Raw genomic sequence first — 60,690 nt, 5'->3', positions numbered from 1 at the left:
CCTTTCAACTTTCAGAACAGAAAGATCACTTTAGATAACTATGTTTATAAAAATTTTAACAGTATTAACCCTTACAAACTCTTTGAAGCTTTATGATTGTGTCGCCAAAAACACAATTCATAGTACCGGCAAATCAACAGAATAAATCAGTTAGTTGTCGCCTTTAAATGACTTATTAGCATAAACAAGATTTACCGGGTGACCTTGCAGTTTACATAACAACATCTTTACACAATTACGTATAAATAACTTTTTATTCTAGAGTAAAATTTTCTGTATCGTATAGTGATCGAAATTTGTATTACCTGTATACCAACATTTAAAAGCTATATAGTTGCTTTTATCAGTAATTTAGGATAATAGAACACTAACACAATAAGAAACAACAATTGGCGATATTTAAAACATGTATTTTGCTAGCCTGTTTAGTCAAAGCTTGTTTAGTCAACATCATGCTGTCTACTGATTTGCATAACATCCATTTTCACCAATGATTAATATAGGTCAGGGGTTGGCAAACTTTTTTTAGCTGCGTATACCCTTTTCGAAATAGCGTAATCTTAAAAAACTAATGAAGACAAAACACGTACAATTTTAGATTAAAAGCCATAATTGGTATAATATCTGCTAAAATAAACGTTCGGCCCATTAGCGCAAGAGTGCCGAATTTTCTCAAATAGCAGTATTGTAAACAAGTCATTTTGAAATAGTTCCAAGCAAGTCATTTCTAAAATAAAGTACAGGTCTGTTTAAATAAAAAGTCTCAGTCCAAGTCATCAGTTAGTTATATTTTCACCTGTGAAAACCAGTGTTGTAAACAAGTCATTTTGAAATAACTTAAGTCCCAGTCAAGTCATTCGTAAAATAACTTAAGTCCCAGTCAAGTCATAATTAGAGCAAGTCAGCTTCAAGTCCAGCCCTTCAAAAAAATAAAACTTTAAATTATGAAAACCGGCAAACTCCTCCGATTATTATGAGCAACTCAAGCAACATATTACAAGCAAATTCTTTTATGTGCAAAGATTGGGATAAATAGCGCAATTTTATAAATAATTGCTTAATTAAAACAATTTATTTTAACCCAAATCATTTGTCCAAATGACTTAAGTCAAGTCAAGTCATTTGCCCAAAATACTTAAGTCAAGTCAAGTCATTTGCCCAAAATACTTAAGTCAAGTCAAGTCATTTTGCCCAAAATACTTAAGTCAAGTCAAGTCATTTGCCCAAAATACTTAAGTCAAGTCAAGTCATTTTGCCCAAAATACTTAAGTCAAGTCAAGTCATTTAAAAACAGTGACTTAAGTGCACTTAAGTCAAGTCATTGACTTAAGTCATTACAACACTGGTGAAAACAACATAAAAACTTGTCAAATTTTTGCGCTTTATTAGCACCTAGCGGAAAACATAAGTTAGACATGATTTTTGCTTTCTATGTGCATTATTTGCTCAGTAAGCAGCTAGACCAGGGCTACTCAACTTTTAGCAAAGGTCCAGTTACAAAAGTTTGCTGAGGTCCGTTATAACTCTCATGAAATAATTTACAGTCATACAAAATGTAATACGGTATAATTTACATATGTCCTTCGCTTTAACGGATAATTCTGTAATGTTCGTTACTAGAAAGAGGTTTTATATGAACAGCAGCAATTGTTTGCCGAGAAAAAAACTCATCAAACTTCATTGCTAAGTAAATACTGAGACGGACAAGGTCCGGTTTCAACACTAAAAAGGTCCGCATTCGGACCGGGTCTGCCAGTTGAGTAACCTTGAACTGGACCCTTAAGGAATCTAGTGCTCCGCATATTGTTGTTTTTTCAATCACTTACGGTGTTTTTTTCATTTGCATCATATGCACATTTTTGACCACAGCTGTCGGTGGCACTGGAAATTGCTAACCATGAATTAACGGAGTAGATTCATTAGGATATCAAAGCGCCCCTTGTCAATTGATTTACCTCTCCTTAGATCAGGAGTCGGGCACCTTTCCAGCTTAGGGAACCACAAAATCGGAATGTTGTAGGTTGTATTTTCAAAAGAGTCATATTATATATTTTTCAACATCTATATACTTGAGGTTTACAAAAATATTAATTTAGATTCAGTCCTTTAAAAAGACAGAACAGTAAACGCTAAAATTGGAACTAGCTAAGTTTGCTAAACTTTGATTACGTAGTTCCATGATACGAACAAGGCCTTATGTATGCAAAAGGCTTTTATTAAACTGTCTAACAACCACGAAAAGACCAACAGGATTCGCACAAAGCTCGCAAAATTTTACTATTATACGGTAAAAAAAAGAGTTAGAGAGGGTCAGGACCGCGTGTAGTTTTATCATAACAGCTTAGATTTATCTGCAAAAGAAATACATCATGTAAAGAGCCATATATTGCTCGCAAGCCATAGGTTCCCGACCCCAGCCTTAGATAACGGTTTATTGAAATTAATTCAAACCACCCACTGCGGTTACACGTAGAAACAGTCGCCTGGACTAGTACTTAGGTTGTAAACTGTAACAACAAATTACTTTCCTGCTGCATCGCGTACAAATTGAAACGCGGAAATCCCGAATCGAGCTGGGAATTGCCTCTCAATCGCTACAACAGCCATTTGCTTTTGCCTTGTAGTGGCCTATTGACGTGGTCTCTGTTCAATGCTCCTTTTATGGCCACGCTGCTTGGCCTATTTTTAACCTTGGCCTTTACAATCCATCTTAAAAGTACGCAGACCTGTTTGGTGCATTTTTGTGTCTCGAGTGGGGAAACAGCAGAGCAATTTAGCCTGTAAAGGCGAATCCAGTGTGGGGGTGGGTACGTGGCCATGGCCCTTCCTCTATACTGTAATTTTTGCTCAGTATAGCTATACTTATTGTAGAAAAAGTGAATATAACACCTCTCCTATGTAAAACTTAATCGAAATGTTGTTTAAATAAACGAACTGTTGACAAGTTTAAATTTTACATTTTTCACGTCACGTTTTGACTTAATTTTAAGACGTCATGTTTTGGCGTAACTTTGTGACGTCATGTTTTGACGTAACTTTGTGACGTCCTTTCTAAAAAAATTAAATGGCCCGTACCGCACAAAATCTTGGTCCACACCCGAAACCCTGAAAAAAAACAAATTGGCGCAAACTCGAGGATGGGGTACATATAAATTAGGCAAAAAACAAAAAAGTATATGCAGTTAAAAAATAAAGATCGGCCGCTGTTTAAGGTTGCCTGCGTAATAAAGCCAAGGGTTTACAAACGAATTTACAGAAGCAGAAAAACAAACCCCGCGTTTGTGCATATGGAAATGTAAACTGTGTTGGGGACAAAAAGCACAACAGCATGGTTAATGAAAAGAGACGAAAATCTTAAAAATGCATTGCAGACCTCTCAAAACTAACTGTTCAAGATACCGGTGAAGGCATGGTAAAAATAGGACCAAGGGTAACACATAGTGACGAAAAAACAAGACTTTGTATAAAAACGTTTAACAAATGTTGTGGACATCAGAGCTGAACTGAGAGTGAAAATAGGCACTTGACCACAGCATTTAAAGACAGGGAGCTGGTATTTTCACAAAATACATACTATGGCTACTGTGCACCCGTCGTACTGCCGCTACTGCACATACTGTTTCAGCCGTGGCATGTGGTGCCTTGCCTGGCGGTCCTCGAGCGGTCTCAATACAAGCGCGCACCGGAAAACGATTGCTCGGCAATACGCGGACTAGTCCGGCCTGTGGAACGAGAGCGGTGCCTCGCCTCTGTGGGAATCAACCCGCAAACAACTGCTTTCGCGCCTCTCTACCTCTCTCCTCTTTAAAACAGGAGCGAAAACACAGCGTTGGGCCCTTTTCAGTCGCCTTGGAAATCCTTCAGTCTCTCTTTTTCCGTCTCTCTTTTTCCCTCTCTTATCTTTCGCTCCCGTTTTCACCCTTTCTCTTTTTTCTCTCTCTCTCGTTTCTCCGTTATTTCTTTTCTTTATTTATGTCTCTCACAAGGTCTCTGTCGTTTTCGTTCTATCTTTCTTATTGCAGTGGTGGTGGCATTTGAAAAGCATTGTTAAAAATGCAGTGTTTCAGTAACCAAGTGTAACTTGTAAAGCATTTTACGCATCCACAAGTTATTTGAAAAATTGCTCGCCACATAGCTTTAAATTTGTTGGCAAATTGCCCTTTATTTTGAGTTTGGCTCAGGAATATTATTTTAGCATTTAAAATGTAACATTTTTTTACAATCTGCCACAGCGACGAGCCTTAATGTCTTTCTATGCGCCTTGGAAATCCATTCCCTTACTCTTAATCTAAATTTTTCTGGGAAATTATTTTCCCGAAATTGAGGTGTTAGTGACCCAAATGAAAACTGTAAACACATTTTTATTATAGATTTAATTCTGAAGTTTTTTTCGAGCATCTGAAATTTGGCGAAAATTTATATTTTTTTACATCTGTGGTGAATGGAGGGCTGTTTTTCTCTTAGAGTCATTTTACAAAATTGCTCGTCTTTTTCCGCTATTTCTTTTCCCATTTTGCAGCGGCGTTGGAATTTTAATATCCGGTCTTTTACTTAAAGAAAAATATAGCACCATAAAAACAAAATGAGTTTTTCAAAAACAATTTCCCATCGCCACGTTGCTTCTTGAAATTGGTTGTCAAATAACTTAAAATAATTTTTTTGAGAACGCCACATTTGTCTAAATCTAAATTCTTTAAAAGATCACTTTTAGTCTCACTTTTTTACAACTTAGGTACATTACAACACAATTCGCCGTTTAACAGTCCCCCTGGTTTCCATATTTTGAAATTGGTTGTTAATTACGATTTAATTCCTAAATTTCTTTGGCATTCGAAAAATTCCCTAAAACCATTTTTTTTTCACGATTGCGGTCCTCAAAGTCTCTTTCCTTTTCAATCGCTCTGGAAAACGTTTTCTTCTTCTCCTTTCCACTCTTGGCGCGCCGGCGGCAAACCGCACACCGTTTCGTGCGCTCGCCAGCCCTGCACGTGGGACCGGTAGGCCCCGGTCGTTGTGAATCCGGAAAAAAGGTCGTCGAGGGCTTTAAAGAGAATCGACGAGGCAAAGTATCGTTTGCTTCCGAGTTGTGCTGTTTTCCTAGACTTGGTGTCTTGCCACGGCCTTTCACCGGTTCCCCTCGCTATTCTGCCTGTTGATTACGTGGCGTTCGTCAGAGGAAGCTTACAACTGAACCTCAGCATGCTTGGCAAAGCAGCAACAGTTGTGCTTGCACTTGTGGTTGTAGCGTTTTTGGCCCCTTCGAGCAAATATTGCGCTTTTCAAGTTGACCTTTGTTTTGTGAGGTCTTTTATTGTGAGTTCTTTAAAGGTCTTGGGGAAATTCTTTCTTTGGCCGTCTTCAAGTGAAACGAATCATGGACTTGATTATTGACAGTAGTTTTGCACTTGGGGTACTGAATGTGTTAATTTAGTATTCCTTAAGTAATTACTAACGGCTAAAGATGTTGCAAGACCGCAACAATGATGAATCTTCAAGCCAAAAAGGTCGAGTAAATTCTGCACTTGAAACTAAAGATTTTAATCGTTTAGATTCAGAAGACATATCTTTGATCATGAATTCCTAAATTTATTTTAGGAAAAGCTTTGAAACAAGAATTGATTGCTTTTATCTAAAAAAAAAGTGTTTATTGTTACATTTTTTTAAATTAAAATACCTCCCGCGCAGCGTTACTTATTTGTTCATCATGAGGGATCAGCGCTTTTTACAGCGTTCAATTGTAACGCACATTCTGTAATGTCGAATGCGGTTCGTAACCATGATCTGATAAACGTATAAATCTGGCCTCCCAAATTACTTGTAGCGGTTAAGCGTGCGGTTTATTATACATTGAACCCAAGGTATGCTAGCTCTGAATTCATTCACATGACAATATAGTAACATTTGGTTTTACACATGCTAAAGTGAAAGGAGTTGTGTTCGTGATGTCATAAATGTTGGAGAATTTTGTGATGGGTTATGTTTCGATTTGGCAAAGGTCTATAGATGGTTTGATTTCGTGTTAAGATTAAGTTGTTTAATTAAAATCTTAGATTTGTTTTGCATATAGTATTTCAATAAGATTTTGTAAATGTGTGCAGTGAATTTATTTTACAGTTTTTTCTAAGGTTTTTTTTTACATTTCACCAATCAGTAATTGCATTTTGTCCGATATTGAAAACTTATATATGTCAAATTGTAATTTATAATATCAAAGAATTTCGTTAGAATAAATTGAAATCAAAAGCCGTTTTTAGAAATAAGAAAATAATTTTCAATATCTGTGTTAAGCTAAGCTGTCCCTTTCGATTATTTCTTCGAGACAGGCCTAGAAACATTGTATATTTGTGGAACCATGTTGATTTTATGAATTATCTTACCGCGCATCAAATCATGTCGCTTTGCAATTGTTGAAGTTCTAATTTTGCCAGGTTGCAAAAATGCGTGCGGGAGACTCTTTCCACTTTCCAATTGTTTCAGCTGACACTTTCTCGAATGACGACGTGCGAACGCTTTGAAAGGCTCGATTGTGTTCAGTATACGTGATAGCTAGTCGACGAACTCATATGTGTATGCGCCAACCATAGTGGGTTTTGATATGTTGCAACAGAAAGCAGGAAAAAATGACTTCAGGATTGGGTTTGCCCAATGATTATTGTTCGTTGAATAAAAGTGGCATTCCTTAATTTATAGTAGACCAGAAAGAAAGTATTTTTGACCTTCCAGAAGTTTAGAGTGCAACGGCAGACTATATGTTAACGTTATATTTGAACTTGGTTAATAGCCGTATTTGTCTTATTTAAAAACTGAAAACAAGTGGCACTGTTGACAAATTTTATTTTTCAGTTTTCTCTTACTCTGACCTGATTAAGCACGGTTGTGCGTAAGGTCGTCAACTTAAAAGTACAATTTGTCAACAGCGGCACTTGTTTTCAGTTTTCGAAATGTTAAAGAATATCTAGGTAAAATAATGTATAATAGGTTAAACAGATTTAAGTTGAATGAAGATTTAGAATTTGCCTTCACGTTTATAGATAATATGCTGTTCTTTTAGAAGTTCTATTTGCTTAGCTGTGTGAGAGATGAGTTGCGAAGTTCTCCAAAAACAGCAGCAAATTCCATTTTTCTAAATATTGAACGCCAACAGTACAAGTAAATAAAATAGGCATTATGCTAAGGGACTACTTCGAGGTTTGCAACATTTTAAGTTAATTGATGGATGCGAAATTTCTCTAGACCTCGTTGAATACACTTTCTTGTGTAGCGATGTAATAATCGATTTAAAGACTGGCATGGGTCCGTGGAGTCAACACGGGTATTTCAAGTGCCATATTTGGCCCGTGAGCCACAATTTGGCACCGTTGAGCATTGCGCGTCATGTCACACGTGACCCGGCCTCACGTTTGGTTCTGCTGTTGAGTTTACGTCTTACTAGCCCCCGGTTTTAGCTGCTACCAATAGTAAATCAACGCACCACCGTCCAACAGTGTTGCAATGACTTAGTGGTGCACTGAATCGAAAAATATTTTCAAAAAAGTTGCATTTTTTCTTGTTAATTTTTGCGACAAGTTCCTGATGTATACATGATTTAAACAGAAAGTTAGTATAAAGTTCGCATTGACCTATCATTCCCACTGCAGGTCAGTCCTGCAGTTGCTGAGTGGACAATTATCAATTTGAGCTTGTTTGTATCAGGAAGTAACAGGTTTGGCTACACGTCATGTTGCCAATAAAGTACTGATTCTGAATAAAACTGACCAATTTTTTGACTTTCAGATTTTTATTTTTAAATTCTCACTGTGGATCGTAGGCAAAAGGCGCTGTGGTGGCTGGTGATACGCAAATCGTGATGAATTGCATCGTACTGTCTTTCCTCGTGGCAAGCACGCTGATAGCGTGGTCTCATGCAGGTAAGCAAAACTTTGCTTTCCAATCAATTTTTGAAGCTTATTTTACCCAATAAGTTTAAAAGTATATAACACCTTAAAATTGGATTAATCTTGCGCAGTTAAAATCTTAGGTTTGTTAAATTGTTAGAAGTATACATTTTAAACAAGGGGCACCAGCTAAACATAATAGGTAAAGAGTCGAATGTGCAGAGATAAAAAATCTTCTAAGACACAAACTTGTTAAATTGTCTTTACTTATAAAATATTGTAAATGATCATTGATATTCATCTATACGTGAAGACTTAATCGTTTTAACAAAATAATGGTTTATATTTTATTATTAGATTTTTGAACTGGCGGTAAGTTGTGATATTTTTATAACAGGTCAGTAGACGTCTCATATGACCCTTGTGGCCTGTACCTGTTGCCTACCTGCATTATATTAAAGACCCCTGCTCTGCACAACATTTGCTGACCCTACTTTTAATTTCACAAGAATGTTAGATTTAAAAACATCAGAACTAAAAATTAATTCCCACAGATTTGAAAAAAAAACTGTTTGTTAAGTGTTTCGCCTTTACTTTACCAAACGCGAAAGTTGTTCCGGGAAAATTTTCGTGTATTGAACAAGTGTTTCTTCTGTCTTAGATGCCGGATCCTCGGGACCTGCTCAGAATATGTGCAATCGACAAGACTTTGAAAGCATCAACACACAATGCATAAATTGCCGGGCCAACCTACGGGTAAGACGGTGTTCATTACCATGAATAAGATTGTAGTGAGGTAGCAGAGAATTAGAAATTAGTCCACGTAAGCAGGTCATTGTAGTCTCCTAGCGTTTCCTAGCAATCACGAAAGCCAAATCTTTAGAAAAAACTGACTATACTTTTTTAGACCTGCACAGCTTATGTTCCGAGCAAACTTTAAATGCGGCCACGATGTATTATCATTGTCCGTGTTCTATAAGCTATTACTTCTTGGCGGTGCATATACATAACTTTCAACCTTGCGTACCTAAACCTAAATAGTTTAAAAACAGAACTCTTTTTTTCAAAAACTTCAGGTTATTAGCATGCATGGTTATATGGCAAATTCTTAAAGAGCACTATTTTTTTATAACTTAACAGGACAAATCAGCATCTTAATACTAAAATGTGTCCAGTATACCGTCCTTGAATGTTGAATGCCTTCAAAGGAAACATCAAAATAAACACGTGTATTTTGCAACTGCATGGTAATCTCTTATCATACAGGAAGTCTTTTTATCCGGCGATGTATAACTCAGTGTAAGTATTTTTTACGTCTTAACGAACATACAAAAGATTGTTTTATTTTTTCACAGGCAAGGTGTCCTACTACGTTCCGTAAAACGTCACGTGGTATTGGCAAGAGGGGATGCCGGTATCGAAAGAAGGGAAGACCTGCAAGGGGATGCTATCACAAGTGCATCAAGTCCATACAGGTCCAGGAGTGCTGCTCAGGGTACTGGGGCCAGGATTGCCAGCGTAAGATATTTATTAAACTTAAGGTTTTATTTGATAGATATAACCTGTGACGTTCAAGATTTTAGGACTTACAGTCACGCATAGGCTTACACTTGCAGAGAAGCAAACGTAATGCCTTCGTTGGTGAATAAATCGGGTACGATGAGTCATAAATGTAAAAGAAAGCTGTAAACTGCGCAAACTGTGGTTTTCAGTGTTGTCGGCACGGTACCAGTAAAATGAACTTGTACGCCGCTAAAATTTCTCCAGCATAACCCTGTAACGCGTAGCTAAGTTTAAAAAAACTTGACCAAAGTGCACATAAGTAACTGTTTTCAAATGACTTGACTTGACTCAAGTCTTTTGGACTAAATTACTTGAGTTGAAATTAATTTTTTTTAAAAGGCATTATTTTTGTAAAATTGGTCCCTTTATCTCATTTTGTGAATACTGAACGATCAGGTTGCCTATAAGTTGCGTTTTGTGTTGGTTTTTCGTTAAGTTATTGTTTTTATAATCGGAAGAGGTTTTCCAATTTTAAAAGTTTAACATTAATTTCAATAACAAAGACTTAGTTTGGAATTGACTTGCTCGTATTATGACTTGACTTGACCTGATATTTATTTAAAAAGGCTTGACTTAGACTTAAGTTATTTTAGAATTGTCTTGGCTTGGACTTAAGATTTTTTACAAATGACTTGACACGGACTTAAGTCATTCAAAAATGACTTGTTCACAACACTGCCAAACCGACTACATAAAGCTGCCGAAAAAGCTCTTTTATAACCATTACACAAACACAGGTTGTCCCAGCGGAAGACACAACATTGTATGCAGCGGAAGGGGTCTGTGCAGCGACCTGAAGACGGGAAACGGGAGTTGTGCTTGTCGCGGAAATGTGGCCGGATCGGCGTGCGAGACTTGCGCCAGCAACGACCAGTACGGAGCCAGCTGCCTGCAAAGCAAGTACACTAGAACCAGCAGTAGTAGCTGTACAGTGTACAGCTGTTACTGTTGTAGGCGTTTTTGTGGGCGTTTCCTTTGGGCCTTCCGGCGCGACCGATGTTTTTCGTCGAACTCCAGCCATAAGACCGAAAGAACAACATCAACGTCGGAATAAAAGACAGTTGCGAATAAGACCAAATTAGGACCAATATATAATTGTCACAATAACGTCTGAATCGGAAAGCGATCTAGTCCAGTGGTTCTCGACCTTTATAAGCATCTTAGCCCAATTTGAAGAGTCGATTTTAAAAGGAGTTGCAAAGAGATGAAGCAGTTAAATAAAAAACAATTTTAATTAATTAATAGCAACCAACCACCTCAAAGAAGACATTGTGTCAATGATTCTATTTCAATTTGGAAATGTTTCTCTTCTCATTTCCTCTGAAATGTCCTATTTTCTTGCTGAAGAAGGCAAGTTTTCTTTGAAAGGTGTTTTGACATCGCGTTATGTTATGTGCAGAAGCGGATCCAATATTTTTTTAGGGCCATGAAAATTATCAGTGATGACGATACAAAGTTACGTCATTAAACATTGAATCTAAAAACACCTGTGCAAATATGTTTCTGATAAATCATTTTATTTTTTGAACCTTGATTTTTTTTAATTCAGCTTTTTTATCAAGACGCATAACAACACAGCATAAGAATGTTAAAATTCGCTGCTGATCTATCATTTATTGCACTTTTTCAAACGCAAAATGACAAGTTAATTTTTGGATGTGTTAAACATGACCTCATAACATCCGAGATGCAAAGCGTGAAACCACACAAAGAATTGTTAGAACTAATACAGAATTAAGAAAAAATAACTTGTCTCAGTATTTTCTTCTATAGGAAATGAAAATTTATCTTAAGAGACAAAGCCCAGCAGGTAAAACGACATTAGTGGCTAATAACGGTCTCCAGAAACAATATACATGTATGAAAATGCAATACCTTATGTTATTCTTCAGCTTGCGCTTGTGTTCACGGATTGTGTGACAGCGGAGTCGACAGACCTGGGACTTGTTCTTGTGAAAGTGGATACGGTGGAGCTCTCTGCGATACAGGTAAGAAAGTAGTGTAAGCATTCCTGGTTATTTACATTTACTGCATCGACGTTTGGTCGATTTTTTTGCATATGTGAAAACTTAATTCGTGTGATCTTATTGATTAAGCATCATACAGCACACTCGAGTGATTGACACCAAGTCATGTACGGTGTTATAAGTTGTTGCCTATTTGGTAATGTTGTTAGCTTAAAATTGTTTTGATGTGCGCATACAATTTCGCTTGAAGACTTATTGTCAAATGTCTTAAATTGACCAATAATCAAAGCAAATCAAAGAACTTTAGCAACTGAAACGTAGTTATACACAATCTGTATTATGTTATCAAATTGTCGAATCATGGCTAAAATTGTTATATCCATTTGATATCGAATCGGTAGAGATACCCCCCTAATATCGGACGAGTACCGATACTACTATTTGGTATCGGATATCTGCTGCGATCCGACCATATAGAGAATTCCTAATACCAAGCATCAGACATCCTTCGTCTAAACCAGGGTTGGCAAACACGAGGCACGCGTGCCAAATGTGGCACGCGACCTAATAAAAAATGGCACGCAAGTCCCCCAAAATACTAAATTTGTTATTTAGCCACTTTTCATTGTTTGCTCACAAAGCAAAACAATCCCAGCAATTACGACACTAAACAATTACTTCTATAACATTATACTGTTTTTATTTTTTGTATGAAAGGGCTTTTAATATTAGAATAAAAATAGTTGCTAAACTGTGGCACGGGAAGAAGTTATAAGATAAAAATTTGCACGTCCGCATGTTTAAGTTGGACACCCCTGGTCTAAACCTTCTTCTCAATGTCTATACTCAGTGCTAAGTGAATGCGCAAAGATGAACTGTCACGTCAATTCGAGGTGCCTGAACAGCACCGGGTCCCTTATGTGCCAGTGCTACCCAGGGTACGAGGGGAACGGCACCAACTGCACCCCCATCAATCCCTGCCAGGACACCGGATCGAATCTGTGCCACACGTTCGCCACGTGCCAACATACTGGGCCAGGTAAATTCAGTCGTTTGACGGGTTACCTAAACTGTGGTAAAAAGCGGTATAAAAAATCATTGTGCATACTACAATCATCATGCCAATTAAACCTAGCGGAGCTGCTAAAGTTTTACACACTGTCGGTGAGAGTTCTATTATGGCTGCAGACTGCTTGCGAGCACTATTGCATGTCATTATACAGCATTCAATGTCAACTTTCAATGGTTCATTAAAAGTTTGTGATGCATCCTTGGATACTTTTTCGTACTGGTACAACCCATATTTTTTTGGTGCACCCTAGGGTGCGCCGTGCACACTGGTTGAAGATCACTGATTTAGACTATCTTGCCTGTAGTACCAAATGAATCAATTGTATATATTTTGAAGGAAGGATGTATTTTGACTGATAAGTTTTTAGATACAGCATACGGTGTGGCGTGGTTTTTAATTAGCTGATATTTTTTGACTGTCCTGGTCGCGAATTCACAGCACCGCGTTCGTTTCCTGATATATGTTTTTGTAGTTTGTTTAGTCAATCCAATTTGTCTTTATATAATGCCTAATTACACTGGCATGGTGAGGTGTGCGCCAATATTGTACGAATTTGAGTGGTTTATGGGCAATTTAGATTCAGTGTATTCTTCTAAATGGATGTTAGTTTTTTATTAATGATTTGACAGCAACCAGGTTGCTGTATTGCGACTGAACACCACCTTTTGTCGGGACACCATTTGAGCGATAAGAAAATTCAAAGTTTGAAAACTCAAGTAAAAACAAGATCAGACATTTTCCTAATGAATAAATGTATTTCACCTAGCATCGTTAGTTCCTATAAGTAAAGCAAAATACATATACATTTCAAAAGTATTAAAAAATTATTAAAACAAGTCAAAAACATAAGCAGCATACAGCGAGTTCGCACAAGTTTTCAGGAACAACACGTTAACAATCAGTGATTCAATTTATAACCGTTAAGGGTCCTGGAAGATATTTCATTTTTTTGGTTACTAGTTTTGTTCTATGTTACTAAGATTCTCGTTTCTATTTTATGTGAACGATTAGAGTGCAACAAATTACGAGGTTTTATCTTCTCTGTTTTTCTGTGCACATTTCGTGTGTGCTGTTTTAAGTTTGTTCCGACTTTGCAGTAAATAGCCCAGCGAAAATGCTAGTAAGGGTGCCGCGAACCATTTATAATTTCTGTAGCGTGCTTCAAACCAAAACAGGATGGGGCAAATTTCCCGTAAGCGATTGGTAAAAAAGAAACTGGTTGCACTTTCAAGGATAAGGATAAATGTAGGTACACCATTTAGAAACCGAAATCAGTTTGTTTACTCAGGAAATATGGGCGAATTATAGATTCGAGTTCAGAAAGTAATGGTTTGTAAGATTTCAGGATTATTTTGTCATTTGTACTATACCGTAAGTTAAATGAAGTCATTTGGAGTGGGGGGCTTAATTTAAGTCAAGTCATTGACTTAATTCTTTACAACAATGTCGCCTACTATCTTTTACGGCGTAATTGACTTACGCCTTGTTTTGCAGCCAAGTACTCGTGCCGGTGCCAGGCTGGATACAGCGGTGACGGATTTTGGTGCGGACCGATCGACCCTTGCCAGACCAACAACGGGGGATGCCCCGGCAACACAACTGTGTGCAAGTACACCGGACCAGGCAGGGTATGAATGCTGTGACCAGGTTTTCTTCAAGTTGGTTAGAAATAACACAGAAACGTATGCCGATTAATGTTATTTAGTTTAAAATTTATATCAGTCATCCCTAACGTGTCTGGTAATTTTTTTGGTTTAGGACGCACTCCCTTTATACAAATATATTAAGGGGGCTATTCCAGTCCCAGAAATTGTCTAATTGCTTCATTTTATTTAATTCTTCTGTTTAAAATTTCACTGTGGGAAATAAAAAAAGAAAGCATTTCTTGTTGATTAGTTGTAAATTAATATTTTAATGTCATTTTATTCTAAAAATTTGCTCGTTAAAGGCGTTAATATAAGGATTTTTTAGATTTTTTGGAGATTATATTTGCTGGTATTTATTGCAAAAACGTGGCTCCGACAAACTATGTAACAAAATAGATAAAACTTAAAAACGTAGCAGACCAATAATGAGGGTGTCTATGATTTACAATATCTTTAAATGTTCTTATTTATGTTTTCCCGTTATAGGCTACTTTGATTCAACATAGGCGCGGGTTTCTAACAGGGTATTAAAACTTTACCATTTTTTTTTGCTTTCAGAACACCTGCCCGTGTAAGACTGGCTACAACGCCACCAGCACTTCGACTTCTGGTTCTGGTTGTACCTTGATCGACATTTGCGGCCTGAATCGAAATACGACTTGCGACAGCATTGCGCAGTGCACAACGGTTGACGACGGCGGCATCATTCAAGCTAAGTGCACGGTACGAATCGATGTGTCAGTTAGGGCTTTAGGGTGATTGTGTTAAAAATGATTCTGTTGAATCCTAGGATTAGTTATATTTTATTAAAACGAAAAAAGATTTTCTTTATTCTAGTTTTTACAGCGCACGGGAAATTGGAGGGCAATATTCTAACATGAAATTGTCAGATTTTTAAAACATGCATATCTATATATACTATTTGAATAGTATATAGAAGCAAATTAAAAAAAGTCTACATTTTCTTCGATAAATATGGCCTATTTCTGGCGACATACGTGTGCATGATTAATATGTTTACCTTGTTAATTTCCTTGACCTTTTGAATGCCGAGTTTCCTAAGTTATCTCATTAAAATCGATACTTTATAGTTAGTTTAGGCGCCTGTTTCACACACACATTGAAACTAGAGTGCGTTCTGTGATAATACGCCGAGAGCAGGAGTTAAACAAAATCGATTGATCAATTTAAAATTTTGTTTCTTCGTGAGTCCATATTCGAACATCACCGCAGGGTACATGTCAAATTTTCCAGCTCGGACTTGCTTGCAAGTGCAAGTTTTCTTCAGGTTGTTTAGAAATGACGCAGAAAAGTTTACCATAAATGTTATTAAGTTTGGGCTTAGGCCGTGGTGACAATAGCCGGTCCGGAAAACGGTCCCAGTAATAACTGTCCGGAACGGTGTTCCGGTAAAATAACTTTTGCAGTTACGATGTGCCTTTAAAAAGTGTGTTTATTTTTTCAGTTGCATATTCGCTACATCGAAAGAATAATTGTTTTAGACGCCTCTTTACGACGTAACTTTGTGACGTCATTCCTGAATAATTTTGTGGTTTCAGCGGGAAATGTATTCTACTTTCACCCCTGAGTTTAGGCCGGTTATGCGTTATGTTCGGTATCAGCAATTTATTGTTTTTTCAGTACGACCACCTATATATTCTTTACATCAAGGATTTTTCAAGTATTTTTAACGCGGTTCACGTACCCGCAAAGGGTCCAAGGAACCCAGTTTAAAAAATACGTTATACATATATCAGGAGAGCTCTGAAAGGGTTAGAAAACTGTTTAATTGTTTATGTTCACTTTATTTAACTTCACTGTGGAACATTACACAGATTTTTAGGAATTGCTAAGTATAGTTGTAAATTTATTTGTTAATCCAATTTTACATTAAGTAATGCGCTCTCAAAAGTTTTGATTGTTCAATTGGTCACAGTCAACCCCCCACACATTGTTTTGTTTAATCCTTTTATCTCGCCGTACAGTTCTAAGTTGTATTTTTTCCTTCACCTAGTGCCCGCCAACTTTCCTGACCAGGGGCATGCGCTGCTACAGCGACCTTTTCACCGAGATGCTGCTGACGAACAGTAGCGGTCCGTTCGCCAACCGACTCAACAAGGCGGTCGCCATGTTTCAGAGCACCTACTTTCGCGACATCTTCTACGGCTCAACACCGTTTACGATAATCGCTCCGCTAGACGGCGCCTTCGGGTCGGAGCTCGGTCAGCCCAATTCATCGGTTGCCTGGAAGGCCGTTGCAAGGTGAGCTTGTGCTTTAAGTTCATCAAGCATATTGGTAAGAGGTTGTAGTAAGACTAAGTAACAATATTAAAGCCCATACAGAAGTAAGTTTCATTTTGATCGTTTCGAATATCTCTTAATTAATTTTTTACTTAATGATAACGCTCTGATCCAGAATCTTTTGGAGCTTACGGAACTTTTATAAAATATGAAAAGTTTACATAGCATTTTCACCAAGTAGTTAACTTCAAGTGACAATATACTTGAAATAGTACACATCAACTGTGCAGAAAAAAAATTCTGACTATGGTTTCTATAGGAATTTGCAGTTTGCTCCTAGTATAGGGTTTGTTGCACTCCAATCGTATACCAAAAAATACATGAAGAAGCTTACCAATCGAGAAACAATTAGAATCGTAAGGGATTTGTAACATCTTCAGCGTCCTTGAGAGTAAGAAAACGCTTATCATTTGGACTTGAAGTATTTTGCAAACGACTTCACCAAATTAGTTGCACGATACAGTTTACATAGGAGACAAAAAATTGCACCTGAGGTCCCAGTAAGCAATTCTACCACATCAAACAAAAAGATGAGCAATAGCAAGCAAATACTCCGTCTAGAATTAAGGTAAATAACAAACTTTTACCGAAAAATATTTAAGAATAAATACAGTCAGTTGCTTAAACTACTTACGGCCAAGTCAAGTCCAGACATGTTGCCCGAAAAAGTCAAATCAAGTCCTTTGTCCAAAAGACTTAAATCTAGTCAAGTGATTTGAAAGCAATGTTTTAAGCGCAGTGCTAAGTCACCGTTCTAAGTTATCACAACCTTACAACTTGCAATTCGTTATGTTCATACAGGGCCAACAAATTATAAGGCAAAAGAATGAATTGTGTGAAAGGTAAACCAAACAATATTTAATGACAAAAAATATATTTTAGGGCGCACATTGTGGCCACCACTATCGACGTTGACTTCAGCACGCAAAGCGCCAAGACCATGTACCCTCTTCTTGGCTATCAGACGTCGATCAAAGCGCTCAAGCCACTGTCGGCCGACGACGACGACGCTGACGACGGCGACGCCGGCACATTCGCTCTCCTTAACTTTGCCAATTCCTACCGAACCGGCAAACTGCTGGTCGCAGCCCAATGGGCGGCAAACGGTGTTTTCTACGTGAGTGACGCACTGCTGCAGCCTCCTGACACGTTTCCTATCAAGGTATGGCACTTACTTATTGTTGTTATTATTTTGCTTATTATCTGTGGTGAATGACATGGCCCTTGATGGAGTCGTTTGCAACAACTAATAATTCAAGTCAAAGTCCAAGTCAATGTCACTGCAAGTCTAGTGTTGGTTACGCACTAGTAACTAATCTATTAGGGATGTCCGTTGATTTACGTTTTAAACCGATATCCGATATTTTAAACACAAGTATCGCGAATTCCAAGCAATTTAACCCAATTCGCGGCAATATCGCAACGAAAATTGTTTCAACTTAGAACATGGTATAAAAAATAGTTGCACTTGCAAGGTCGCTTTGCTTTTCTCTTCTGTTACCAGCTTGTCAAAAATTTTTTTTTAAAACATAATCACAACTTCACTGAGCTTTTCCTAAAAATGCCAAGTATCAGAAAAAATCTAGGAATTAGTGTGATTTAGCTGTTTTCATGCGTGGGTATTTATAATTTTACACAGGTTGCATGTAAGATTTAATAATTTTGTCTCAATTGCACAAAAATCACGAAATGTTGGGTCAGCTAGCGAGAAAAGCTATTATTATACGATTATACGCCACCACATATTATTTTTTCCATGCGGCCGCCAGTCAATTTCGTTTCACCCAGATTTAAGGACTATGTTGCATCCAGGACTTCGACGCGTCGTCGATGACGCTCCTTAGCGCGATCCAGTCGCTCCCGATGGCTTCCAGCTTCCTCAAGTGGTTGAAGAGCAACTTTCTCACTCTCTCCTGGATCAGTGCGCCCGACTCCAACTTCACCATCTTCGTTCCCACCAACGACGCCATCGCTAAGCTATCGGTCGACGAACGAAAAGCGCTGGTCAACCAGGCGGTGAGTGAAATCAGTACAAAAGAAAATACAAAACAAGTAGAAAAAAAGTAGAAAAAGGTACAAAAAGTTTGAAAAAAGTACAAAAAAGAGCCAGACAAATCGATAAATTCCACATATTTTTTCTGTTTCCGTCTTTTTTCTTTATTGCAAAAATGGAGTAACTTTGAAAAACCGTGGAAAAACGAACACCCGTATTTACTTTCAGTTTAATAAAAGAAAACTAGTTTGTCCTCGAAATGTTACGTTGTTTTTGTCTTCTATTCTTGGAATCGGACGAGTTTACCAGTTTTAATAACTTAGATTTCATTATTTTACAGAAAATAATTGACGTGGGTTAATACATTTCAAAATGACTTGTTTAGTATTTATTTCGATATTTTAAAGCCTTACAGTACGCTGTCCTGAGAACCAATGTTGTAAATAAGTCATTTGAAACATAACAAATCAAGTTCATGTCCAAGTCTTAGATGACCAAGTCCCAGTCAAGTCATTATGAAAGCAAGTCAATTCAAGTAATGTTAATAAACGTTAAACTATTAAAATTGTTAAACTCCTCCGATTATAAACAAAAACTCAATAAAAATATGAAAAAGACCATATACAGCAAGGAAATTGTTATACCTGCAAAATTTGAGGTAAATATCCAAATTTAATTGAAAAGTCTTCATTGATAAAACATAATTTGTACTGAAGTTGTTTGACATATTGAGTTCAGTTTGGAAAAAAAGTCTTACTTTAGTGACCTAAATTTACTTTAAAGTCAAGTCATTGAATAAAGTCATTACAACACGGCTGATAAATATGCTTTTATTTAACTGAAAATACAAATTAGTCATGAAAATAAAGTTCTGGCAAATAACGTTTAAGTTAAAACAAAAAATGGGCCTACGAGGAAACCTTTACAACCTTAAAGTTTTGTCCGTGCACCACTTAACTTGCAGTTTCTGTCGCAGTAATATTTCTTCCAGGATGCGCATTTTTAGTGACTTATGTTGGATTTCGTTTTGCAGAACCGAAACAAGCTTGACATTCTCTTGCGACACCATGTGAGCATGAGTTTAGTAAAAAGCTCGTCGCTAAGTGGCATGACGGAGCTTCAGATGTACTCGGAGGCGATTCCGGTTAACGTTTCTATGACGAACGGAATATTCTACCTCGGTTCAAATTACGCCAAGGTAAGTGTTCAACATATAAGACTCCAATCAGAATTGTAAAATAAGTTTATTGTGTGTCTGAACAAAATACTTAACGTTAGAACTTCGCGTACCGATGATATATCTGACTCCTATCATAATTCTAGGATAAGTTTATTGTGTGTCAGCATAAAATGCTTAACGTACTGCAAGTTTGAACTTCCCGTAACATTAATAGAAACACTACAAAAAATATTTTATACCGACTTAATTAATAATAGCTCTTATAGTCCACCCATAGTCTGTAGTACACCTTCTAATCTTTTGTCAATAAAGAGTGTTAAACAGCACCAACGTATCTTTGGAAATAGAAATAGATATTTGTTTATTACTTCGCTGTTCGTTTTATAGAATTATTTATAGAAGATCTTTTTACTAAAAAACTCTGTGTCACCAAACAACTCATTTTCTTCAAATTTCCAAACAGAATTTATTCAGCAACCAACTATGTCCCCAGCTCCAGTCTTTAAATCTGCCTTTTTACAGATTCTTTGGTCGGAAATCCCAGTAGCGAACGGCAAAGTCCTGCTTTACCTCATCGACCAAGTTCTAATGCCGTCGTTCGTGCGCCCCCTGGTGGACAATAAGTGCGAGCAAGTGACGCAAAGCACCCGGCAGGGGGCGTGCCAAGTCTGCAACACCCGAAACCCGACATGTGCCGACGGGGCCGTGTACACTTCACGGGTAAGTTTATAGTTGGTTGTATGTTCAATCTGCATGTTTTGAATGTCCGACAATATGGGTAAGTTGTAGTACCGGTACTTCTATGATACTTTAGGACAGCGTTTCTAAACCGTGGCCGAGTACACTCTAAGAGTAAGTTTTATTGGGTTTATAGTTATGTCCGATATTATATAGATTCGTTTTTTTTAAGGTGTTTTGGGGGACCGAAACGGCTTTCATCCAGCGGTTTTCCAAAAATTTGGACTTGCAATTTACTTGTATTTAAATGTAACACTTCTCTTAAAACTACTTAGCGGTCACCAAAACCAAACCTTAAAAAAAACCTGGGTGGCGATACCAGATGGCAAGTTGTACTACCGGTACTTATGTGGTATTTTAGAGAAGGTTTTTCTCAACTGTGCCCGTGTACACTTTACTTCACGGGTAAGTTTAAAGTTGGTTGTATGTTCGATCTGCTATTCAGGATGTTCGATAATACTGGATAGTTGACGATCCCCGATTACAAGTTTAGGTATCGGTACTTTTATGGTAATTTAGGGCAGCGTTTCTCAACCGTGAGCGTGTACACTTCACTTGTGAGTTTTATGGGGGATATAGTTATGTCCAATAATATAGATAGGTGGCGATACCCTATGGCAAGCAGTCGCTATTGTCATGGTATTTTATGGCAGGTTTTTCTCAACCGTGCCCGTGTATACCTCTGTATTGAATCTGTATTTTAAGGAAGTATGATAATACCGGATCGGTGGCTATACCCAATGGCAAATTGTAACACCGGTACTTTTATGATACTTTAGAGCAGCATTTCTCAACCGTGTACACTTTCGGGTTAGTGTTAAGGGGGTTCTAGTTATGTCCGATAATATAAATCGGTGGCTATACCCGATGGCAAATTGTAGCACCGGTACTTCTATGATACTTTAGGGCAGCGTTTTCTCAACCGTGGCCCTGTACACTTCACGGGTAAGTTTTATGGGGGTTATGTCCGTAATATAGAATCGGTGGCGCTACCCTATGGCAAGTTGTCGGTACTTCTATGGTACTTTAGGGCAGCGTTTCTAATCCGTGGCCGTGTACACTCCACGAGTAAGTTTCATGGGGGTTATGTCCCTAATATAGGATCGGTGGCGCTACCCTATGGCAAGTTGTCGGTACTTCTATGGTACTTTAGGGCAGCGTTTCTAATCCGTGGCCGTGTACACTCCACGAGTAAGTTTCATGGGGGTAATAGTTATGTGCGATAATACTGGATCGGTGGACCCAGTGACAAGTTCTAGCACCGGTACTTTTATGATAGGCAGCGTTTCTCAACCATTTCCCTCGGCCCCACTGGGTGCCCACGGAACAATCTTCAAGGGCCACAACCATATCTTACTTAAATTATTAACCAGTTAAACTCAAATTTGTCTTTTTCAATAGATAGAGACATCTCTTGTGACTTTATTGTATATTGGATCTGTATGTTCGGGATGTCCGATAGTACCGAATCGGTGGTGATACCCGATTGCAAATTGTAGTATAATAGGTACTAGTGTCATACTTGGATACGTTACCAGATTTGCGTAGGCATTTTAGGATTGATTTGCAAGCCAACGCAATGTTTTTTACTTTAAAATAAGAAATGTAAATAACGTTCGACTGTAGCTGAGCTTTTAATACTAAAGCAGGGTGGAAGTAAATTTTCGTAAGATATCTTTATATATTGCGCCATTCGTTTTCTTTAGTTACGTTATTTTATTATAGTAATGACGTAATTTGGGGTTAATTCTGACGGCCGAAAATATCGGGTATCTGTATCGGTTTAAAGCACCTGTTATGGTGGAAACTTTAGCAGTTTTCCTTTTAAATTGCTTGCAGTCTGTTGCTTTATCTTATTGTCAGTTAACCTTGCGATAACGCATAATGTATAAAGACTCTGTACACATCGGTGGCGAGTTTGAGTCCTTTGTATATCAGCTCTATGCAGCATAATATTCTAAAAAGATGTCAACCGACCCATTTTGGGCATTATGGACATAACCAGTGCTTCTCAACGCATGGGTGGCGACCTAAACTTTGTTCTTCGTTTGACTCAGCTGGGAAAAGAATGATTTCTCAAAAACCTAAAAAGAAAACCAAGAATGATTTCTTAAAAACTTGAAAAGAAAATGAAGAATAATTTCTTAAAGAATGATTTCTCAAAAACTTGATCAAATTGCTAAAGCAATACGAACATAAAGCTCATAATTATTAAATCCAGACTGATTGAGTCTAATTAATTAGTTTTATTCCCAAACAAAAATAATCGGTGAAGAGAATTGGGTCGCCAAAGCTTCGATGTTATAGTACCGCTTTAGACATTGGATCCCCGCGAAAAAAGGCTAAGAAACGCTAGATTAGACCTTCGTAAAACGAATGTAAATCGTGTTTTTCAGCAACTTTGTGCCCTTGAAGTGGAAACTATTTCCGGATCTGTCTCTCCCGATCTTGGCCAGCGCTTGGGATGCAGGGCAGTTTGCAGCGTGAACGTAACTTCAAGTATCTGCTGCCCAGGATACTTTGGCGTAAGCTGCCAAAGGTGAGTGTATAGAACAGTGGAACCCAAACTTTTGAGGCTTACGGTACCCTGTGTGAAATATGACTAGTTCGTGGCACCCTTGTTGGCGTTTTTGGCAAGTGGTTAACTGTCATGTCACAATAGACTAGGACTGCAAAGTCGGTTTAAAATGTGCCCGCTTTCAAACTACCATCTATATTTCACCCAATAAAATAGGGTAGACTTTCATCAATCCATTCATAGGTTTGTTATTTAACTCATCTGCGAGTAGTTTTACGTAGTCTTACTCAGTCCCTATAGTCCTGAGTCTGGCCCCGACTCTACAACCCTAAAATAAACTTACTTTAAACTGCACACATTAACTGTGTACAATGCAGAAAACAAATTCTGGGTTTGTTGCACATCAATCGTACCTAAAAAAACTGTATTAAAAATTTCGCTAATAGAGCAAAACTTTAAATCTTACCATATTTGTAATATCTCTGGACACCCTTAGGTACACCGATTAGCACAATCACCTTCGCTGGATTGAGCAAAGCTTGTAAAAATAGTAAAGTTGAGATAATTTTAAAGACGGAATAAGACCAAATTTGGAATGAAACAGTTCTAAACTGGCAACTTAGTCGAAGTGGGAACTAAACTCATCAGAATAAGACCTTAACCACCGGTATATGATTTAAACCTTGCCTAATCTTAAACCCCATCATATCTTTATCACCAACTAAAAACACTATTTTTCGCACCTGGTATACAAATGATGTTTCACAATTAAAACAATGTTTAGGGGGATTATTGTATGCCTTGATTAAGACTCAGGAATGCGGAATCTAGTTTACTGTGAATTGCTAATCATTCTTCGGCGAAGCAAGGAAACGAGGTTTGTAGTTTTTTAATTCCGCTTTTTCCGTTTCCTTCAGTTGTCCGGGTCCGGTTGGAAGTCCATGTAACGGTAATGGAAACTGTGATGACGGACTAAACGGCCTCGGTACCTGCTCCTGCCGCTCAGGATTTACGGGAGACGACTGCTCGGTCTGCGCCAATCCAACCTCGTACGGAACCAGATGTTACTTGAGTGAGTAGTGATTCCCAAACTGTGTGTCGCGAGAGATTGTCGTGTGCCGCGAAACTTTTTGTAATTTTGGAAAATAAGTTATTTGTATTATCAAGGCATGCACGCAAGCATTTCAAAATTGAATACACACTACCCATTACAAATTTATAATATTGATACATTCACATATAGTTTGTCGTGCTTCAATACTGGGGTCCGCAAGGAGAATTAGTCTAGAAGTTTTTCAACATTACGCTTCAGCGAACGATTTTAAACATTAGACTATGTTTTAAACTTTATTAGTCTTTAGTTATGCTTTATTATTCAATAATATAGCGCTTTTTATGATGTCTATTGTGACATCATAAAGCATTATATTATGTTGTACTATCGCTATCAGCGCATCGTTCGCATTAAGAAAACTGTTACATTAAAACGAATAGTGACTCTTCTAGTGTACTACAAGAAACATGGGTCAACTGACCCTTGAATTTTTGTGGGGCCGGTTAATATCAAAATTATTGCAATGGGTTCACCAGGCAAACTTTTAGAAAAGTTTTGGAACCGCTGAGCCATACGGATTAATTATTTTTTTAACTAAAACAACTGTATAATTCATACAGACTGTACTTGCGCTCACGGCCGGTGCGACAACCGAATCGACAGTCGGGGCATCTGTGTTCCGGGGAGCTGCAACCAGAGCTGGGCCGGGGAGGACTGCGACCGGCACGTGACCCCCTGTGGAACCGGGGGAATCATCTGTCACCAAAACGCCGTCTGCATCTTGACCGAAAACGTTGAAAGGCAAGTGTTTTTTGTTTTGTTTTACGATGTGTTGATGATGTACCGATAAAGTTATGCCTATGTTGCTGTTACTGTTGTTCAACGTGTTTTTTATCAATTTTTAAGTAAAAAAGTATTTACAATGTGTAATCCCGCCATAGATGACATTTTCTTCAACGAATTAACAGTCAAAAGTATTCTAAATGCAATTGTGGGCAACGCTTATTAGAAACTCCTCACTCTTTTTTATTGAATATATCTTGAGAGTATCACACTCGTATAATATTTCTAGATTTGTACTATATTTAGGATGTATTGTTTCAACAAACTGTGCCAATTTAAGTGATATCTAGTAAACAATATCGATTTCGCGCATCGGAATTTTTTTTTTAACACTTGAAAAAAAAATTTCAATGAGTAATTTGCGCCAGAAAAATAAATAAATCGAATACAAACTGTCTAACACGACAGATTTCTCGTTCCAATCAGATATTTTGAGGTCGTAAACGCCCGAAAGTGAAATCGACCAAACTACTGGATGAGACTACCGCCGCTTTTCTTATGGGGTTTAGTTCTGACTCACGCCTAGGGGTAAAAGTCAAGCTGCTTTGATTAAGGCAAAATAATACTTTAACCTTGCACCTATAAAAGTGACAAAAAGAAAGTAATTATTGTCAGATTTCTTCCGCAATTTGAGAAAACTGCAAAAGGGATACAAAGACGTAGCTCAGAATACTTAAAAAAATAAATTCATTCATGCTATTGCTGTATGTTCGCTTTTGAAAAGTTCAGTTGAGAATATTGGAAGGCCAAACCTTCGCTGTTACGCTTAAAGTTTAGTATTTAAGTAACCAGAATTGCAAAACACTAAACTAAAACATCTAAAAACACTTTATTTTGAACAAAAAGTGGTTGGGAACTTATCAAAGGTCATCCGTAACACCTTGCCGAGTTTGGTGTTTATCTGCAACCACAGGAAAAGAACACCAAACGAAAAACTTCTCAGCTTGCGTAAAACTTGGTCTAAGCAAGAACAACAGTAGTTGAGCTAACCTCCATCCTTTTTGCAGCTGCATATGCGAGGCTGGGTACACAGGAAATGGACGCGATTGTGTTGAGTTCAACCCTTGTGTAGACGCCGATGACCGTGGAGGCTGCGACCGCAACGCGATTTGCCAGCATTACGGAAAAGGCCACACAAGCTGCGTTTGCAAAGAAAACTTCAACGGTAGGTGTCACTTGACTTTACAGAAGTGTTGAAAATGAATAAAGAGTTATTCGAAACGTTAAAAATGATATCTACTTCTGTATGGGCTTCGGTATTCATATTAAGTTTTTTTTTTTTTTTTGCAAAAGGCATTTGGGCAAAACTACATTATTACGTTTTTTTTTTTTTTTTGCAAAAGGCATTTGGGCAAAACTACATTGACTTAACTAAGCGTTAAAATGAATGTCGAAGCCAAAAATTTCAAGTAAATCGACATCATCTTAATAAAGACGTTTTGATACGCACAAATAGTTTATGAAAAAAACAGTACCTTATAAATTTTAGTTTTTGTATAATCCTGTAAAGTTTGTCAAACTTATCTAACTTTAAATTAAAATCCTAAAACCTGTTCAAAATTTTGGCACCAAAACGTACACCAGAGTTAACGCCGACTTTGGTGGCCTTTTGCAGCTGCTTTGAAGCACAGGGCAAACATAGTCGAAGCCAAACATTTCAAGTAAATCGACATCATCTTAATAAAGACGTTTTAATACGCACAATGTTATCATCATCAGGTTGAGGTCTGTTTCAAAGGAATTTTACAAGTCCATTCGCCAAATGTGCATTCAAATAAACAAAACCTGTAACTCGATGACAAGGAAAGTTCTACATTGTTTTTACCCATTGCTTACATTCATTGGCCTGAAATGTAATGCTTGATGTTTCTGTTACTGTTGCAGTTGAAATTGTGAAACTTGTGACTTGTCCATTTTTGTTGTAAACAACAAACTGTCGTTCAGTTGACGGAACGCAACTTTTGTCAGCTGTTGCACTTTCACTTGCTGATTTAGAAAACCGAGCACAAAATGCATTTACTATTAGATAATTGTCACAGTTAATTCATGATTAATGATATCGATTGACTCGACCTATTTAGCTTTGACATTCATTATCGAGCTGCATTACAGATCTGGGCATATATGTGTACTTTTGACTTAATTTATTTGGACAAATGTCTTACTTCTTTATAATTTTCGGGAAAAAAACCTTAATAATATTTGGGACTTTTATCGTACACATAAAATTCTATCAAGAAGCTTACTAACAGAAAATTGAATTCCTAAATAATTGAAAAAATATATATCGTTCGGCACCTATGAGCGTTAAAAAACGGCGCTCTAGACCAGAGTGCCGCTGCAACCCGGAGGAGAACCACTGTTGTAAAGCATTGCGGTTAACCCGATAAATCTAGTTCATCATAATAAACTCTAGTTTCATCATAAAACGCCTATAATATATTTGAATTAAACCTGATCAATATGAGCACGATGCAATTACCCTTCGCACTACCACGCCCAAATAACACACCATGTAAACCGTAACGAGACTTTCTTTAAATCAAAAGGCGACGGACGAAGCTGCATTGCCGTAAACCCGTGCAATCAGGCAAACCGTGGAGGTTGCCATTCGGATGCAAACTGCATTTTCACCGGTCCCGGTGCCAGCAGTTGCGAGTGCAAAGCGGGCTACAGGGGTAGCGGACTGGTGTGCAACGGCATCGACAACTGCCTGCAGAACAACGGGGGGTGCCACACAAGGGCCACGTGAGTTTTAGGAAACTTCCTTTTTTGTGAAGAGTTTTTGGGGTACTGCATTTTTCAAACCTGTTAACATGGGTTTTTTTAGCATACAGACTGTTGCTACCAAACCTAATATAAATTAAAAAAGAAACACCTTTTTGATTAATATTGGTTTCAGGTTGTTGACCAAAATTTGCTTTTACTTGAAAATTCACTATTTTCTGAGAACTTTCCTTTTACGTATAAAACATTGCATTATATCGTAAAAACTTAATGAAACACTTAAATTAAATTGATTTTTTCACATATATATAGAACGTGAACTCAAACTAGATACCACTTAGCATCAGGTATCATATCCGATTCAAAATTATCGGAAAATCCTGTTTGCAACGCCAGAAGCACCAACGACCTTCGTTTTGTGCGCGTTTAGATGCAAAAAGACCGGGCCTGGAACGAACGATTGCAAATGCATGGATGGTTACTCAGGGGACGGACGCCAATGCGTGGGAACATTGATGATGGAGATTGCGGAACACCCTGAGCTGTCCCTTATTAACCACTGGATAGGACAGATGCCGGCCGTACAAGCTATATTTACTTCGGTAAGAATTGGCACTTGTTTTTGCTTGAAGGTGAAAATGAATCTAATTGGCCGTGTCAGTGTTGCAAACAAGTCATTGTGATCAAACGAGTGTGGTTTAAAGCCACAAAAGGTCTCTCATATGTAACGACTGCCTGTGCAAGTATATAACCTAATGCGTGTTACGTGTGTTGAATGAAAAAAAAGCCCCAGTCAAGTCATTTGCAAAATAACTTATGTCCAAACAAGTTTTTCGAATAAATAACAAGTCAATCCCCGGTACAAGTCGTAATTGGAGCAAGTCAAGTCCTTGCCATAAAAATAAAATGTTAGCTGATAAACTCGTCCGATTATGAGCAATAACTTAGGTAAAAGATATTATAAAAGCAACGAACAGCATTCAAATTGTTTCCAAATATTAGGATAAATATAAATAACCCAATTTTAAAAAAATTCTTAATTGAAAAACTTTATTTCAACCCAATTCATTTGTCTGAATGACTTGAGTCAAGTCAAGTCATTTGCCCAAAAGACTTAAGTTAAGTTAAGTCATTTTGACCAAACGACTTAAGTCAAGCCAAGTCATTTGAAAATAGTGACTTAAGCCGTTACAACACTGGACAGTGCTGTTCAGTTTTCTTCAAATGTGAAAAATCTTTTACAAATCAACAATTAACATGACTGTTTATGCATTTACATTCAAAGCCATTTCTACCATTTGAAATCCTATTTTCTTTTGAAAAGATACGTCACGACCACGTGACCGCATTTCTGCCGCGCAACGATGCGTGGAACGCAATGAGCCAGAACGACTTCCAGTTCTGGGCCAATGAGCAGCACCTTCCAGCTCTCTTGCAACATCACATCGTTCCAAGTATATGGTTCTTTTGAAGTTATCACGTTTTTGTTTGCACGTATATTGGATGTGTAAATAATGGCCCCGTGTGAAGTTACCTGTAGGGCTGCGAAGTCGGTTAAAAATAACCCGAGTCCGACTTCAGCCAAAAAATAAACCCATCCAACTTCCGAGGTTAAATGTTCGATTTTTTCAAGTCAGAATCTGCAGTCTGTATTTTACTCATTTACGCAACTTAGTTAAGGTGCATATACAGCAATTCCACTCATAAGGGTGTCATATAATTTCTCAACCCACAAATAAATACATGGTTGAAAATAAATCAACCATATATTTTATTTCACCTTTACATTTGACAGATTGTGGTACTATCAGTTTCGAAATTTCATACTGCGCATGCGCACGTCGGACTCGGGACTCGGGTAGTTTTACGTGGTCTTACTCGAGTCTTGAGTCTAACTCCAAAGCCCTGGTGACCTGCTCTTAAGTGGTGTTTGGCCTGACTTTGAATAACTTCTAACGCTGAAATAAACATCTCTCATAACCGCCCACTACCTATGTGATGAAATAGGCAAGCGTCGCGGGGATTAGAGTTTATAAACGAAAATCCTGCATAACCTCTTGATACTGATACACCCCTAAAAAAATATTTGCTACTTGTTGTCCAGAGTAGTCAAGGAATGTTTAGAGATGACAGCAAAAATTGACCTGTCAATACAAATATACGTCAGAAATCTGCTGTTAATGTAAAAGTGAAATGAAGTGTAAATAAATTTAATACAATTATGTTATATTTTTAATTAAAATCTTATACTTGAAAAATTGATTGCTTTCAATTAGGCCTTCTTTTTTACCCTAAAACGAGTTCCCGTCTCCCAAGTGGTCCATGGACCCCAGTTTAAGAATCCCTGCTATAAACTATATGCCGTGGTCTATTGTGTACTACCATCTGTCAAACACTATTTGATCCAAATGCAAAAAAAATAGAAACTATACTGCTGTGTGTAAGCGTTGGTCTATTGCAGGGGAGATACCGTCGTACCTGTTAAAGAAGGAAACGTCATTGAATACTCTTCTTCCACTAACTAACATCCTTGTAACGAACATCACATCCGGAGTTGCACAACAGGTTGGTAATTGCTTTATTTTTCGTGAAGGTGGTTCAGCAATTGCCCCAGCACATTCATAAGTGGTCATTCATTTCCGATGACATAACTTTTCGCAAACAGCTTCGCCTGAGACTATCCATATGTTAAATGTTACACCTATTCTAAACTTGAAAACGTTTTTTCCAGGTTTAAAATTGTTTCAATGATTTTGGACGGTTTAAAAGAGTGTTTTTTTTTTAGGTTACTGAAAAACATTTGCTTTGTTTTATGCGGTTTATTGCCTTGCTATAGTTAACCAAATTTAAGTGAATTCTAACTAACGTACACTCGCAAACATGTTTCTATAATAACAATTAGAGATTTACAAGATTTGTTCCTAAACAGAAATTGTTTCAATCGCGTTGGACTGACTGATAATGCCCATTGCCCAATTCAGCAAATTTATTGAACAACTTTTTATTTTTACTGACCTACGTACTCAGCTGTGCTATTTATTTCATCTTACAAAAAAAGTTTGCTAGCAGCTTTTAAACCATTTACCGTGCTTTGAAGTTGCAAATATAAGACCCAGTCAATCCATCTGCAAAAAAAGTCCAAAGTTAAGTCATTTCAAATAAGTGACAAATCAAGTCCCAGTCAAGTCTTCATTAGAGCAAGTGAATTTCAAGTCATCTACATGTCATAAAAATAAGTATTAAACTATTAAAATTGGTCCGATTGTAACTCAACTACAAAAGTATAACACAAAAACACAAAACGCAACAAACACCAAGCAAATTGTTTTATTTGCAAAAGATAAGTTAAATAACATAATGAAACACTTCATTTCAGCACAAGTCATTTGTCTTAAAGACTTAACTCAAGTCAAGTCATTTGTCCAAAAGACTTAAGTCAAGTCAAGTCATTTTGTTTTGTCAAGTAATTTAAGTCAAGTCATTTGAAAACAGTGACTTAAGTTCAGTTAAGTCAAGTCATTGACTTATGTCATTACAACACTGCCTTTTTTCCAGGTGGTTGGAGACAACACGACAATGCGCTACGAAATACCAACTTTGGGTCGCGTCCACTCAAAGATTGTCGTCCCAGACCTGAGGATATTTAACGGTCTGGTCGAGATTATTGACCAAGTGTTGCTTCCACCGCGGGATACAGTGGGGACTTACCCGACTCTGGCCCAAGCGGTTCAGGTATTGTTCAAGTCTCGGACAAAATATAGAGCAGTGGTTTAAAACCGTTAGAAAACGTACCACTAGTTGAATATATCGCCATCGTTGTAATGCACGAGGCAAACTTTAAGATTATAAAAAAATACTTCTCCCCGCCTTAGACGTGGAATAGAAGCAAATATTCTTTAGATTAGACTATTTAGTCGTAATCACATAGTCAGCGATTTTATAAGATTGAAATATTCTAGTTTTCATTTATGAGACTGTGTAGGAATTTAGCCATGATTTGAGATCCAACTATATGATTTTATCAACCAATAAAATATAATTTACAAAAAAACTGAAATAAACTACTCAACACTGAAACAATTATCCGGAAACAATTCTATTGGACTATTTATTTACTTTTATTTGACTTGTTTGAACCTTCAATGACGTAAATTGGTAACAGATCAGATCGTAGTACTTTTTAACAAAACATGGATATATTGGTATCGGAATAAAATGTCAAGTATCGGACATTCTAACTAATAGATACAAACATGGAACTCTTATATAAAGTGGACCACATTGTAGGATACTATAGAGGCAAACACTCACAATACATCCGTGATTTTTTTCCTATCTTTCCAAATGAAACACAGAACTCCACCGGAACTGACCTGCAGCCTTTCAGCGTCTTTATTCGAGCACTCAACGATTCCGGTATCATTAGCCAACTGGATGCCACCAACCAATCGTATACCATCTTTGCTCTCAGCAACGACCTGTATAAGTAAGCAACGTTTCTTTTTTCTACGATTTTGCCAATCATTTGTTCCTTTGGTACACTGTGCACGAACCTGTAAGGTATTTTGATAATGAATTGCAAAGCCAAAAATAAGGTCGAGTAGGTCCACATCATCTTAATTAGGACGTTTCGATACACTCTTGTATCATCTTCGGTTAATGTGACTAAAAAGTAACTCAAGCATCACTTTCTTTAGTTGGAGCCACCTTCATGTATTGAGCAGGTACATCGGTTTTGATGAGGTGTCAACGTTCTTGTTACTTTTGTCTAAACGAATGGGTCGCACAAGGCTCTAAAACGTCTTGTAAGAGTCTAATGGCTAATAGTTGCAGAAACGTGCAAAAAATATTGGGGCTAATTCAAAGCAATGTTGTTTACATTTTGAATGCACATTTCAGATATTTATACCTCAAACTGAACATTTATCGTAAAATAAGTGCTTTTTAGGATGTTTTCATACCTAAGGTTGTGGTATTTCTTCTGTATATTTCAATTATGTGGTTGCATAAGGCAAAATAGTCAGACTGTGTTGAAAATGAATAAACAGTTATTCGAAACGATCACTATGATACCTAGGACTACTTCTATATGGGCTTTGTTATAGTTGCATAAATTGTTTTATATTTACAAAAGCAACACGAAATTAAACCCATTTGATAAACTTTGTAACGCTGAGCTCTTGTGAATTCGCAGTCCTGCAGATTTTCTGTTGAACACCAAGGAAGTCCTGCAATACCACGTGGTGCCGGGTAAAATGCTGCGATCCAAGTACGTCGACAGTGGTCAACATGAAGCAACACTGTTGGGACCAGGATACCAGGTTTGTTTGGCTGGTTGAATTACAATTGATTGATGGCAACTGAATGTGTAAATAATGAGGATATCTCCTTGCCCTTACACGTAATGACGACAATGAATGAAATGGGGGCAAATATTCTTTAGAATTTCCTGACTTTGACCAAGATAGGAACATCTAAAGATAATTTGATTTAAAAATTGATTTATTGTCTATTCGAGGAGGCGCCAAACTTTTTTAACCTTAGGCCGGATTATTCACATAGCTAGTTCGGGCCGGATAAATGCAAGAATCAAGATCGCAGGTTGAATATAAGTGAAGTAGATTTTTGTATTGACCTAATTACTATTTTGAATGAAATTTGGCTTAATTTTGCATCCTAAAAACGTTTTTTGTGAAGGCAAATTCCGAAAGAACTAAACCGTAGTAAATCCGTATGGTTTGGTGATGCACTAATATTTTGATTAGGTCTTCATAGACCCCCTAAAATTAGTTCAAGGACCCCGAAGGGATCATGGACCCCAGTTTGAGAACCACTGGTTTCATCCAGTGCAACTGTTTTAATTTTGTTTACCCCTAGCATCTATCTCCAGATGTAATTCACCCTTGTCTCTTAATTGATAAAGCTATCTCGTCTATATATAACAGCAAAAAATGTTTTAGGTTGTTTCGATTTTTGTTAAGATTAACTCAAGCTGCGTTTTACCATTTCAAATCTACAATTTCTCAAGTCCAGAGATATAAAACTACAAAAGCACAAAACACAGTCACCAATTTCTTTTCTACTTATACACTCAGTGTATTACAACAAGCAAAAGAATACACCAAAAAACAACAGTTTAGTAGTCGATTTACTGCAAAGCTATCATCCATTTCTAACAGTTCACCCATATTCACCCCTTTTGGTTGGTTCACCCCTGCAAAATTTTTATTCACCCTGGGGTGAACCATTCACTTGTTTAAGAAACACAGCTTTAATCGGTTCGGTTTGCCGCAGGTCTCTCTGACACGATCGCACGGTAACCTGTTCGTGAACCGACAGCAAATAAGCAGGAGTGATGTGCGGACTGCTCGTGGTATCATCCAGGGATACGACGGGGACACACTGATGCCGGTGAAGAGTAGGTGTGACGTCAAGCGATCCACCATCTTCGCCACAGCCTGCATCCCTTGCTCCAGCTCAGCCAATCAGTGCAAGGAAGACAAGGTGTGGTTTTAGAAGGGCGTCTCAACCAGACGCTGTTGAGTATTGCACAATATATAGCTTGTTAAGGGTGATGCCTAATAGCTAAGTACAGCCGCGATTAGTGGCACTTGTTGGCTTGTTTTACAAGCGCCATAAAGTTAATCACTATTTCATTTATTGTTACGTCAAACGCATTAAACCCACATATTACTGTTGCTACCAGAAATAGTAGTAAGAATAATCAAAAGCAGCTCCTCTGATAATATTTGCATTTGTTAACATACGTTTCAAAGACCTCTTGCGGCTTCTGCTTGGCTGTCGATTACGCTGCCAGCAAACAAGTAGTATGTTAAGCTGCTAGTAAGGTAATGCCAAATAGCTAAGTAGAGCCGCGCTTATTGTGCTTGTTAGCATGTTTTAGAAGCGCCTTGAAGTTAATCACGGTTTCGGTTTGTTGAAAATGATTTGTTGAACTAAATTTGCTGAAACTCATGATATTACTTTTGTGTTTAACAAGGCCTTAAAATGTTTTACTAATGCTATTCGTTATAATTAAGGTTTTTCGCGACAAATTGTTCTATAAAAAGCCCGAAAAACTCTTTTACATCGATTTATGTCATAAGTTTAGAGCGTTTTCAATAAAGAACTAAGCGTTAGTAGCATCTTTGGGGTTCTTGGATGTTCAATATCATGAGTGTTAGAGTGTTTTAGGCTTGATAAATACGTTCGCAAACTATCGTTATAGATCTAGGCCTCTTTCATAGACTTTTAGGCATCTTAAACTAGGTATTTGGCCCCTTTTACAGGGAAATATATTTGAATACAGTTCATTGCATCTTTTAAGAGTTGTAGTCTTCTTTAATAAAGTTCTTAGTACCTCAATATATCGTTGAAGTTATGGGCTACTTTAATTGAATCACTAACCTTTTAAATATCTTTAAAATGATTGGCTTCTTTAATATACCGAGGTTCTAGGTCTCTTCAAGTTCTTCTGGGCTACTTATTGAATTATTGGTCGCTTTAATGCCGTTAAGAGTTCTAGACTACCTTAACAGAATTTTTTAGTCTCTTAAATATCCTGAGAATTCAATATCGTACTAGTTCTTGAATTCCCGAATACAAAAAGAGACAACTACTTTCCATGCAGCTTGCACGCATCTTTTGCACCCTGCCTCCTCAAACCTTGTGGCGTTACCCTCTCTCTACGGTTGGCAACAGCGGCTGTCGACACCTGTGTCGCGAGAAGACAGTCTCGGCCCAGTGCTGCGCTGGCTTCTACGGGACAGACTGTGAGCCTTGTCCAGGAGGCGTCAATAACGTTTGCTTCAAGCGTGGAAACTGCTCCGACGGGATACGCGGAAAAGGTAAGGGTTCCACGTTTTTGAGCATAATGGTTGGACATTGTAGGACATACATCATAAAACCTTTTTATGATCACAAAATCTGCATATCTTAGTTTAGTATCCACTAAAATATTGGAGCATAATGGTTGGAGATTAAACATGCTGTTTCTACTAGGCATAGTTTACTGCAAAGTTCTTCTGGTATTTGTTTATCCCACGTTTATTTTTATCAACTTTATATACCAAAATATATTATATTAATTTTGTAGTATGGTTGAAGTAGGTAGCGCAAACATCATAAAACCTTTTTATGCCCACAAGGTCCGCGAATCTCAGTTTAATATTCACTAAAATATTGAATTCTTTAACAATCTCAGTATCTGATTGCAAGCGACAAAAAATGACTTTAATGCAAACTATATAGTTTCATTCCGATTAAAAATGACTTGTTTGTGTTTAATTCTGACTTTGAAAAAGACGAAATTAACTTTGCTTACTTCTTAATAAGTAATTGTCCGGCATGGTTTCCTGCGAAGAGAAGTAGAGTTACAACCACCAATGTTGCAACACAAAATAACTGATCTTGGCGCAAAACCAAACCAACCTGTAAGTTTAAAACCAGTATTTTAAAATCACAGAAAACAGTCCAATCTCTTTCTTCTGAGTTTCTCAAAAATCACCAAGACTTGAAAAAACCTTCAAAGGGAACATATATATTCGAATGCAGAAGTACTGTTCATTCTTTTTTCACTGCTTAAGCTTTATATTATCCTCTGTATCTCCCAAGATTAAAGATCACAAATTTCCAAAAAAAGTTCACCAGGCAAAATCGATTGTTAAAATCCTATATTTCGTAACAATGGTTGTTTGGCAATGCAACAAGTCATGCATAAAAATAAATAAGTTGGTTTAAACAACTGCAAAAGGGTGTTTTATTTATGTCAATCTGATTATCCTTGAGTAAATTGTACTAATTTGGTCTTGCGACTTTGTAAATACTTAATGTATAATGTCTAAGTGTGTTTAATACTGACGTGACTAAAAAACTATATACAAGATGCCTTCAAAAAGGCTAACCAAAATCAGTCAGCTTGTTCAGGATTAAAGTTTATTACAGAATACACTTGTGTTTTCCAGCGTTTAAGTTGCTGACTAAAAAAAGGTTAGGTATAGGCTACATTTGCAACTTTTACTCGAATAGAAATATTTCTTTGCATTAAAAAAATGAGAACTTTGCCTTACATAAAATTTTTAAAATAAATATGGCAATATCCGAATTTACTTATAATATGGCAATTATCCGAATTTACATATAGTGCGGTTAAATCTAAGGCAAGTTACAGGCTTTTTACAAAATATATCTAAGTTGTACCGTCCTCGTTTTTTCTACGTATTCTAAAACAAAATGTTGTTACCGTAACCTAGTTACTTAACGTCTCAGAAACCACCAAATTAGTCCTGTTATTATATTTGTCAGTGGAATTAATGTCCAGTTCCTATTGTGATTATAAGCCGTGTAATCGAAATAACCCTAGTTATGCTACTTTTCAAACGACTGACTTGATTTAAATGTTTTGAATATACACTTAAGTTGAGCAAGTAAAGCTAGTTTCGCAAATGACTTTTATAATTTATTTTACCACTAATACATATTCAGTAAACCTGAATTAGTAATCTTAATTTTACATACTACAGAACAGTTTGCTTGTTTAGATTTAATGTTTGTTTTAGATTTTTCTACGCTAAGTGCCTATCGGATAAGGTTAATTTTATAATTTTATCAGCAATATTGGCTAAACTTTGTTTTTTAATCTAATGACTTAACTCCAGCTATAGTCATATGGACAGGACTACAATTTTACTTGGTTGCTAATAACGGCTTTGCTTTACCAATGACTTCTACGATTTTGACAAGGGTAACTTAAGGCGTTGACGCTATGACTGGGATTTGAGTTAGTGTATTTCACATATGGCCCAGGGGTTTAGTGAGCTATTTTACAAATAAAACGACTGGGACGTTACTCTTTTTGCAAATGAATTTAAAAAAACCTGTGAAAAATGATAAGAGTTATTCGAAATGTTCAAAATGTTACCTACTTCAATATAAGCTTTGGTATTCCCACTATACGTCAAACTAAAACCTCCAACCATTGTGTTCGAAACTTTAAAACAGATTTCAAAAATACAAACTGATAACTTGAAAATGTTGTTCAACTTGTTACAGGTACTTGCAAATGCACAGACGCAAAGTACGCCGGCGACGCGTGTGACGACTGCGCACCCGGTCGCTTTGGCGACGACTGCAGCTCTCAGTGCGCATGCGTGAACGGCACTTGTAACGACGGGAGGAAAGGCAATGGAGCCTGTGTATGTGCTGCTGGTGAGTTGGATTTTCAAATTACAACAAGCAATGTAGCTTTACAAGAAGCAATAAGGAATGTCCGATACTTAACATAAAATACCGATACCCGATATTTTGAACAAACAGTATCGCGATCCTATACCAATGACGTCATTACTATGCTCACGCAAGTAAAATAGATTAAATTGTTACGTTTACAAGTATTTTTTTTTCAGGTTATTCACCCAACACTTTCGGAAGTTTATTTACCTTCAGTTGTTAACCTACGATGTTTGATAAACTCACTTTTCGAGATGGTATTTACGGTATTGGATCGTAAATCATTGCTGAAATTATTATATTACTTTAGTATCGGGTCGGCACCGATACCACACCAGTATCGGATGAGTACCGATACTACCACTTAGCATCGGGTTCAGACTCCGATACGATATTATCTGACATACTTAAAAGACACAAAAACGTCTAAATATAGCATAAACAACCCTTTTCGCCTCTTTCCTCAGATTTTACCGGCCCTCAATGCGACCAGCCGTACGACCCTAACGACGCCTGTGGTGGAACATGTCACACCAGCTCGTGGTGTTCTAAAGGTCCCTTCGGATCCAAATGCGTATGTGCCACCGGCTACTCGGGAGACGGCAGCGACTGCCAGCCAACCAACCCGTGCGACAGCTCAGGGACGCCCAAGTGCCACAGATACGCCTCCTGCATGTGAGTTTCGGTTTGCGATGTGCTAGGACAGTGGTTCTCAACCGCCGGTCCGCGGACCGGTGCCGCGTCAAACTTTCCTGCCGGTCTGCCAAATATATTACAATTAAATCTCAACTGCAAAATGCAAGATGCTGAAGGCTTGTCCATCAAATTTAGAACTTTACCAGCTTCGTAATTTGCAATATTGTGGCGTAACATAGAGTTAATGGTCTACTTTGGACTTTATCGTACGTACAATGCTTCAAGTGTTGTGCCCAACTGTTTACAAGTAGGCTACAGATCGTTTAAATCTTAAATCTTAGGACCAGTTGTATGTAAAAAACTTTAATAGAACCACGTATAATACGCATGATATCAAAGAGACAGCAGTGAAATCCTTATTGAATGTAAGTTTCCATTCTTTGCTTTTAAGTTGCATAGTTTTGTCATATTTGCATTTTGGGTTGATTTTGATTTTTGAAGGCCCACCGGTCCGCAAAATTTGTTTTGAAATTTTGCCGGTCCGTAAGCTAAAAAAGGTCGAGTCCACTTAAGAAAAACAAACCGACTCCGTCAAGTCCTGATCCCCGAGTCCAAAATCAGATTTCAGAAAAACAAACCTATTCTGTTGAGTCCTAAGTCCCGAGTTCGTGTTCAGCAAATAAAACCGACTCTGTAGAGTCCCGGGTCTCGAGTCGGACTCTGACACAGCAGCCCTCAAACCAAATCAGCAAAAAAAATGACAAAACTTATCATCACACTTTCTTGCAGTCACCGCGGCCCGGGTCAATACCAATGCAAGTGCAAGCCAGACTACAGGGGCGATGGTAACTTCTGCGCCGAGATCAACCCCTGCGTGAACTTCAACGAGACTGAATGCGACCAGCAGAACGCAGACTGCCACCACACTGGGCCCAACCAGTCGCACTGCTCATGCAGAAGCGGCTACACAGGAGACGGCAAGACCTGCTCTCCTGTTGACGCTTGTTTAACAGGTCGGTAAAATGTGAGGTTAAGTACTGTACTATTTTACCTAGCTCTAAAAAGCAATTAAGATAGATAACGTAATTTTATAATAAATGTTAAATGAAAACACATAATTTCAACCTAGGTAATTTGTCCCAATGAATTAATTCCAAGTCAAGTCTTTTGCCCGAAATACTTCAGTTATGTCAATTTATTTGACCGAAACGACCTAATTAAGTCAAGTATTTTGAAAAGTTTACTAATAATGTTTTACTCTTCCATAGATAACGGAGGGTGTCATCGTTTTGCGATGTGCAAAAAATCGGGCCCTGGTACAAGAGACTGCACCTGTCTACCAAGCTACGTCGGCGATGGAGTAGTCACCTGCATAGGTAGGTAATCAACTTGGAATTGTCCTATTTGAAACTGAAAATTAAGTTGCGCTTTAGATAAAACTAAGTGATTTTACCCTAATGGGGTTTTAGGGCGTGGTGGAAATTGTGTAAGAAGTCTTGCGATGGGGTTGTGTTGTCAGGGTTTGTTTTAAGGGTGCAAAATTTATTAAGTTAGTTTTTTTTTGATAAATGTTTTATTAGGACAAGCGCCATATTCGTGTCGTGTTCATGCACATGTCGTTTCGCTTGACCTATGATTTGCGGCTAAATTAAAATACCATACAGCTTTGGAGACAATGCCATTCAACTTGAAGTTATTTACCATATCCAAATTATTCACTAATCGAGCAACGGGTTAATCGTCTTGCTCAACTTAAAGTAACCTCTTGGATCAGTTAACCTAAAATGTGCCGAAACCATACAATGTAATCGGAAAATACTTTTTGTTTGTGCTTTCAAAAAAACGGTAAGATAATGTTTAAAACACATGAAAAGGCACAAATAGATCAAATTTGAGCGAGATATGAGCAGAGCTTACTTTAAAATCTAAGCAGCGCAGTTATATTTTCCGGAGTGAGACAAAACTTAAAGTTGGTTACTGATAATTAATTTGAAAGTAATATAGCGACTCAAAAGCTTGCAATTTTAAAGAGATTCTTTTATTGTTTAAATTTACATGTATATTTAGAAGTACTGTTTTAGTTTTTTTAGTGCGGTTAAAGGGTTAACGCGAAGTAAAAGTTTAAGAACCACTTTGATAACTTTTTAAAAATAGGTTACTGTTAAATGTAGGCAGTTCATGTAATTAATTGTTGGATATAATATGACAGTATGTCTATCCATAAACGAATTATTTAACGTGAAAATTCCCAGGAACGATTTACCAGGAGCTGCGCAGCGACAGCGCCACCTCGTGGATTTTCGCGTCCCAATTTATGCGCAGAATCCTTGGATCGCCTGGTCCTATGACGCTATTTCTTCCCAACATTACCGACAGCGCTTCGATGAAGCTCAATTTTACCGACGTAAGTAAGAAAGGGCCCCAACTTAATGTGGGGTAGCAAAAATCTTTAGTTGGCTTTTTGGCTTTTCCTGGGACAACTCAACTAAGTGACAGTCATATTCATCTTTACGGGAGGAGTAAACACCCCCAACATGAAGCCACTGAGCTCTTGATAAAAAAGTGTATTACATTGCAGATCGAGAGGTCCAATTAATTTTAACCATGTTCAAGCAATTTAAATTCTCACCTCTAACAAACTAAAACCGGTTCCTTTATGTTATAACTTTTGACCTTTAACATAAAACAGTAGATTGCAACAAAACGCATGGATGGACCACCAAACTACAATATATCGCTTTAAAGGGAAAAAAAACATATCATCTTTTTCAATTAAATTTGAAAGTCAGAAATTACAAGTATACCCAAAATCCTAAATTTCTAATTTTTTTATTCGCTGTAAAATATTGCTCGAAGTGTGTTTTTATTTTTGTTTGACTCTTGTTTTGGATGTTAAAATGTAATTTACTTGGACTAAATTCTTGTAATTACATTTTCTATTTGGGAATGACTTGACGTGAACTTAAGTTGGTTTGCAAATGAATTGACTAGAACTCAAAATCCTTTCAAAATGGCAATCAATAAACCTATCAATTATTTTGGATCCCATAAATTTTAACCCATTCTACAGTTCTACTTGAAACACGTGGTTGGATGCGGATCGTTCAACGCCACTGTACTCGGCAGAGAAACGTCACTACAGTCTTTGGAAGGTTCCACTATCAACGTGTCAATGAGCAACGGAAACATCTTTGTGAACGGAAACAAAAGGTACAACATGTTATGTTGGTGATTGTATCATTTAATATACATATGACTTGACTTAAGTGCACTTAAGTCACTGTTTTCAAATGACTTGACTTGACTGAAGTCATTTGGGCGAAATGACTTGACATGACTTAAGTATTTTGGGCAAATTACTTAGGTTGAAGTATTTTTTTAATAAAATTGAGCTATTTATCCAAATGTTTGCACATAAAACAATTTGCTTGCTATAAGTTGCGTTTTTGTCATTTTTTAGCAGTTATTGTTCATAATCGTACGAGTTTAAAAATTCCAATAGTTCAACGTTTCATTTTTACGACAAGGACGTGACTTGAAGTTGACTTGCTCTAATTATGACTTGACTGGGACTTGACTTGCGCAACTGATGACTTGGACTGGAACTTGACTTGTTATTTATTCAAAAAGACTTGTCTTGGACTTAAGTTATTTTACAAATAACTTGACTGGTACTTAAGTCATTTCAAAATGACTTGTTTACAACACTGGGCCAACTTACTTAATTCTTCGAAAAACACGATGTTAAATAATGATAGTTAGTATTATTAATCCACCGAATTACCGAATATGTCGATCAATGACGTGACTTCGAACCTCGCTGTAGGCTAGTTGTTTGTCTAGCCCAGGGGTGGGCAAACTGCGGCCCTCCGGCATGTTTTTTGTGGCTCTTCTAGTTCAATCGTAAAATTTCAAAAAAATTGTAAAGGCTATCAAGAGTACCGTTTATAAACGTTTCTTGCTTTTTTTTCTTTATCTAGGCCAGCATTTCGTTTGTGACGTAACACTAGATATAGAGCCCGAAGAGTTAGTTAATATAAGACTGATGTTAATAAATATTGTGCGTGTTTTTTGCTATTACCGTTATTATTGTGTTAAATATTACCATTTTGTTATATTACAACTCTGTTGTTTTTGTGGCTGGCCTTGCATTATTTATTGTTTTTGTATTGAAATAATTTTGAGGCTCTTTGGTGCTTGTATTTTCTGCAAATGGCTCTTCCATTGAATACATTTGCCCACCCCTGGTCTAGCCTGTCGTTCTTGCATCATTGATTGACAGACTCGGTTATTTTGCGATGGCTTTCGATGTACTGATGATAAGTAAGACGCAATCGCTTTTAGATTGCACAATACCAATTTAGGACAGTAACAAATAAAATATCGTAGGTAACACTGATTAAGGCTTAGCTAAGGATTTACTTGGATTCTTTTATCATTTAAAAAACAGGAAAATTAAAAAATACAGCCGATACCCAGAAGTCAGTTGAATCCAATTTTAAATGGGTTCCGTGAAGGAATACATTGTCGATATCAGAATCACTGGTGTCGATTATACACACTATCTGTCACGACCGTCGCTTTACTGTACAGTTACTGTGTTGCAGGGTGTATGGCGGACAAGCGTTTTCAAACGGTTACGTTCTTCGCATTACCGACACCATCGTACCACTGAACATCGCAACGTTGTCACCAACTCCAAAGCCAGCCGACATCTTTGAATCTTTAAACCTGAACAAATTTGCTTCGGTATGGGTGTTACAGAGCGTCAAAAAATTGCTAGTCTGTACAAAAATCTGTGTTTTTTACAGTAAATAAAGATTATTAAATTATTTTAATGTATTTCTTTCTTAGCTAATCTTTACTTTATTCAAGCGAAAAGTTGGAGTTTTCTGTAAATAGATATTTTGGTTTTCAGTATTGTATTTAATAGCCTGAATTCTAGAAGCTGTTATTTTTTTACTAAGGTTGACAAAGCTTTTTCACATTTAACGTTAATTGTAAAACTAAAAAATACCAAAATATAGTTCAGAGGTTGGTAGAATGGCTCGGTCGATTTATTTCTTAAGACCTAAAAAAAAGTTGCACTGAATATGTTAAAAATGGAAATCACCTTGACCCTTGCAAGATCAAAAAAAGGGTTTAACCTTTGCGTTATTTTAAGAACGCATTTAAACTTTATGCGGCTTCTGGTTTGCGGTATCGCCTACATTTATACGACAAATCATTTTTACATTCAACGTTGATTCCAATACAAAAAACTACCAAAATAAATTTCGTTTTTTTTAAATGACCCGGTGGAAGTATATATCTCCTAATCTCAAAATATGATTTAACCTTGTTGGGCCAAAGCGTTGTTTTACCTTTCTTCAGCTTCTAAGTCGAACAGCGTTATCTCAAACAATATTGGACACACAACTGCGGCAGGGTCAGTGGACCTTGTTTCTCCCAACAGACGAAGCCTTTGACCAGTTGTCGTCTTACAAGAAGCGTCAGCTCGCCACTGACCCCGAAGTAGCGAAAGAATACGCCAGGTATGATCCGCAAACTGTGCCAATCTGTCTGTTTTATGTCCCTCCATAAAACAAACAGCGACGGAAAAGCGTGTGCCCGATTAGGTTTGATGTGTATTCGAGATCAATGCTGTTTAGCGGCAAGACGTTTCAATGGTTTAAATTAAACGAAACAAGCATTTGACAGTAACCTAATATGCTCTAATAGAGTAGTCAGCACCAGAAGAACTTGTTGCTCTAAGAAAGGCTCGCTGAAAAACTGTTATTAGTATTAAGTTTTAAAATATCTATATGATTTCATAATTCCGGGGTTTTAATGGCCTCTTTGCACTACCATCTATTAATATGTACATGACAACACTGTCTGTACAACGCGACCTGTAAGCATACGGAATTGGTGGCAATAAATCGAAATATTTGGAGAGGGTGGGGGAGGGGGGGGTCGAAACATTTAGCAACACCTGTTTTACAGGATGTGATTTAAAAAAAGCAAATTAACTTCTTCAACATCAAAGGCGACAACAACTGCCTTATATGTTTCCAGATACCACATGGTACGTCAGAGTTTCCTCACACCAGCCGACGTCATTTCGTTCCAGGAGCTGACAACAATGCAAGGCTCAGAGTAAGTATATGGAGAGACATTTTAATTTGGGATAAGCTTGGACGTTACATATTGTTTGTATCGACTAAACCATTAATTTTGCCTTTTGACTAGCCATTGAAACAAAGTAGAAATCCTCAATACTTATATTTTTATTTCGACAACCCGTTTTTTGACCGATAATGCGGCCTGCCGATCGGATGACAAGTTACTTTATTGCTATGGTCAAATACGTGATACAGTGCCTTTGCACTATATATACACTTCCATCAGTGACTTCTCTCTATGTTGAAAATGAATAAAGAGTTATTCGAAACGTCCAAAATGATACCTACTTCTGTATGGGCTTTGATATTCTTATTACGTCTTACTACAACCTCCAACCATTATGCTCCAAAGTTTATTGTCAGCCACTATGGAGAAAAGACGAGAAGAACTCTTCGCAAGCTGGAGAGTACCATCCGCAAGCTTGCCAAAAAGCGCGAGGACGTATCTTTTCTACGGACTTGCCTACGCTACAATCTTACACCGAAGTTTGTACGATTCAAGCTGTACAAACGTCAACTTGCACACTGTGAAAGAACAGCCACCTTCCGAAAGAACTTATTGACCAATGAGATTAAAGCGCACCATAGACGAATAGACATGCTTTTGCACGAAGAGCAAGATATTCGTCTAATACTTAACCAACAGATTGGGGCTTTATCGCGTGTCTACGTCAACAGATTCTTAGACGTTCGTTCTCGGGAACAAGTTACTTTCACAAGAACCATCCACAACAAGAAACTAAAAAATCTCGGACTTGTCACCAATTTTGATGACACACAGCCTGCAGTCATAATTAATCTATCCAAGAAGAACTTATCGTCTGTGGAAAAAACGGTACTTAATAAAGGATTGAATTTTGGTATTTTTCCTACTAAATTCAATTACACCCATGTACAAACGGAATTTGAGAACTTTTACCAGCAATTAAGGCCGATGCTTGGATTTGCTAAGAAAATCGACTGCAAACGTATGCTGATGAATTTATATAGCAAATATAAATCTTCCTTCTTCCATGAAAGGCGTCACACTGAGATGGACATCACCGATGAACAACGTACGGCCCTTCATAATCTCAGTCTGGACAAGACCATCACCATCTGCAAGCCAGACAAAGGAAATGGTGTTGTTATTCTCGACAGCCAGGATTATGAAGAGAAGATTTATTCCGTTTTAAACGACTCAAGCAAGTTTGTCACCACCCAGGAAGACAACAATCTCTCCAAGCTTAGTCGTTTTCAAGGGTTTCTTTATCGTTTACACAAGAATGATAAACTGGAAGATGACGTGTACGCCAGAATTAGACCAACCGCTGCCCGTACCCCTACATTGTATGGCGTTCCTAAAGTACATAAGGTCAACGTACCACTTCGACCAATTCTAGACTCGCGTGGATGTTTCTGCTATGACTGTGCCGAATGGCTGTGTGAAGTTCTACAACCACTGCGCGCACATCCCACCAATATAAAAGATACCTTTGATTTTTGTGAACCGTGTTAACCACACACAACTGTATGACAAGGTCATGGTATCTTACGATGTAAAAAGCCTGTTCACTAACATTCCAGTTGAATTTACCACCAACCTGATTCTCAACAACATATACAAGGAAGGTGTTAAGCTGTTTCATGGACTCAAGAAATCTGAGTTCAAGAAAATGTTAAATTGGACCTGCAATGACATCACTTTTCAATTTAGGCAAAAATTTTACACACAGATCGACGGCGTCGCAATGGGTTCCCCGATCGCCCCTCTGCTTGCTGATGTTTTCATGAACTGGTTAATTGATCAAACCGTGGAAAACCCAGCACAACCCCATCTTTTATGCCGCTATGTAGATGACATTTTTGCCGTATTCTACAACAGTGATGAAATTGAGGCTTTTCTCTGCACTCTAAATGGCATCCATCCAAATATCCAGTTTACCTGTGAGTGGGAAAAGGAAAATAATCTGCCCTTTCTGGATGTACTGGTTAAGAAAATGCCTAATGGACACAGCACTCACGTATATCGCAAGCCTACCCATACAGGCCTCCTAACAAGATGGTCAAGTTTTGTGCCATTTAAATACAAGCGCAACCTGATAAATAGCCTATTACACCGGGCTTACAGAATTTGTAACACTTTCATTGGGATGCACCACGAATTTCGCAATATTTCAAAAATGTTGATGATGAATGGTTACCCCAAGCAGTTTATTGATACTGCCATTTACAGGTTTCTTGACCAAAAACACAAGGACGTGCAAAACAAAATGGTAGAGCACGAAGAAAACAAAACATTGTATACCATCACAATGAAGCTCCCGTTTATTGGTAAAACATCGATGAACATATGCAAAGAACTTGCTACCTTCGTAGCGCGCAACACCGAAAATAAAGTCAAATTTATTTTCAGCCACGAAACCACACCTATCAGTTCGTTTTTTATACACAAGGACCACCAGCATGTGTTACGTCGTTCAGGAGTTATATACAAAGTGCAATGTTCGTGCGGATCTACTTATATTGGACAAACCAAGCGTAACCTACAAGTGCGTATGGACAACCACGACCCTTCATCACGGTCCACGCAGGACACAGACGTGGCAAGGCATTTGCATCAAAATCCTGGTCACAAAAACGATTTTAAAAACCCCAAGATTCTTGCGACAAGTCGGTGTTGGCGTCGTCTTTTGATTAAGGAAACTGTTGAAATAACACGGCACAACCCGGAAATTAACGCAGACCAAGCTTCTATACCACTCTATCTTTTCAACATCTGATCACGTGGATGGCCTTATCTGCTATCGGCGACCTATACCTTCTAATCGCCGCACATCCGGTTTAGATTATGTGTCTATCCACATTTCCTTCTTTCTGATGTCTGCCTTTGCACTATATATACACTTCCATCAGTGACTTCTCTCTATGTTGAAAATGAATAAAGAGTTATTCGAAACGTCCAAAATGATACCTACTTCTGTATGGGCTTTGATATTCTTATTACGTGATACAGTCTTTCAGATTATTTGTTTCAAATTTATTTTGACGTCAAGAAGCAACCTGGAATGCACACGCTCGTTAACCCCTGTACGTAGTGCAAATGTTAAAGCAAAGATTGGTAAAACGTACATTCGTAACCTAAAATCCATCATTTTTTAGCGTTGCTATCGGATGTTCGCCGGACGCCAAAGGAAGCTTTATTCTGAACGGTGGAGAGGCCAAAGCGATTCGCTTTCTTTCCAAAAGTCTCGCACCAGAGTCACCGCCATCTGCACTCTACCTGATAGATAAGGTAAGTGAAAGGTTCTAATTGGCACTTGTTACCTACAGGATTTTATTGTTTGGTTTAAGGATTGTTGGTATTGGCCAGTGGTTCTCAACCTTTCATGAGTGGTGGCCCTCATTCCACATGACAATTTTTCATATATGTCACAAGTTACGTCGTAATTTGACGTCCAATACCACGTAATAAAAAGTAGGCTTTAGAACAGGGCAATTATGTTTTACCGCGGGCCGCATGAGAAACAGAAAATGTTGCGGCGGGCCGGGTCAAAAATAGGATCTCAAATACAAGGCATATGACGTTATACCATGACGCTATAAAATAGGTAAGCTAACGAAGACCTGTTACTACTTTGGGAGTTGGGCGAAAAATCGCGGGTGTTCTGTTTAAAATGCAAACTTTAATTCGATTTGGAGGGTGCTTTTATGACGCATTGAGCACAGATAAAATATATGTGCATTCCTTAATATCTTGGCATTGTCAATTGTTTGTGGGCATTAACCCTAGGTTAAATAACTCAAGGTTAAATACGTGAAATCTTGCACACAATAACTTACAATGCCTTTTTTGCTTTTAAAGCTTTCAGTGGCCGATGTGTTTCCCACAATGCACATATTGATAAGACAGTACAAATCGGGAGTAACACAAACATGGCATTAACCACATTAGGTTGGAAAACGGCCGCTATACTAATGTACGTTCGTATTTTTAAAACGAAATACCTTTGATCGAAGCGCAAAAAATTAATTTGCAAATATAAGGCTAAGTTTGACAACTTTTGTTTGAAAGAGTGTCGATTACAGTGCAGAGGGCGACTTTTGTCTGTAAAGACGATCAAAAACAAGCGAAACTTACGAGAAAGACAAAAGAGGTTCGTGCGAAGCGCGAAAACAATTTCCATTTTCCACAGGCTGTAAATGGAGTTTGGCGGGGACATAATATAGATTCAACCCTGGAAAAAGTGAATCTTTATGTTTCAACAAACATGTAGAAAGTCGCCCTGGTTTGTATTTTAAGAAAGTGAGCCGCGGGCCGGATTGGAATACTTGGCGGGGGGGGGGCAGTACTTTGCCCAGGTCTGCTTTACAACATCACACAGTTTGTTTATTTTGTTAACCTTTAAAATTAAAGTGGCTTTACTTTCAATACAAAAGCTACATTACAAAGATGTTTTTGATTCGCGCAAAGCGAATCGCCTTTATATTGTTTAAGTTTACCATTACATAAAAAAACGTTACATCGTTTAAATTTTCCAAGTTTTCAATTTCGACGGTGAGATGAGACGAACGATGCCTTTTGGCTACAACAATTTTTTTAGATGGGTAAAGGCATACTAGAAACTAAATTCAAATTCGATATATTTTTAAATTTACGTATAGTTAAAATTTTGGCTTTACGTAGTAAAATTTTTAGATTTGCGTAGTTAAATTTTTTAATGTATTTTTTTTTTTGGTTAAATTTTAATTTTTTTAGTTAAATTTTTAGATTTGCGTAGTTGTAAAATTGGATTAACGTAGTTCAATTTTCGAGTATACCGGTATTTAAAATTGTGGATTTACGTAGGTAAGTTTTTAGATGTACGTAGGTAAAATTTTAGGCGTAAGAAGTTGGAATTTTGGATTTATGTAGTTTAAATAGGCCAAAAATAAATGCAGTTTGATAAGACCATGGCCATCCTCTTGGATCCGCCCCTGGACCTTTCAAAATGACTTATTGACAGCACTAACAATACTCTAAAGTCTTAAACTACAGCATAAAGGCCCGTTTACACTACAGCTGCACTGAGCTGAGCAAAGCGTAATTTGCATTTAAATTCTATTGTTTCGAGCTTTTCACGCTTAACTCAAGCCCCGTGCAGCTGGAAAAAATACGCTTTGGAGCTATTTTCACGCTTTGCTAAACTCAAGCCCAGTGCAACTATCCAAAAAGTTACGTTTTGGAGCGATTTTTACACCCAGCTCAGCTCAGCGCAGCTGTAGTGAAAATAATTTCACGCCCAGTGCAGCTCAGCTCCGCTCAGTGCAGTTGTAGTGTAATTGGGCCTTAACGAAATTATTCAAGCTTATAAACCTATCTGCTTCTGCTTTTCCAGGTGTTGCAGCCTCCGTCGGTGGGGGGAAGATGTGACGCAGTAAGCAACGTCACCACGATGGGAACCTGTAGCTTTTGTGGCGAACGGGGGATGGGATGTCCAAGTGGGTCTACCAAGGTCGGAGAACAGTCAGCAACATGCACCGGGCAAATCACCGTAAGTAAATCATATTTGACAGTGTTTCTAAACCTATGGGTGGCGACCTAAGATTGGGCCGCCTTTTGATTTGGTTTGGTCTGCTATATGTTGCTATTTCGCTTTTTAGATGAGTTATTGCTATCGGATAAGTTTACCGATTTCAATAGTTTACCGTTTTATTTTTATCACAAAGACTAAACTTGAAGTAGGCTTGCTCTGATAATTGACTCGACTTGGACTTAACTAGACATCTCTTTAAAAAGACTTTAAATTAGGACTTGACTCGGGCAACTGATGACTTGGAATGAAACTTGACTTGACATTTCTTTAAGAAAACTTGACTTGGACGTGAATCTTCTAACATTGTTACAACCCACAACTACATTTTGCAGGGCGTAACGACAAGCTTTGAAGGGTGTAAAGCGAAGTGTGTGTCGTACAAGGTGACCAAGAAGTGTTGCGACGATTACTACGCAAAGGATTGCCATCCATGTCCAGGTTTGATAAATATTTGCTTGTTCCAAAGCCCTTGTCTTATTAAGGTAGTAAGCTTTTCGAAAGCTTAAGTGTATAGTTGCGTAGTTATGGTTTACTATATTTCAGTGTTTCTCCACCTTTAGCGCAGGGACCCAAATCTTAAGAATTAGTAGAATAGCTTTGGCGACCGAATTCTCATAACTGAATTTTTTGTTAGACAACAAAACATAAGGCAAATAGATAACGGAGTGTTGCTCTTCCAGCAGTATATATAATAGATCGACGTTTCGACGTGCTATACAGAACGTCTTCATCAGGATACTGACGTATCGTGCAAAACAGATTCCTTATAAATGGACAACGACAATTTGTGCGATTAAAATCTCGCACCAACGCTCATTGGTGTAAGAGCGCGCGATAGCTTATCGGCATTGGCATTACAACGTCAGTACTGCTTCTGTATAGCACGTCGAAACGTCGATCTATTATATACACTGCTGGAAGAGCAACCCTCCGTTATATATTATGCCTGGCAACATTTGCTTATTCCATAAGGCAAATAGATTAAATAAATTCGAATTTAATTAATATGACTGATGTATTCGTACTTTTTGACGGTTTACTCCAAAATTTTTAAGCAATCTTTATCGGAACCAACCTCAACAAATCTAACCATATAAAACTTATTCAGCCGGTGACTCAATTTCGCGTATACATCACCCATAGGTTAAGATACACTGCTATAGATTCCATTTAGATTAAGACTTAGGTATAAACAGGATGTAGAAGGTAAGAGTGCTGTATAGCTGTTCCTTTGACTTGCTTTACCCCGCTACAACTGAATAATATCTTGGCCTAAATAAACAATAAAACTCAAAGTTTAAAAACCCGTGTAAGTAATATTCTATTCGAATAATGAACTGGCGATGCCTGTATAGGAGAAATATATCATCCTTTCAAAAAGGTGCCTGATCCTGGTTTTACTGAAGTTTTTAAACTTTCAGTTTTGTGTTTATATATGCGTCAGAGGAATAGCGATCGACAGGCAGAAACTTGCTTCCAATGGTTTTGAATCCCATAGGATACGCCCTTTTATTTTATCACAATTAGCTTGTTTACCTTTTTGTTGTCAATTTAATAAGTTTTATTTTAGGCGGAGTGGACAACGCGTGCAACCACAACGGAGTGTGTGACCAAGGCATCAACGGGACGGGAAAATGTACTTGTAACAAAGGCTTCAAGGGATATGCATGCGAATTGTGCAAGACTGGAAGGTACGCAGTGTAGCTTTGCGAAAATTTCTGTTCCGCATTGAGACTGAGATTTTGATGACGTCATCAAAAAAATATTAAGCCCATATGGAAGTAAATATATATATATATATATTCGAAACGTTAAAAATGCTACCTAATTTAATATGGGCTTTCTTATATGTTAAAATGAATCAAAAGTTATTCGAAACGTGCAAAATGCCTTTAAACTGAATTGATGACGCTGATGATTATATTATTTAGTCGTGTACAAGTTCACTTTTTAGTATTGCTCTGTTCAAAAACGACTTAAGGGAAACGCCATGTCCAACCAGAGTTCAAGGGTGCCATGCCAGGCACTTAATTTCATATTTTTAGGTAAAAATTGTTTGTTTGTTTTTGTCGCAAATCAAACAACAAACACTTCATACTTTGATTTTACAAAAGTTTATTTTCAAAAATTTACAAAATGAATTTTTTCATTTTTTTGATTCTCTATTATCCTTCAGCTGTATGTCAGCTATAATTAAACTTTTAATGCACCAATTGCTCGATCACCGGTTGATAGTAGCATATCATTCCTATACGTTCTTGCTGAGTACTTATATGTACAATGTACATTAACAGATACGGCTTCACCTGTGCCGAATGCAAGTGTTCAGTCCATGGAACGTGCTCAGAAGGCTTGAATGGCGACGGAAGTTGCTTCTGCGATGAAGGTTACACCGGAGACGCTTGTGACAAGGTAAGAAGCAGTGTTGTAATGACTTAAGTCAATGACTTGACTCGACCTAAGTCTTTCCGGCAAATGACTTGACTTGAAGTATTTTAGTCAAATTATTTTTTTCATACAAAATGATTTGCTTACGGTATGTTGTTTTCGGTAATTTTTAGTTAAGGTAGGGGAGACTGGGGCGTGTTGATACAAAGACATATTATCTAATGGCTTGTTTATCTTTCGAATCAATGCAATAAAACTTTCGCCATTTAAAGTGCAATCTATTAGCTGCCGCAAGGTCTATAAAAAATAACCGTAAACGCTTGTGAAGGTAATAAGGGCTTCACGACCCTTTGCTTATTTTTGTTTCTGCAATATCGTTTTTTTTTCGGTTTCATTTAAAGGTCTGTTTCATGTGTGGGTTTTCTAACTATAAGTGGTTAAATTGTTAGTTGGTTACTAGTTCTTTAGGTCACAGCGTATACGTTAATAAAGCTGAAATAATAGCATATTCTCGTTAATTGAACAATCTTGCTTAGAACCTATCTCGCTTAATCTACCTATGTGAACCACAGCAGCAAAACAGTGCTTTTACGGTTATCTGGCCCATTATGGAAAATATGATGAGCCCCACTATATGCTCAAAACTGTTGCACGAAATAGTGCAAAAAGTGCCCACAATTTTAAAGGCATTTTGAAAATGCCATCAAAAATGTGCACACTTTTTTCACAATGTGCGTATATTTAAGAAAGATTTTAAGAATGTGCGCATACTTAAAATGGCGTTAAAAAGGGTGCCGTTTTTTTCAGAATGTGCGCACATTTAAAAATGCCTTCAACAATGTGCGCGCATTTTGAAATTGGCAATCCAGGCACAACCTTAACTCTACAGTAACTCAAAAATGTACGCGCATTCCGAAAAAAAAGTGCGCACTTTTTTAACGTCACGTCATTTTAGATATGCACACATTCTAAAAAGATTTTCAAAATGTACGCACATCGTGAAAAAAGTGTGCACAGTTTTGACGGCATCTTTCGGTCATTTAGATGAACCGACAGACATAACCGAGCGTAAAATTGAAATTAGACATCCGTCAACAAAAAAATAGGCCCTATAGCCACAAAAATTAACGTACTTCTCTAATGCACCTACTTTTTAAAGAAACTCGTTCACCCAGCCAACTGTACAACGCCCTGTGTTGAGAACGCGGTTTGTGTGGAGGGCGGCGTGTGCATATGCAGGCCAGAATACAGGGGATTTGGTACAGTGAGCTGCGACGTTCCAGACCTTTGCGGGGAGAAACCGAACGGAGGCTGTTCGCCCCACGCCCGTTGTCGCCAAGTGGACAACAAGAGGGTCACATGTACCTGCTTACCCACCTATACAGGTCAGGACAATATTTTCGATTCTTTTGTAGGCTTTCATGGTGATGTTGAGGGTACGTTTTATCGACTGAATTTTAGTAAAATTAGCTAAAATCTGAAACTGGCAATCTACGGGGTGCTATTTTTAGTAAATTAGTTCAGGGCAACGTTTAGATTGTTTTAAAGGCTTCCAAGGTGATGTTAAGGATTTGTTTTAAATACTTTAAAAGATTTACCAAATTTTAGTAAAATTGGCTAAAATCTAAAACTGGCAATCTATATCTATAGGGTGCTATTTTAAGTAAATTGGCCCAGGGCAATGTTTTAATTGTTTTGAAGGATTTCAAGATGATGTAACGGGTTAGTTTTAAAAAGATCAACTTCATTTAAGTTCAATGGCAAACTTAATGTGTAACATAAGAAGGTATCTTCTCGCCCTCACACCTAAATGACGACAATGACTTTCCTGTATTCATCAAAGTCGGTCATTCATAAGTTCTAGTCGTTTACAAGAAAGATATATTCTGACACAAAATAAGGCATCATCTGTCTCTTGTTCAAATAGAAGTTGGCTCAAATCTGACGCTGGCAATCTTTTAGCTACTTGTATTAGTTTCATCTTACACGTGAAACAGTTTGTAGTTTTCGACTATTGATAAAATGGATGGTAGAAACACTTTTGCCAAAAACATCCTTTGGCTGTAAAACGTTGCACAATATCATACAACTGTTCTAATATAGATGCTCTTTGAGCAACATTTCATCGCAAAGTTGGTTAAATATACCTTCGTAAAAATTAATTACAACCATGAAGAAATATTAAAACGCAAGCAAAAAATTGTCCTAATTTTATTGAAATATGTATGAAACTTTACACAATCCTACATAATACTGTATAGCCGTACTGTGTTTTACCAGTGCTTCACATTGCATTTCCAATACACTCATGCACTGATATATACCAATACAATATTACATTATCACCATAAAAATAATATTTAAGAAAAAAATACGGATCCGCGTTTTTACTAATACCAACACACTTCAATCGTTTCACAGGGGACGGTTTCGTTTGCGAGGGCACAGACCCTTGCCAGGGGGTAACCAACCCCCCAAAATGTCACGCGAGTGCCCGCTGCGTATACGCCGGCCCCAACGTTACCCGCTGCGAGTGCCTGCCGGGGTATTCGGGGGACGGGGTGAGACAGTGTGACCCAACCAGCGGATTACCCCGCTCCTGCGCGGTTGAGAACGGTGGATGTCACCGCATGGCTGTCTGCCAGTCGGAACAGTTCCCGCTACAGGGAGTCAAGTGTTCCTGCAAAAAGGGCTACGTCGGTAAGCTTTTTTGTGTTTTAAATTTTAAAATACGTATTTATAGTGCTAAATTAAAAACCTTATTTCAAGCCAAGTCATTTTCCTAGAAGAACTAAGTCAAGTCATTTTACGCAAAATACGTCCAGTGTCAAATCATTACCTTACGTCATGACAACACTGCTGAACTACAATATATATTTATCCTGTGCTCCACCAATTATTGTGTTTCCCGTTCCCTGTCCATTAATCGAAAGATAACACGCAAATCAAGCCAATTTAAAAGCAGCCTCATGCGAGTTCTCAAATTTGAGAAGGATAAAATAAGACCAGATTTAATTAGACGAAGAAGAAAAGGTATTTGTTGAACAAACAGAAACACACAATTCGATAGCAGAAACATAACGAGATCCATCCATGTGAAAGGAAAGTGCAGATAGTTTCGAAAAACTTAAACGCTAAGTAAAACATTCACTGACTAGCTATTCCAACCTGACATGAATGATATACATATGTTGTTAGAAGAATTCTCAATTTACCTCACCAATAAGTTTAAAATACAAGTACAATTAGTCCTAATGCCGCTTCTAAATACCTACCTCGTCAACCAGTGCGGAATAGCTTCATATTTATCGTGCTTTAGACAACTTGCAAATAACAAAATAGAAGGATTGCCAATAACTGTTAACGGGGGTTATGCAAAGACAAATCAATTCATTTTGGTACACATGTTAGAACGATTATTTTCATTAAAACCTTCACCCTGTTTTCAGGCGACGGTGTAATTTGCAACGGAAACATCTTTCAAGTTCTAAGTGAAGGCAAATATGACATGGGGAAGTTCTTCCTGAAGGTAAAGTCTTATTTGTCAGTTTTTTGAAACATTCACACCCAAAATATGCACAACTGCGATCTGGTTAGAGTCTACTAACCTATTATAGTGCACCGTGAGCCTTCAGAGGGGCCAACCGAAATCAGTTTAACTATTACGAATCTTGTGCAATAAAGCCAAACCATAAAACAACTAGCTTGTGGTGGGTTTCGAACTTATAGTCTCTGTCAAACCGGGACCGTCGCTCTACCAACTGAGATACATAGGCTCAGATGGGAGTAGAAAAAACAAACAACCATATCATCATTGCCTGCTGCATCCTGTTGGTATGCGCCACATCATATTTGCTTGCACAAAATCCTTGATTACTTAACAGATTTCGGGTGGCCCCTCTAAAGGCACCCGGTGTTGTGATTTTCCAGGATATTAGGGATAATATAATTTTATAAATAGATGTTTAAGCTATAAAGAACTAAAAGGTAGCCTAAAACATACTAACCCGCAAAAAATGTGTCCTAAAAATAGCTACGACTAGCACGCGACACACTGTAAATTTCCCATCGTTTTCAGTTGATCCGCAGCAAGACGTACATGCCACAAATCCTGAGCAACAACTTCAACATTACCTTGTTCGTGCCAGTTGACAGCGCCATCTCGTTCAGGAAGCTCAAGTACAAGGTGCTAAAGCGACATATGGTGACAGGTGTGTAACAAATAATAGAGGTTGGGAAATTGAGAACTTTGTTTCGTGGTTTTCATCAATATTAGGCATTTCGCGTTACCCTTTCTCTTACCTTTACAAAAATACTCGAAATTAGGTTAAAATGTCAACAGGACACCGGCGATAAACTACTAGATTTACCTGTAGTTACCTCTTATAAAAAGTTTTAGCTGACTAGCTGACGTAGCAAGGTCAATGACATCAGATTTTCGTTTACCCTTGGATCCTTGCTTTTCAACCTTTAAAATTTCCATCCGCACTTTTTAATTTCGGAAATTCCCATCCAAACGAAACAAGCACAGTAAGTTTGTAACCTTTAGTTTTATTTGTAAAATAACAAATAAAGGATTTGTGCATTAAAATTGTGTGCCTAAGTCTTGACCGATATAAACTATATAGCTTAAGATGTAATGAACCATACTGAGAGACTATATTAATTACTGTACCTGTCACGCAAAAGTGGGCACATCAGCTTATTTGATTACTGTATTATAGGCTACATAATAAAAACAATAATATGCACCATTTTCATCCGCACATTCATCCGCACTACGTTTGTCATCCGCATTAAATTTTTTTTTCATCCGCACAAGTGCGTACTATCCCCCGGGTTGAAAAGCACTGCCTTAGATAAACTGGCGGCTGGATTTCTCGTTTTAAACTCTAAAGTGTCAACTCTAACTTATGTAGGCTACTTAGCGTATATATATATAACCAGGTTGCTTGCAAAGTCGAGCGTTTGAATAAGAATCTACAAAAAAACACAGGTTTTAAAATTTACGTGGGAGAGACACCGATGGTACTCATTCCGAGACCTAAGTACATTCAGTTATTTATTTTAGTCAATTGCTATGTCAACTAAGCCGCGCTATCGATTCATGGATATTATTTTAAGGTCTTTTAAATCGGAAAACTTTACAATAGCAAGTGTAACCTATTTCCGTTGCCGTATTGCGCTTGCTATATTTACTGGAAATAAATAAACAATGATTTATCTTTGCCATTTGGACCCACAATTTCTGCCGTCTGCCTCAGCAGTATATACCTAGAATCAGTGCCTTCTCAGTAGTTTGAAAATGAATAAAGAGTTATTCGAAACATTCAAAGAGACCTATACTTTTGTAGGAGCTTTGATATTCTTGCTACAACCTCCAACCATTATTTTAAGATTTACCAAACGTTCACAAAAATAAACCTATTTCTGTATGAGCTTTAATATTCTTACTATACGTCTTACTACAACCTCCAACCATTATTTTAAGATTTACCAAACGTTCACGAAAATAATCCTATTTCTGTATGAGCTTTAATATTCTTACAATACGTCTTACAACAACCTCCAACAATTATTTATCAAAACACCAATTTATTTCCTACTCCTCAAGGCAAAATCCTCACCACGAGTGAGCTACAGAAGGTCAAGGCGATCCGGGTTGACTCTCGTGACCCACTTCCGGTTCAAACCTTCCCTGATGGATCAATCTACATCAACGGGGTGCGGATGCGACGGGCAGACATCGTGGCAACCAACGGCATCATCCACACCATGGAGAAGGTCATCCCGGCTGGGATCAGCAAGATTGTGACCAGCACTACATCAGGTAAAACGGCGGACGTTGGTAGTTTATGGGTTTAATAACGACGTAAAGCGGTAGGGTACAGGGTTTAATAACCGCAAAAGTTGGTAGTGTACGGGTTTAATAACGGCGAAAGTTGGTAGGGTACAGGCTTTAATAACGAAGTAAAGCGGTAGGGTACAGGGTTTAATAACGACGTAAAGTAGTAGGGTACAGGGTTTAATAACGGCGAAAGTTGGTAGTGTACGGGTTTAATAACGGCGAAAGTTAATAATGTACGAGTTTAATAACGACTTAAAGCGGTGTGGTATGGGTTTAATAACGACGAAAGTTGGCAGTGTACCGGCAAAACAACAGGCAAACTTGGTAGTGTACTGTTTTTATAAGTGTGGGCAATTATTTTCTTGATACAGTTACGGTTAACATGCTGAATAAACACAAATGCACACTTTGTTAGCACCAATATACTTTGATTTGCTATTGCATATTTGATAGTCCAACGAAAAGGGTCTTACAGTAACCAATCCACAAAACGTCGTATGCAAAAACCAACAAAAAAACTAAATAAAAAAATATATATAATTCCAACAATAAAAAATAACTGCAATATTTTTCTTCAGTGTCAAACTCCCCTGCCCCCGGTTCTTCATCGACCAGCACCCCAAAGCCCCCGACGCAATCACCCCAGTCGGGAAAGCCCCCAATCGACGGGGGTGGACTCCCGGTGAACTCGACCCCCGGCCCCAACGCAACTCAGAGTACCTTGGGGCCCAAAACAAGCGTTGGACCCCCGAAACGCCCCCCGGCCAAAGCTGCCTCATCGGGTAACGGGGTGAAGGTTGGGATAGCCGTGGGTATAGTGCTGATTTTGCTGCTGGCTGTCATCGCAATCTACTGGAAGAAGAGATCAAGTGCATTCGTCTTTCATCCTCTCTCGGTAAGTTTGGCCAGGTAAACGGCGGTGTTGGTTTAATCGGGTGGTGTTTTGGTGCAATTAAGCGTGGTGGGTTGCATTTCCTGATGAAGGCTTTCTTGATAGTTAGCCGAAATGTTGGACAAACAAATATATACCAGAAGAACTTATTTTCAGTATATACTATGCCTGGTAGCAACATCGTGTTTTAAAATGTAATTAATTTTATCTTAGGTCCACTATACACGGATCTGTTATGTAGCTTGATAATGAATCACGAAGCCAAAAAAGGTCAAGTAAATAGACATCGTCTTGATAAAGTCGTTTCGATACGAACTTGTATCATCTTAAGTGAAAGCAAAAATATGTTGTTGTTTTTAAGTAAGGGTAGTTGCTTCTTCTTAACTCGCTCGAGGTGCGTCTGTAGGCGCGTGTCGGTGTACGTGTAGGAGTGGGCGAAGTAGTACTACAACTAAGCCAAGCCAAGTCATTTGCCCAAAAGACTTAAATCAAGTCAAGTCGTTACAACGTTGTGGTATTGTCTCTCCACCAAATACACATGAAGCTGGTCAAACGAACACCAGTCCGAAAAGCTCGTCTTAATATCTGCGAGCACTAAGTTGTTCCAACCTGTATATTTATTGCTGTAACTTTTCCAGCAGGAGCGTGCCGGTCTGACGAGCCGAAGCACTGAGGACGCGTTCGACGACCCCCCGCGGGGATTCGGCGTTATGAACCCCGCCTACGACTCAACCGGCTTCAGCGAGCACTACGAGAGCGTGGCGCCCGACGCGACCGCGGCGCCCCCGGCGTCCATAGCCTCCCCCATCGAGGCGGCCGAGGCCGAGGAAGAAGCCCTGATCGCCCTGGACGACATCGGCGACTAGAGGGCGCCCTGTTGCGTCGATTTTTCTTTAATTTTATGGGTGCGGGCTAAGATTGGGTTCTCCGTTGTTTTTTTGGTTAAACTGATAGTTTGACCTTCATTTATAAAAATCGCTGCAAACTATAGTGATTTTAGAAAGAAGTATTTAAAATAAACGATCATCGCAGCTTTTAAAATATTATTATTTAATTTTTAAACTAACGTTTAATCCCCCTCAATTTCTACGACTTTTAAATATATTTGTACAGTTACAACCAACTTTTTTATCCATTTTAGTAATCCCGTTTTTTTTCGGGACTCTTTGGCTCCTAGCTGTTCCTTGTTTAGTCCAGTTCAGAGTTTCACATGGATTTAAACAATTATGTAGTGTTATAAACAACGCCATTTTAAAAAGTAGCTAATTTACTCCCAGTCAAAGTCAACTTTTTAACTTAAGGAGATGTGCATATAAAGTTACACACTGAAACATCGGTGTATTAAAAGTAGATTTCGTGCAGTGTTCCGCCTGATGCAAACCATAAAGAACATGGCATACCACAACCAAGCTGTTTCGAGTATAAAGATATTTTTTAATTTTAACAAATAGTGTTGTTACGAAACTTTTCCTAGACATTCACTGCTATCATATCACAAGTCAAA

General features: G+C 37.9%; 1 protein-coding gene across 1 annotated transcript; it reads left to right on the top strand.

The window, feature by feature from the left end:
- Positions 1-7,797: 7,797 nt before the first annotated feature.
- Positions 7,798-60,285, top strand: LOC146141005 (stabilin-2-like). The gene is made up of 47 exons (XM_083392777.1): positions 7,798-7,907; positions 8,536-8,630; positions 9,230-9,392; positions 10,175-10,333; positions 11,330-11,425; positions 12,255-12,443; positions 13,971-14,104; positions 14,681-14,845; positions 16,137-16,384; positions 17,306-17,585; positions 18,236-18,439; positions 19,450-19,614; positions 20,119-20,316; positions 22,731-22,873; positions 23,770-23,924; positions 24,527-24,707; positions 25,757-25,914; positions 27,299-27,497; positions 27,907-28,078; positions 28,801-28,930; positions 29,938-30,041; positions 31,032-31,208; positions 31,832-31,962; positions 32,671-32,797; positions 33,771-33,980; positions 35,107-35,323; positions 37,527-37,682; positions 38,171-38,378; positions 39,129-39,352; positions 39,608-39,715; positions 40,592-40,743; positions 41,410-41,549; positions 42,947-43,088; positions 43,713-43,873; positions 44,397-44,477; positions 47,645-47,777; positions 49,861-50,016; positions 50,391-50,496; positions 51,629-51,749; positions 52,353-52,470; positions 53,606-53,831; positions 54,868-55,146; positions 55,896-55,975; positions 56,525-56,657; positions 58,061-58,276; positions 58,873-59,189; positions 59,825-60,285. The coding sequence occupies exons 1-47, from the start codon at positions 7,847-7,849 to the stop codon at positions 60,050-60,052; spliced, it is 7,746 nt and encodes a 2,581-aa protein (XP_083248903.1). The 5' UTR covers positions 7,798-7,846; the 3' UTR covers positions 60,053-60,285.
- The last annotated feature ends 405 nt before the right edge of the window (positions 60,286-60,690 follow it).

The sequence above is a fragment of the Ascidiella aspersa genome, chromosome 6 (assembly GCF_963924565.1).
Source record: "Ascidiella aspersa chromosome 6, kaAscAspe10.2, whole genome shotgun sequence".
Classification (NCBI taxonomy): Eukaryota; Metazoa; Chordata; class Ascidiacea; order Phlebobranchia; family Ascidiidae; genus Ascidiella; species Ascidiella aspersa.
The sequence above is the reverse complement of the archived record's forward strand: the minus strand, read 5'-3'. Positions and strand labels throughout refer to the sequence as shown.

Coding starts and splice junctions, on each gene's coding strand:
- LOC146141005 (XM_083392777.1), top strand. CDS start 7,847: ATGAATTGCATCGTACTGTCTTTCCTCGTGGCAAGCACGCTGATAGCG. Junction 25,915..27,298: donor TTGCAAAGAAAACTTCAACG/GTAGGTGTCACT, acceptor TTAAATCAAAAG/GCGACGGACGAAGCTGCATT. Junction 33,981..35,106: donor ATCAGTGCAAGGAAGACAAG/GTGTGGTTTTAG, acceptor CTTTCCATGCAG/CTTGCACGCATCTTTTGCAC.